The sequence below is a fragment of the Choloepus didactylus genome, chromosome 2 (genome assembly GCF_015220235.1).
Source record: "Choloepus didactylus isolate mChoDid1 chromosome 2, mChoDid1.pri, whole genome shotgun sequence".
Taxonomy (NCBI): domain Eukaryota; kingdom Metazoa; phylum Chordata; class Mammalia; order Pilosa; family Megalonychidae; genus Choloepus; species Choloepus didactylus.
The window spans coordinates 2064207-2136295 of NC_051308.1; the positions used below are offsets into that span (position 1 = coordinate 2064207).

The 72089-nt window shown below is 42.4% G+C and overlaps 1 protein-coding gene and 1 pseudogene across 1 annotated transcript; both read right to left on the reverse strand.

Moving 5' to 3' along the window:
• Nucleotides 1-12525: 12525 nt before the first annotated feature.
• On the reverse strand, nucleotides 12526-39178 carry LOC119514968 (UL16-binding protein 1-like). The gene is made up of 5 exons (XM_037810792.1): nucleotides 39068-39178; nucleotides 17020-17283; nucleotides 16445-16726; nucleotides 15698-15839; nucleotides 12526-13844 (listed from the first exon to the last, which is right to left on the reverse strand). The coding sequence occupies exons 1-5, from the start codon at nucleotides 39126-39128 to the stop codon at nucleotides 13790-13792; spliced, it is 804 nt and encodes a 267-aa protein (XP_037666720.1). The 5' UTR covers nucleotides 39129-39178; the 3' UTR covers nucleotides 12526-13789.
• Nucleotides 13861-14923, reverse strand: LOC119514972 (annotated as a pseudogene).
• Nucleotides 39179-72089: the final 32911 nt, after the last annotated feature.

Genomic DNA, 72089 nt, shown 5'->3' on the forward strand with positions numbered 1-72089 from the left:
TTTGGCAATTAAAGTCTATTTTTTTCTGGCAATAGTATAGCTAACCCACCATTTTTGTTGTTGTTACTGCTTGTATGGACTTTCTCCATCCTTTCACTTTCAACCTATTTGCATTTGGGCTTAAAATGAATCTCTTGTAAACAGCATATAGACAGATTGCAATGAGATTTCATCTCACACATCTGAAAGTAGGGACATGAACAGCCTTTTTTTTTTTTTTCAATTCAGTTTTATTGAAATATATTCACAAACCATACAGTCATCCATGGTATACAATCAACTGTTCACAGTATGATCATATAGTTATGCGTTCATCACCACAATCTATTTCTGAACATTTTCCTTACATCAGAAAGAATCAGAATAAGAATAAAAAATAAAAGTGAAAAGAGAATACCCAAACCATCCCCCCATCCCACCCTATTTGTCATTTAGTTTTTACTCCCATTTTTCTACTGATTTTTTTTCAATTTTTTAACTTTGTTTATCAAAAAATTAAAAACAAACAGGCAAACAACAACCAAAAAAACCCCACAACATTTCAAACAAAGCAATGGATTAAGGAAAACAAATAACCTAAAATAACTACTTTGCTTCCAATATGTTCCTACCATACCCCAAGAAAATTAATAAACCATGTCCAAACAGAGGAGTAAGAAAAACAAATAATCTAAAATAACTACATTGCTTCCAACATGTTCCTACCATACCCCAAGAAAATTAACAACCCCTAAGAAAACAAAGGAATAAGAGAAAAAAAAACCTAAAATAACTCTATTGCTTCCAACATGATCTTACTATATCCAAGAAAGTTTACAAACCATAATCATTCCTGAGCATTCCCATAACATTGAGATTATCCTCCATAGTTTATCTGTTCTTATTAGATTATCATTCCCCCTCCACTAATTGGTATCTCTAGGTCCCCTACATTCTACAGTATAAAACATTGTACATTTTTCACAGAATTCACATTAGTGGTAACATACAATATCTCTCTTTTTGTGACTGGCTTATTTTGCTCAGCATTATGTCTTTTTTTTTTTTTTTTTAATCTTCATTTTATTGAGATATATTCATATACCATGCAGTCATACAAAACAAATCGTACTTTCGATTATTCACAGTACCATTACATAGTTGTACATTCATCACCCAAATCAATCCCTGACACCTTCATTAGCACACACACAAGAATAACAAGAATAATAATTAGAGTGAAAAGGAGCAATTGAAGTAAAAAAGAACACTGGGTACCTTTGTCTGTTTGTTTCCTTCCCCTATTTTTCTACTCATCCATCCATAAACTAGACAAAGTGGAGTGTGGTCTTTATGGCTTTCCCAATCCCATTGACACCCCTCATAAGCTACATTTTTATACAACTGTCTTCGAGATTCATGGGTTCTGGGTTGTAGTTTGATAGTTTCAGGTATCCACCACCAGCTACCCCAATTCTTTAGAACCTAAAAAGGGTTGTCTAAAGTGTGCGTAAGAGTGCCCACCAGAGTGACCTCTCAGCTCCTTTTGGATTCTCTCTGCCACTGAAGCTTATTTCATTTCCTTTCACATCCCCCTTTTGGTCAAGAAGATGTTCTCCGTCCCACGATGCCGGGTCTACATTCCTCCCCGGGAGTCATATTCCATGTTGCCAGGGAGATTCACTCCCCTGGGTGTCTGATCCCACGCAGGGGGGAGGGCAGTGATTTCACCTTTCAAGTTGGCTTAGCCAGAGAGAGAGGGCCACATCTGAGCAACAAAGAGGCATTCAGGAGGAGACTCTTAGGCACAAATATAGGGAGGCCTAGCCTCTCCTTTGCAGCAACCGTCTTCCCAAGGGTATAACTTATGGTAGAGGGCTCAACCAATCAAACCACCAGTCCCCTATGTCTGTGGTCATGTTAGCAACCATGGAGGTGGGGTAGGCGAATACCCCTGCATTCTCCACAGGCTCCTCAAGGGGGCACTACATCATTTTATTTCCTTGTTTTTCTTTCTTTCTTTTTCTTTTTTTTTAACTTTCCCTTCTTTTTTAAATCAACTGTATGAAAAAAAAGTTAAAAAGAAAACAAACATACAATTAAAGTACATTTCAAAGAGACCATAACAAGGGAGTAAGAAAAAGACAACTAACCTAAGATAACTGCTTAACTTCCAACATGTTCCTACTTTACCCCAAGAAAGTTACATAATATAGCAACATTTCTGTGAACTTGTTCCTACTATATCCACCAGAAATTAACAGACCATAGTCATTTCTGGGCATCCCCAGAACGTTAAATAGCTTATCTGTTCTTCTCGGATTATTGTTCCCCCTTCCTTAATTGCTCTCTACTGCTAGTTCCCCTACATTCTACATTATAAACCATTTGTTTTACATTTTTCAAAGTTCACATTAGTGGTAGCATATAATATTTCTCTTTTTGTGCCTGGCTTATTTCGCTCAGCATTATGTCTTCAAGGTTCATCCATGTTGTCATATGTTTCATGAGATCGTTCCTTCTTACTGCCGCGTAGTATTCCATCGTGTGTATATACCACATTTTATTTATCCACTCATCTGTTGAAGGACATTTGGGTTGTTTCCATCTCTTGGCAATTGTGAATAATGCTGCTATGAACATTGGCGTGCAGATATCTGTTCGTGTCACTGCTTTCCGATCTTCCGGGTATATACCGAGAAGTGCAATTGCTGGATCGAATGGTAACTCTATATCTAGTTTTCTAAGGAACTGCCAGACTGACTTCCAGAGTGGCTGAACCATTATACAGTCCCACCAACAATGAATAAGAGTTCCAATTTCTCCACATCCCCTCCAGCATTTGTAGTTTCCTGTTTGTTTAATGGCAGCCATTCTAACCGGTGTTAGATGGTATCTCATTGTGGTTTTAATTTGCATCTCTCTAATAGCTAGTGAAGCTGAACATTTTTTCATGTGTTTCTTGGCCATTTGTATTTCCTCTTCAGAGAACTGTCTTTTCATATCTTTTGCCCATTTTATAATTGGGCTGTCTGTACTATTGTCATTGAGTTGTAGGATTTCTTTGTATATGCAAGATATCAGTCTTTTGTCAAATACATGGTTTCCAAAAACTTTTTCCCATTGAGTTGGCTGCCTCTTTACCTTTTTGAGAAATTCCTTTGAGGTGCAGAAACTTCTAAGCTTGAGGAGTTCCCATTTATCTATTTTTTCTTTTCTTGCTTGTGCTTTGGGTGTAAAGTCTAGGAAGTGGCCGCCTAATACAAGGTCTTGAAGGTGTTTTCCTACATTATCTTCTAGGAGTTTTATGGTACTTTCTTTTATATTGAGATCTTTGGTCCATTTTGAGTTAATTTTTGTGTAGGGGGTGAGGTAGGGGTCCTCTTTCATTCTTTTGGATATGGATATCCAACTCTCCCAGCCCCATTTGTTGAAAAGACCATTATGACTCAGTTCAGTGACTTTGGGGGCCTTATCAAAGATCAGTCGGCCATAGATCTGAGGGTCTATCTCTGAATTCTCAATTCGATTCCATTGATCTATATGTCTATCTTTGTGCCACTACCATGCTGTTTTGGCAACTGTGGCTTTATAATAAGCTTCAAAGTCAGGGAGTATAAGTCCTCCCACTTCGTTTTTCTTTTTTAGAGTGTCTTTAGCAATTCGAGGCATCTTCCCTTTCCAAATAAATTTGATAACTAGCTTTTCCAAGTCTGCAAAGTAGGTTGTTGGAATTTTGATTGGGATTGCATTGAATCTGTAGATGAGTTTGGGTAGAATTGACATCTTAATGACATTTAGCCTTCCTATCCATGAACATGGAATATTTTTCCATCTTTTAAGGTCCCCTTCTATTTCTTTTAGTAGAGTTATGTAGTTTTCTTTGTATAGGTCTTTTACATCTTTGGTTAAGTTTATTCCTAGGTACTTGATTTTTTTAGTTGCTATTGAAAATGGTATCTTTTTCTTGAGTGTCTCTTCAGTTTGTTCATTTCTAGCATATAGAAACATTACTGACTTATGTGCATTAACCTTGTATCCCGCTACTTTGCTAAATTTGTTTATTAGCTCTAGTAGCTGTATCGTCGATTTCTCAGGGTTTTCTAGATATAAGATCATATCGTCTGCAAACAATGACAGTTTTACTTCTTCTTTTCCAATTTGGATGCCTTTTATTTCTTTGTCTTGCCGGATTGCCCTGGCTAGCACTTCCAGCACAATGTTGAATAACAATGGTGACAGCGGGCATCCTTGTCTTGTTCCTGATCTTAGAGGGAAGGCTTTCAGTCTCTCACCATTGAGTACTATGCTGGCTGTGGGTTTTTCATATATGCTCTTTATCATGTTGAGGAAGTTTCCTTCAATTCCTACCTTTTGAAGTGTTTTTATTTAAAAGGGATGTTGGATTTTGTCAAATGCTTTTTCAGCATCTATTGAGATGATCAATTGATTTTTCCCTTTCGAGTTTTTAATGTGTTGTAATACATTGATTGTTTTTCTTATGTTGAACCATCCTTGCATGCCTGGAATGAACCCCACTTGGTCATGGTGTATGATATTTTTAATGTGTCTTTGGATTTGATTTGCAAGTATTTTGTTGAGGATTTTTGCATCTATATTCATTAGGGAGATTGGCTGGTAGTTTTCCTTTTTTGTAGCATCTTTGCCTGGTTTTGGTATTAGGTTGATGTTAGCTTCATCAAATGAGTTAGGTAGTGTTCCATTTTCTTCAATGTTTTGAAAGAGTTTGAGTAAGATTGGTGTCAGTTCTTTCTGGAAAGTTTGGTAGAATTCCACTGTGAAGCCATCTGGCCCTGGGCATTTATTTGTGGGAAGATTTTTGATGACTGATTGGATCTCTTTGCTTGTGATGGGTTGGTTGAGGTCTTCTATTTCTTCTCTGGTCAGTCTAGGTTGTTCATATGTTTCCAGGAAATTGTCCATTTCTTCTACATTGTCCAGTTTGTTGCCATACAGTTGTTCATAATACCCTCTTATAATTTTTTTAATTTCTTCAGGATCTGCAGTTATGTCACCTTTTTCATTCATTATTTTGTTTATATGGGTCTTCTCTCTTTTTGATTTTGTCAGCCTAGCTAGGGGCTTGTCAATCTTGTTGATCTTCTCAAAGAACCAACTTTTGGTGATATTTATCCTCTCTATTGTTTTTTTGTTCTCTATGTCATTTATTTCTGCTTTAATCCTTGTGATTTCTTTTTTCTACTTGGTTTAGGATTGGTTTGCTGTTCATTTTCTAGCTTCTTCAGTTGATCCATTAGTTCTTTGATTTTGGCTCTTTCTTCCTTTTTAATATATGCGTTTAGTGCTATAAATTTCCCCCTTAGCACTACTTTTGCTGCATCCCATAGGTTCTGGTATGTTGTGTTCTCATTTTCATTCGTCTCTATATATTTAGCAATTTCTCTTGCTATTTCTTCTTTAACCCACTGATTGTTTAGGAGTGTGTTGTTTAACCTCCAGGTATTTGTGAATTTTCTAAGTCTCTGATGGTTATTGACTTCTAATTGTATTCCATTGTGGTCAGAGAATGTGCTTTGAATAATTTCAATCTTTTTATATTTATTGAGGCTTGTTTTATGTCCCAGCATATGATCTATTCTGGAGAAAGTTCCGTGAGCACTAGAAAAGTATGTGTATCCTGGTGATTTGGGATGTAATGTCCTGTATATGTCTGTTAAATCTAATTCATTTATCAGATTGTTTAGGCTTTCAATTTCCTTATTGGTCTTCTGTCTGGTTGATCTATCTATAGGAGAGAGTGATGTGTTGAAGTTTCCCACAATTATTGTGGAAACATCAATTGCTTCCTTTAGTTTTGTCCGTGTTTCTCTCATGTATTTTGTGGCACCTTGATTGGGTGCATAGACATTTACGATTGTTATTTCTTCTTGCTGAATTGCCCCTTTTATTAGTATGTAGCGGCCTTCTTTGTCTCTCAAAACATCCCTGCATTTGAAGTCTATTTTATCTGAGATTAATATTGCTACACCTGCTTTCTTTTGGCTGTAGCTTGCATGAAATATTTTTTTCCATCCTTTCACTTTCAGTTTCTTTGTGTCCCTGTGTCTAAGATGAGTCTCTTGTATGCAACATATTGATGGTTCATTTTTTTTGATCCATTCTGCGAATCTATATCTTTTAATTGGGGAGTTTAATCCATTTACATTCAACGTTATAACCGTGAAGGCATTTCTTGAATTGGCCATCTTATCCTTTGGTTTATGTTTGCCATATTTTTCCCCTCTCTCTATTAATATCCTTTATTGTACACATACCGAACCTCTTTGGTACTGAACCTTTCTCCAAGTCTCTCTGACCTGTCTTTGTTTCTCTGTCTGTAGGGCTCCCTTTAGTATCTCCAGTAGGGCAGGTCTCTCGTTAGCAAATTCCCTCAGCATTTGTTTGTGAAAAATTTAAGCTCTCCCTCAAATTTGAAGGAGAGCTTTGCTGGATAAAGTATTCTTGGCTGGAAATTTTTCTCACTCAGAATTTTAAATATATCGTGCCACTGCCTTCTTGCCTCCATGGTGGCTGCTGAGTAGTCACTACTTAGTCTTATGCTGTCTCCTTTGCATGTGGTGAATTGCTTTTCTCTTGCTGCTTTCAGAACTTGCTCCTTCTCTTCTGTGTTTGACAGTGTGATCAGAATATGTCTCGGAGTGGGTTTATTTGGATTTATTCTATTTGGAGTTCGCTGAGCATTTATGATTTGTGTATTTATGTTGTTTAGAAGATTTCGGAAGTTTTCCCCAACAATTTCTTTGAATACTCTTCCTAGACCTTTACCCTTTTCTTCCCCTTCTGGGACACCAATGAGTCTTATATTTGGACGTTTCATATTATCTATCATATCCCTGAGGTCCATTTCGATTTTTTTCAATTTTTTTCCCCATTCTTTCTTTTATGCTTTCATTTTCCATTCTGTCATCTTCCAGGTCACTGATTCGTTGTTCAACTTCCTCTAGTCTTGTACTATGAGTGTCCAGAATCTTTTTAATTTGGTCAACAGTTTCTTTAATTTCCATAAGATAATCCATTTTTTTATTTAGTCTTGCAATGTCTTCTTTATGCTCTTCTAGGGTCTTCTTGATTTCCTTTATATCCCGTACTATGGTCTCATTGTTCATCTTTAGTTCTTTGAGTAGCTGCTCTAGGTGCTGTGTCTCTTCTGGTCTTTTGATTTGGGTGCTTGGGCTTGGGTTATCCATATCATCTGGTTTTTTCATATGCTTTATAATTTTCTGTTGTTTTTGGCCTCGTGGCATTTGCTGAACTTTATAGGGATCTTTTAGGGTTTGTAGACCTATTGAAGTCCTTATCTCTAATTTATCAGATCTACAGCTTCATGGAGTACACTTTCTCTAACTAACCAGCAGGTGGCGTCCACGAGCCACCTGTTCTCCACAAGCCAGTTCTCCCCTGCTTAGCCTTTTTGGTGAGTGGGGGAGTGAGTCTTGTGGGGCCCAATTGGTGTACCAAGCTTGCGTGTGTAGTTGGTGTTGCCTGCCCTGTATGTGGGGTGTGTTTCTGGGCAGTCGGGGAGGGGGGGTGGCCCTAACAATCAAATCTCCCTGGTGATCCTAGAGTTTTAAAGCTGCTGCAATAGTCTAATCCTTCAGTTCAGTCCTGCCACAGTTTGTCTCTGCCATTGATCCAAAAGTCCTTGGTATTGGCGTATGGCTCCTGAGACTTGCAAGTGGGCCCCTCTTCCAGGCTGTGCACCCCGGTTCCTCTGTTGAGGGATGACTGTGCTATGTCACAGGTGAGTGCCGTTCCCCCAGGGCAGTTCTGGGCTGCTGGGCTGTGTAGGGAGGCTCCCAGTCTGCTCAAATGATGGCTGAATGGTGCTTTGTTAATTCACCCTGCTCCACCTTCCCAACTCTGGGACAATCAGCTGAGGTTGCAGGGAAGGCTAATGTCCACGCCCAGTTTTGTGGTGTGTGCCTGTTATTTGAAGCACTTCCATCACACTGGGTTGTCTGGGGCAGTTCTGGGCTATGGGGATGGCGATGGGCAGGAGTGTTTCCTGTCCACCAGGATGGTGGCTGTGAGCAGACACCCCCGTTATCTTGGGAAGTTGTGGTGTTTAGTGAATTTTCTCAGCCACTGAATTATTGCCTTTTGTCTCAGAGCTGTCTTAGTTCTGCTCTTGACTTGACGTGCCCAAATTGAAAGTCTCTGAAGCTTTCTGTATTGGGCTTCTTAGAGTAATTGTTTTAGAAAAAGAAAAAAGGATTAAAAAAAAAAAAAAAAAAGGGCCCTCCTCAGAGATCTAATGGGTTATTGAAATGCTAAGAGACAAAGCAACCAGGACCATTAAGGAAAGGTCCACAGGGCAGAGAGATCAGCTTTTCTTCGGGATTTGCATATGCGCCTCAGGGCCCTTCCCCTTTCTATGTTCACCAGAACTCCAAAAATCCTCCGCTTTTATTTTGGAGTTTTTCGTGTTGTTTTTTTTCTATGCCTGTCTCCTTTCTGCTGGGCTGGCTGCTCTCAGATTCTCTGGTGTCTGGTCTCAGTCTATCTATGGTTGGAGTTTGTATCAGTAGAATGAGTTTCCGATAAGGGCTGCCACTGCAGTTCTCCCTTCTCCTTCCCGGAGCTGACAGCCCCTCCTCCCCCGGGACTGAGCCTGGCAGGGAGGGGCGCGGGTCCCCTGGCCGCAAAAACTTACAGATTTCGCTGATCTCAGCAGTTCCACGTTTTCATGAGTGTTGTATGAAGTATGCCCAAAGTCAGATTGCTCTGTGGTGTCCAGTCCACGCAGTTCCTGGCTTTCTACCTACTTTCCTGGAGGAGTAACTGAAACATACAGCTCACCAGTCTGCCATCTTGCCCAGCCTCTCATGAACTGCCTTTTGTACACTGATGTTCGTAGCAGCATTATTCACAATTGCCAAAAGATGGAAACAACCCAAGTGCCCATCAAGAGATGAATGTAGAAACAAAATATACGATGGAATATTATTCAGCAGTAAGAAGTAATGAAGTCCTGAAGCAGGTGACCACATGGATGAAACTTGAAAACATTATGTTAAGTGAAACAAGTCAGACACAAAAGGACAAATAGTTTATAATATCAATGACATGAACTAATTTTAATATGTAAACTCATAGACACAAAATACAGAATACAGGTTACCAGGATATGGAATGATGCTAAAAATGGGGAGTGGTTGCTTAATATGTGCAGACATTTTAACTAGGTCAAACTTAAACATTTGGAAATGGATAGAGGTGATGGTAGCATGTTATTGTGAGAATAATTAACAGTACTGAATGGTGTGTAAAATGTGGTGGAGACGGGAAATTTAGAGTCATGTATGTCACTAGATGGAAAGTTGGGGGTTAAAACATGGAAATGTATAATAACAGTGATTCTTGTGTTGGATGATGTCTATGATTAACTCTACAAATATAAAAAATTCTCTCATGAATTAGAGCTGATGTACAACACTATTACCAGGGGTTAATATTAGAGTGTCAAAGGAATTTGTTAAAAAGGTGAAAAGGCAGCCAACTCAATGGGAAAAAAATATTTGGAAACCATGTATCCAATAAAAGACTGACATTTTGCATATATAAAGAAATCCTACAACTCAATGACAAAAGTTCAAACAACCCAATTATAAAACGGGCAAATGATATGAAAAGATATTTCTCTGAAGAGGAAATACAAATGGCTAAAAAACACATGAAAAAATGTTCATCTTAACTAGCTATTAAGATGAGATATCATCTTACACCAATTAGAATGGCTGCCATTAAACAAATAGGAAACTACAAATGCTGGAGAGGATGTGGAGAAACTGGAACTCTTATCCATTGCTGGTGGGACTGTATAATAGTACAGACACTCTGGAGGACAGTCTGGCAGCTTAAAAAACTAGATGTTTAGTTACCCTTTGATCCAGCCATTTTACTTCTCGTTATACAGCCAGAAGATCTGAAAGCAATGACATGAATAGATATTTGCACACTGATGTTCACAGCAGCATTATTCACAATTGCCAAGAGATGAGGGTCCTTCAATGGATGAGTGGATAAACAAACTGTGGTATACACACATGATGGAATACTATGTGGTGTTTAGAAGAAATGAGGTCATGAAGCAAAAGACAACATGGATGAACCCTGAAGACATAATGCTGGATGAAATAAGGCAGACAGGAAAAGAGAGAAATTGTATGTTACCACTAATATGAACTCTGTGAAAAATGTAAAATAAATGTTTAATATTTAAGAATGTAGGGGACCTAGCAAAAGACAGCAACTAGTGAAAGGGCAATGATAATCAGGTAAGAAGAGGTAAATTAAGGAGGGTAATCTTAATGTTATGGGAATGCTCAGGAATAACTACAGTTTGTTAATTTTTGGGGATATGGTAGGAACATGTTGGAGGCAATTTAGTTATTTTAGGTTATTTTTTTTCTTATTACTTTGTTTAGATTTGTTTGAAATGTTTTTTTAAAAATTTTCTGATAAAGTTAAAAAATATAATTGAGGGGTGTTTCGGTTTGCTAAAACTCTCAGAGCCCAATATAGCAAAAATAGGTTGGTTTTTACAATGGGATTTATTAACTTGCAAATTACAGGCCATGAAAATATCCCAACTAAGGCATCAAGAGTATGATACCTGACTCTGAAGACAGATTGCTGGCATCTGGAACACCTCTGTCATATGGAAAGGCACATGGCCAGTGTGCTGGTTTGCATCCATTATGTCCTCCAAAAAAGCCATGTTCTTTTAATGCAATCTTTTGGGGGCAGACCTAGTCTGGGTGGGATCTTTTGTTAGGTCGTTTCAATGGAGATGTGATCCACCCAACTGTGGGCGAGATCTTTTGATTAGATTATTTCCATGGAGGTGTGACCCCACCCGTTCAAGGTGGGTCTTGATTCATTTACTGTTCTTAAGAGAGCTCAGGGGCCAACACAGTCCCAGACACTTGGAGATGCAGACAGAAAGACATTTGTAGATACATGCTAAGCTAAGAGACGAAGCCCCGAGTTTGACCTGGAGAAGCTAAGGGAGGACCCCCAGATACTTGGAGAGAAACTCCCTGGAAGAACAAGCAAGGATGCACATGAGCTTGAGAGAGAAACTAAGAGACAGAAGCTCAGAGACATTTTGGACAAATCCATTTTGAAACCAGAACCCAGGAGCAAAGGACCAGCCAATACCTGCCATGTGCCTTCCCAGCTGACAGAGGTGTTCCATGCGCCACTGGCCTTTCTTCAGTGAAGGTATCCTCATATTGATGCCTTATTTTGGACACTTTTATGGTCTTAGAACTGTAAACTTGTAACCTAAGAGATACCTTTTATAAAAGCTGATGCATTTCTGGTGTTTTGCATAACAGCAGCTTTAGCAAATTGGAACACATTTTGGTACCAGAGAAGTGGGGTTGTGCTGAGATTGCAGATATCAAACATGTTGGAATGGCTTTTTAAATGGATAAGGGGGGTAATGAGACTTGGTTGGCTTGTACAGGTTAGTGTAAAGCCCTGATACATCCCAGTGTAATTTGTGCAGAGAAGAAAATATATTTGCAAATGCCCCTTGAGGGACAGGAAAAATATGGGAATATTAAACTTCCCCACCTAGGGAATTACTGATATTCTCACAGGCATTAGGGACTACCAGTTTAGAAGACTGAGCCCTTGATCTTGAGGCTTGCCCTTATGAAACTAGTTATGCAAAGGAGAGGCTAATCCTACTTATAACTGTACCTCAGAGGCACCCCCAAAGAACCTCTTTTGTTGCTCAGATGTGGCCTCTGCAAGCCAACTCTGCAGGTAAAATCACTGCCCTACCCGCCCTACGTGGGACATGACCCCCAGAGATGAAAATCTCCCTGGAAACATGGGACATGACTCCCAGGGATGAGCCTGGACTGAGCATCATGGGATTGTGAAAGCCTTCTTGGCCAAAAGGGGGAAGAGAAATGAAACAAAGTTTCAGTGGCTGAGAGATTCCAAACGGACCCAAGAGGTCATTCTGGAGGTTATTCTCATGCATTAAATAGATATCCTTTTTCAGTTTTGTGTATTGGAAGATCTAGAAGGAAATACTGAAACTGTTGAAGTACAACCCAGTAGCCTTAATTCTCAATGACGATTGTATGACTATATAGCTTACATGGTGTGACTGTGTGATTGTGAAAACTTTGTGGCTCACACTCCCTTTATCCAGTGTATGGACAGATAAGTAGGAAAATGGGGACAAAAATTAAACAAATAATAGGGTAGGATGAGGGATGGGATGTTTGGGGTGTTCTTTTTTACTTTTATTTTTATTTTATTTTTTTGGAGTAATGAAAGTGTTCAAAAATTGATTGTGGTGATGAATGCACAGCTATATGATGCTACTGTGAACAACTGGCTATACACTTTGGATGACTGTATCGTATGTGAACAGCTCTCAATAAAATTGAATTAAAAAAAATCATACTATGGTAAAACATTAAAAGCACCCAATTATCAAGAAAAAAAACTTTCATTTGCTCATCACCACTGTAAATCAACATTGCATTGAAGTACCTGGTACAATGAAGAACAAAAACAAAAAACAGGAAAGGAAAGGAAAAAAAAAGAATAAAAAATTAAAACCATAATAATTCATGGACTTTCTACCAGAAAATATTGACGGAATGTTTTGGTAAAGGATGGTGGCAATGGAGGCACAGCGCTGGGAATTTAATTAATGTCCCTAAGTTTAACTTGACAGTGGTTAAATTGGGAAATTTAAAGTTGCTGTAATATGTTGCCACAATAAAATTTTTAAAAAAATCATAGCACTGTACAACACAAAGAGTAAACTCTATTACGGACCATAGTTAACAGAAAACTGCATGTGGGTGTGTGGTACATGGGAACTCTGTACTTTCTGCATAAATTTTTCTGTAAACTTACAACCACTCTAATAAAGAAAATTCCTATTTTATTAAATATGCAAGAAACTTTATTTACATACTGAATATAAACTAAAGGAAATAATTTAAAATGCAACAGAGGGTGGAGTACGCCCACACTGGGCTCTGAACCTGCTGCCATGCAGAGCAGTTGACTTCACACCCTGTTTATAAGCCCTGAATAACAGCTAATGTTTCAGAATGTGTTCAGTGCTTTCTTTGGTCCTTCAGTTGCAAAAGCCGCCAGGAGGATCTAATAGCCGCCAGCCCAGAGACTCAAGAAATCCCAGGCACTGACGACATGAACTTGGCGAAAGGGAAGTCCCCAGATGAGATACCCGGGTGGCCTGCAACGTCTATGTGGGGAGGGGTGCCCACCCTCCTGGATGAGTGGAATCTGCCGAGGGAGTAGGGGAATGTTTATAGCACTCCGGCTGGACTAACAGCCTTCCTGCAACAGGCTGCAGGACTAGTAGGGTTTCCTGAGGAAAAAGAATGGCAGCAGTAGCCTGGGCCATTCTTGGAGGCTGTGCATGCAGCTACAGAAAAGGCCTTAACGGCTGATGCTGCAGTCTTGTGCTTAGAAGAATTGAAGTTAGAAAGGCATATGCAATTGACCCAAGCATAACTGAAAGATATTCTGGATAAAAGTTTAGAAATACTGGCATGCCAGTACACTAGAGTAAGAGGGCATGAACTGCCCAAAGTGCAAGTTAGGCATATCCCAGCTTCTTCTGAATAGGACCTTAAACTATGGGACACTGTTGATTCCTCATCAAAGGATGACAAGCCCCTGTCTGAGTGGCATAGGGTCCGGGTGCTGCCCTGATGCTTGAGGAGGGTCCTCAGGGTCAGCTGTGGCCATCAGGGCTTGGTCAAATGTGCTGTGTTCCTTGTGGTTCTGAAAAGCCACAGCCGGGGATGGAACAGCTGTCAAGACATTAAGGAATAAGTGTCAGAACTTGAAGGAAAAAGCCAGGTTGCCCACAAAAGCAAAGTGGTTTTCTTTTCTTTTCTTTTAAATAGTAGAGTCTTTCCAATTCAGGGAAAAAAACAAAACATAATAAAATTTCCAACCACACACAAGAGGGGTAGGGGTAGGTATCTGTACATCCAGCCCTTACTCCTCCCCCCACCAAGTTTGGGCAGCAATAAAGGATGTGGGGAAATGGACCCCAAAATAAAAATAATGCATGAAGAGGGGTGCAAAAGCTGTGGGGAATGGCAGGAGGAAGGGACGGATGCGCTTGCTACTGGGAATTCTGCAAGTGGGAGGTAAGTTCATAACACTGCTTGTTGATCAGACCCCCTGGACACCTTGTTTCCCCTCAGCAGGACCAGTGTCTTGGCAGTTGTGGTGACAGTGAGGTTGAAGCTGGGGCTCCCCTGGTGCTCTTGGTACGAATCCATGGTGAATTCTCCATCCTGCGGCACTGAAGCCCGGATCACAGAGCACTTCTGGCCCCCAAGTAGCAGCCCGTTCATGAAAAACCTTGACTAGCCTTTGCCAACCAGGGCACCAACTTCAGCAGGTGTGATAGTGACAAGGTTTTCCCAGGATGGTGGCCCTGACACAGGGTGGAGTCCTTATAGCCCATGATGGCTATGTCCTGAGAGATCCTGTCCACCATGAGGCTGTCTATATAGGCGTTCCACCCAGCCAGGGCGCTGCTGCTGCATCTGCTCTCCATTCTGCTGCTGGAGCCAAGGGCTGGACTCAGGATGGTGAGTGTTGGGAGGCCGGGAACTTGGGGTACATGATGTAGTCTAGACCGCAGCTCTGCTAGCTGTAGCAAACAGCTTTTGACCATCTGGCTGGGGGAGCCCTGGGACAGACCCTGCAGCATATCAGCCCTCTCTGTGCTTTCTAGATCTCAGGTCCTGCTCAACTCTGAAAAGGAGAGGCTAGTTTTAACTCCTTCTCACACACTGTCCTGCAGCCCACACCAGCCTCTTTAACCCTGTGCTGGTTTGGATGTATTATGTCCCCCAAAATACCATGTTCTTTAACGAAATCTTGTGGGGTCAAATGTATTAGTGTTGATTAGGTTTGGAATCTTGGGATTAGGTTGTTTCCAAAGAGATGTGACCCACCCAACTGTGGGCAATATCTGTGATTAGATTATTTCCATGGAGATATGGACCCTGCCCATTCAGGGTGGGGCTTGATTTAATAACTGGAGTCCTATAAAAGAGCTCACAAACATAAGCACCTCAGAGCAGCTGGGAGTGACATTTTGGAAACAGCCGTTGATGGCAGACTTTTGCTGAAACTTTGGAGATGCTAGCCTAGAATTTGCTCTGGAGAAGCAAAGAGGAGAAATGCCCCAAGAGCAACATTTTGGAGAATGCACAGGAGCTGAGAGAGGAGCTGGAACACAACCCAGGATCAGCAGATGCCAGCCACTTGTGGTCCCAGCTAACAGAAGTTTTCTGGACATCACTGGCCTTCCTTTGATAACAGTATACTCATGTTGAAGCCTAAATTTGCATATTTTCATGGTCTTCAGACTGTAGATTTGTAGCCACATAAACCCCCTTTATACAAGCGAATACATTTCTGGTATTTTGCATAATGGCAGCATTAGCAAACCAGAAAAAAACCCAAGAACAGAATTGTGCCCCAGCCTTACAAGGAGTGTGGGTCTCTAGGGTAAGTTATGAAGTGCATCATTTCTATGGAGTGATGGACCGATGCCCAGGGGTCCAGGGATATTCATGGGGGCTGGGGTCCTAACCAGGCTGAAGCCTCCCCAAGAGCCAGGGGCCAGTATGTGCCTCACCTTCCACACGATCCTGACCACAAGTACTTAATGAACACAGTGAGGAAGATGAGAAATACGCAGAAGAGAATCACTGGGATGAGCCATGAAAGTAGCTGGACTCCTGGAGGCTGTGGGATCTCCAAGGTCACGGTTGGTGTCACTAAAACAGAAATAACCCTGTGAAAGTCCCATTGAGCTAAAAAATGTGCACCTTGGCACTACCTTCCCCGAACAGCACCAGCTGCCCCCCACATTTTCTGAATCCTTCTGCAAGGGTGACTCCAGCACCTTGTGGGGGCACAAAGATGAACAGGGGTGAAGTGCTGCCCCCATGGAGCTCATGTTTCCACCAAGGGAGAAAGAGAAATGTCCAGCAACTCTCATGGTTACTGTACTAGAACTTTGTAGAGGATGACAGAAGTGGGGTGTTCAGTTCTGCCTTGAGAGGGTGGGAAGGCTTCATAGGGAGTGACATCCCAGCTGGTGGAGGAGAGAAGGCCTGGAGGTGCGATGACACATGCATATTTGGGGAGCCTGTGGCAGCTCAGAGCGAGTGGACCATGGGTGAGTGGGCAGGGGACGGCCACCCTGAGGAGGCAAGTCACAAGGTCGATGGAGCAGGGAGGATGTGGAAAAGCTCGGGCTCCTGATGGGAAGTCACCTAAGGAAACCCTCCACCAACCCATCCACACACACTCTCATCCTCACTGGAAGGCTGGAGACCTTCAAAGAGAGATTCCACATCCTTCCCGCCTGCTCAGTTACCTGCCAGCTCTGGCATTTTCTCCCAGTACTTCAAGAATTCCCTTAGCCAGTGACTGCAGTCTCCTTTTGAAACCTTCCTGAGATACTGTGCCAGCACTTGGTCACTCTTCCACTTCTCCTTGACGATCCCAGCTCCAGGATGGACCACTGTCCACTTGGTATGGATGGAGTCAAAGATGAGGAACGTCTGTCCGTCAATGCTGAACTGCCAGGACGCCTCCCTGCATTCGTCTGCTTCGTGCTGACAGGACATCTGGGCCTCCAGGGTGGGAGGATGTGCCCCTGTTCTCAAAGAGATCACCCTGTGCTCAGAACTCTTATTCTCCAGGAGCTGTGTCCCCTCCACACTCAGAGGAGCCTCAGGTCCAGTCTCCAGGGCCTGTTGTTTTGTGCCCACTAGGTTTCTCATGCCTCTGAGGTTAGTCCAGTGCTCAGTTCTTTTGCACATGCAGCTGAATGTGTACGTGCAACTAAAGCCCCTCCCCATGTGTGCCCTGCTCTTTCCCCCTCTGATCACTGAACTGTCTGCTTCCCACCCCCACTTCCCCCAATGCCTACCCCCTTCCCACACTTACCCCTGGTCTTGTTTTGCTCCAGTTTGATGCCTTGCAGAGTGCTCCTAAGTTCTTGCTCCACATCATTCAGAGTTTCGGGTAATTCTGCCCAGACTTCGGTGGAATTTACCCTCTCCCCTAGGGGACCCAAGGGTTCAGCCTTGCAGCTCCCACATTCATAATAGAGGAAAGGTTTCTTATCCACCGAGCCTCGCACCTCACACCGAGGCTGTCCAGGCCCAGACTTGGAAATCACAGTGAAGCTGTAGCTCAGCGAGTGAATATCTGCAGGAGAAAAATGCAGATGAAGACCCTCAGACACCTGTCCCCCAGTCTGTGTGACACCAAGACTGTCCCTGTGCAAGGCTGAGCTGATGGGTGGTTACTGCCTCCTCCAACTTCCCACTTCACTGAGTCGGGAATCTTCCAGACTCCTATCTCCCTTCAGCAGGGGTCCCTCCTGTCCAAGGTTTCCTTGGGCCCCCTCTATCCCCACATTCTGCTAGCATGACTCTTCTCCAACATCACCTCCTTTTCTCTTTCCTGACCCTGCTTCTTGCCCAGGAGGCAAGAGACAGCCCAGACAGCGAGAGACAATCAGGGACAGGAAAGGAGGAGGGGGTGGCACTGGGCAGTGAGAAGACCCCTTCCTCCTGCACACTCTGGGTCACCACATGCTGCCTCCCCCACACCCAGCACTTACTGCTGCCCTAAAAACCACTCACCCTGAATTCCTACCATCTAGGAACTCCCTCTGGGTGGTTGCACAGCCCACCTGCTGCTACAGGCCTGGCTCTGAACTACTTAAATCTCCTTCCTCCTACCCAGGACCTCACCCTTTCTTCCTTGTCTTTTCAGACCTGATACTTCCTGTTTTCTTAAAAGTCTTAAGACTTCCAGTCCTCAAGGACACTCCTGAGTCAAATATCCTGAAGACAGCACCTCACTTTTCTCTGTTTCATGTTTTATCATAGACTCCGTGCCCACAGAACTGAGACCCCAGGAAGCCAAAGTCACTCCTCAGCAACATCAGGGCTCTGAGGCCTCAGGGGTTGGGGCTTTCAGGCCCTTCCCTGTTGCCTCACCAGAGTTTAAACCCATGGGTGTCCCCCAGCCCTAAGCATGGGGACCCTTCCCAACAAACACATCACCTGGACTCAGCAGGCTGCTGCCCCCAAGGCCAAGTCAGCCCAGGCTCCTCCTCTCCCTGTACCTGCTCACACTAGGGCCTGCTACCAGCCCCTGTCCCTGTCCTGAAGGAGGGCAGGCCCTGTGGTCAGTGCAGGCCCCTCACGTCCCCCAGCCTGAGGACACGTGGGTCTCCTCCTCAGAGCAGCCCTCCCAGGTGATGGATGCAGGAGCCTTGGTTCTCTTTTAATGGGAGAGGGCAAGTGCGTGGCGGGGGCTCAGGGGCTCTCCCCAGTCCTCATCCCAGGCTAAGACCTCCCCACTGGGACCTCAGCTCCCTCTCTCTCTGCCTGTAGCCCTGGCCCCCTGATACAGACCAGGCAAGGACACACTTAGGGTTCCCCAGGGCAGGTGGCTGGAGCCATCCATCCATGAACTGGACAGGGGAGTCACAGCCACGATCCAGGTCTGGTTAGGTCAGCTATGGCTGTGCTGAAGAGTGAGCCCCAAATAAGAGGGGATGGCACCCTCAGTTCCTGCTGCCTCAGTAATCAAGGCAGCCCAAAAGGACTGAGCAGCAGCACCACCTCCTTTTTCAAAAGTGATAAAGAGATATGGTATATTCTCAAGGACCTCGTGAATTTAGTGGGGAGATCACAAAATATACAAAGTACCATTGCAAAGTGAGATGCTTTTCCTCTGGGTTATTTGTTAGGCTTGGGGAAGGTGAGGAAGGCCCCAAAGAAGTGACCTTCATGCTCAGCTTTGAAGGATGGCTGGACCTTGTGGGGTGTGGGATTCCAAGGAAGGAGCATGCGTGAGGACAGAAGCCTGGAAGCACATGGTGGAAGCAGGGGCAGCTGGGCGTCAGTGTCACAGAATCTTGGAGAGGGAGGTGAGAGGGGCAGGGAGACTGGTGGGAAATTCTGATGGTGGACACTGAACCCCCAAAACAAGCTCCACTAGGAAAACGTGCCTCTCTCTAACGTATGTCCAAGTGCACATTCTTGAACATGCATGCGTGTATATGCACACGTGCATGCTCATGCACACACATGCTCACACACATATCTGCTCACACGTGGGCACGCATGCACATGCACATATGCAGACGCAGAGCCACGGTGCTGCTCTAACCTCAGATGGGCTCCCCAGTCCTTCCAAGTCCTGCTCTCTGACCTGGTCACCTGTCACCTCACCTCTCTGCCCCTGCGTTTTGTCCCAAGGTGTGAAGAATTTCTCATGTCTGTTTTCATTCCTGGAATCTCCCCTAGAGCCCTTCCTGAAACCCTCTGCCATTCCCTGGCTTGTCATCTCCTCCTTCCTGGAGCAGATCCGGGTGAGATTCTTCAGTTCACACTGAAAGAACATCATTTGTTAATGCTGGGCTGCTCTGTTTCATTCTGATGATCACCTGAGCCTGTCCCCTCATCCAAAGACACCACCTTCTCCTCTGGAGCAACCTTGAACATAGCAGGTTTCCATGACCTCCTGTGACCTCCTGTCCCCTCCTGTGGTGTACTCGTCTACTCTCTTAGCTCACTTGCCCATGTGCAGGTAGAGGACTGACAGCACTGGGGAGGTGGGGCAGTTCAGTCATCAAATCATTCATGAGCAGATGCTGGAGAGAACCAGCATGAGAAGAGACAGTAGAAGTTGCAATGACTCAGGTGTCTCTAAGCTTTGAGTCAATATATGGGAGAAACACTTTGAAAGCTCATAGTGAATAATCACCAATTGAAAACAAAACATGAATATCAGACAGCTCCTGGAAAGCACAGAAAGAGACTCATCTCCAGCAGCCAGGGGCAGAAATGCCTGAGGAACAGGCCTGGACTTCACCATTTTTTTAAACACTGAATGACCTTCTAATTAAGTGCTATAGTATGCCTGTGATTAAATTTATGTTTGATTGCATAATTAAATAAATTATATAATTTATTTATATGTGTGGTAAAATATACATTACATAAAATCATTTTAACCATATTAAGTGGACAATTGTTTGGCAATAAGTACATTGACAATACTGTGCAATTTTCTCCACTATTTCTGGACTATTTTCATTATCTTAAACAAACACTCATACTCATTTAGCAATAACTCCTCATTCCTCTCCACCCACCACCCTTAGTAACCACTCTTCTGCTTTTTTGTCTCTATGAAATTTGCTTCACCTAGGTGTTTCATATGATGTAAATTGTATATACATCATCTCTTTCATAAAGAAATCATGTGCTTTTGTGTCTGGCTTATTTCAATCAGCACGACGTCTTCAGGTTACATGCATGCTGAAGCATGGCCCAGCACCTCACTTCTTTTTATAGCTGAATAATATTCCATTGTATGGATATAGCATATTTTGTTTATTCATTCATCTGCTTATGGGTTGATTCCACCTTTTGGCTAATGTGAAAAATGCTGCAATGAACATTGATGTACAAATATCTGTTCAAGACCCTGCTTTCATCCTTTTGGGTACATACCTAGGAGTGAAATTTTTGGGTCATATGATAATACTATGTTTAACTTTCTGAGGAACTACCAAACTGCTCTCCACAGCAGCTGACCACTGTATATTCCACCAAAATTCATGGCCAATGTCTCCAAATCCTCACCAGCACATATTATTTTCAGCTATCCTAGTGGATATGAAGTGGTATATCACTGAAGTTTTCATTTGCAGTTCTCTAATGGCTGATGATGATGTTGAACATATTTTCACGTGTTTTGGGATCATTTTTATATATTCTTTTGGAAAAATGTGTATTCAAGTCTTTGGCACCTTTTTAACTGGGTTGTTTGCCTTTTTTGTTATTGAGTGTAGGAGTTCTTTATATATTCTGGATATTAAACCGTTATTGAATATGTGGTTTCCAAATATTTTCTCCTATTCTGTAGTTGTCTTTTTACTTACATGATAAACTCATTGCACCCAAATTTTTAATTTTGCTAAGGTCCCATTTATCTATTTTTTCTTTTGTTTCTCATGATTACATCTGAAATCTAAAAATCCATTGCCTATTAGATGCCCCTGAATATACTTCCCTTTCTTTTATTGTAAGTTTTATAAAATTACCACTTATATTTAGGTTGTTTATCCATTTTTAATTAATTTTTGCATATGGATTCTTTTGCATGTGGATTTCCAGTTGGCTGAGCACCATTTGTTGAAGAAGACTATTTCCCCATTGAGTGGACTTGACAACCTTGTAGAAAATCAACTGGACTTAGATGTGTGGATTTAACCTTGGACTCTCAGTTCTATTCCATTGGTCTATATGTCTATCCTTATGCCAGTACCACATTGTCTAATTACTGCAGCTTTGTAGCAAGTTTTGAAATCAGTAAGTATGAGTCTTTCCAATTGTTGTTTTTCAAAATTGTTTTGGCTATTCTGGGCCCCTTGAAATTCCATGTGAATTTCATAATCAGCTTTCCCCTTTCTGCCAAAAAAAATGGCTACTGAAATTTTCATAAGGATTGTATTGAATTTGTAGATTGCTTTAGACATTATTGACATTGTGACACTATTACTAAGTCTTACAATCCATGAACATGTGACGTCTTTCCATTTATTCATGTTTTCTTTCCTTTTTTTCGGCGATGTTTTATAGTTTCCAGTGTATGTCTTTCACCTCCTTTGTTAAATTTATTCCTAGGTATATTATTCTTTTAGATGCTATTGTAAATGGAATTGTTTTCTTGATTTCCCTTTTAGGTTTTTCATTCCTGGTGTAGAGAAACCCAACTGACTTCTGCATGTTTAACCTGTATCCTGCAACTTTTCTGAATTCATTTACAGAACTAGTTCTAGTAGCTCTTTTGTGGATTCCTGGGGATTTTCTATATATAGGAATGTGTCATCTGTGGATGGAAATCATTGGACTTCTCCCTTTCCAATGTGATAGCCTTTTATTTCTTACTCTTCTCTGATTGCTCTGGCTAGAATATCTATGACACCATTTGTTCTAGTTTGTTAATGCTACTGGAATGCAAAACACCAGAAATGGATTGGCTTTTATTAAAGGGGGTTTATTTGGTTACACAGTTACAGTCTTAAGGCCATAAAGTGTCCAAGGTAATGCATCAACAATTGGGTGCCTTCATTGGAGGATGGCCAATGGTGTCCGGAAAACCTCTGTTAGCTGGGAAGGTATGTGGCTGGCGTCTGCTTCAAGTTCTGGTTTCAAAATGGCTTTCTCTCAGGATGTTCCTCTCTAGGCCATAGCTCCTCTTCAAAATGTCACTCTCAGTTGCTCTTGGGGAATTTGTCCTCTCTTAGCTTCTCCAGAGCAAGAGTCTGCTTTCAACAGCCGTCTTCAAACTGTCTCTCATCTGCAGCTCCTGTGCTTTCTTCAAAGTGTCCCTCTTGGCTGTAGCAAGCTCACTTCTTCTGTCTGAGCTTATATTGTGCCCCAGTGAACTAATCAAGGCCCATGGGTGCATTTCCAGGGAAACAACCTAATCCAAATATTCCAACTTAATCTCCACTAATATGTTTGCCCCCATGAGATTGCATCAGAGAACATGGCTTTCTCTGGGGGACATACTATATACAAACTGGTACACCATTGAATAACAATGGTGACAAGAGGCAACCTTATCTTGTTCCTAATCTTAGGGTAAAAGCTTTCAGTCTTTCCCAACTGGGTATGATATTTGCTTTGGGTTTTTCATGAATGCCCTTTATCATGTTGAGAACATTGCCTTCTGTTCCTAGTTCTCTGAGTGTTTTTATCATGAAAAATTTGGATTTTGTCAAATATATTTTCTGCATCAATTGAGATGATCCTGTGTTTTTTTCCCTTTCATTCTATTACTGTGGTGTATTACATGGATTAATTTTCTTATATTGAACCATCTGTGCATTCCTGGAATAAATCCCACTCAGTCATGGTCTATAATCCTTTTAATATACGGCTGGGTTTGATTTGCCAGTATTTTGCCGAGGATTTTTGCATCTTTATTCATAAGGAATATCAGTCTGAAATTTTCTTTTCTTCTGCTGTTTTTATCTGGCTTTGTTATCAGGGTAATTGGGGTCTCATAGAAAGAGTGAGAAAATAATCACACATTTATTTTTGAAAGGGTTTGAGAAGGATTACTATTAAATCTTCTAAATGTTTGATATACTTCAGCAGTAAAATCATCTGGTCCTGTTTTTTTTTTGTTGTTGTTGTTCTTGCTTTTTGTTGCAAGGTTTCTGATCACTGATTTAATCTCTTCACTTATTTTAAGTCTGTTGCAATTTTCTATTTCTTCTTGCATCAGATCAGGTAATTTGTATGTTTCTAAGAATTTTTCCCTTTCATCTAGGTTGTCTAATTTAAAAGCATATACTTGTTTATACTATACTTTAATAATCAATAATAATATCCTTACTTTCATTCTTGAGCTTAGTTGTTACTTCTCTCTCTCTTTCTTTTTCAGTCTGGCTAAAATTTGTTGATTTTATTGATTTTTTTAAAAACAACTTTTGGTTGTGTTGATCCTCTCTATTGTTTTCCTATTCTCTATTTCACTTATCTCTGACATAATCTTTACTATTTCCTTCCTTCTCCTAACTTTGGCTTTAGTCTCCTCTTTTGTTTCAGTTTTTTTTTAGGTGTAAAGTTAGGGTATTTATTTGTGATCTTTCTTCTTTTTTAATGGAGGCATTTAGGCTATAAGTTTCTATCTAAGCACTTCCTTCACTGCATTCCGTAAGTTTAGGTATGTTGTGATTGTGTTTTCATTCATCTCAACATAGTTCCTAATTTCCCTTATGATATTTTCTGTAACCCACAGTTTGTTTAACAATATGCATATTTAGGTTCTACAGATTACTACAGATTTGTAAATTTTCCTGTTTTCCTTCTTTTATTGATTTCTAGATTTATTCCATCATGGTCCAAGAAGATAGTTTGTATGATTTCAATATTTTTAATTTATTAAGATTTGATTTGTGCTGAGCATATGGTCTATCCTGGAAAATGCTACATGTGCCTCTGAGAAGAATGTGTATTCTGCTGTTGTTGGGCGGAATGTTCTTTATGTAACCATTAGGTCTAACTGGTAAATAGTGTTTTTCAAATCCTCTATTTCCTTATTGATCTTCTGTTTAGATGTTCCATCTATTATTGATAGTAGTGTATTGAAGTCTCCAACTATTCTTGTATTTCTCCCTTCAATTTTGTCAATGTTTGCTTCATATATTTTAGGGCTCTGCTATGAGGTACACATATGTTTATAATTGTTATGTCTTCTTGCTGGATTGAACCTTTTGTCAATATCTGTTTTAGTTTCCTTGGCTACTCAAGTAAATACTATGCCATGCACTGGGTTGACTCAAACAATGGGGATTTGTTGGCTCATGGTTTTGAGGCTAAGAGAATATCCAAATCAAGCAGTCATCATGGTGATGCTTTCTCCCCAAAGACTGTAGTTCTGGGTTTGGAAGACAGTGACCCAGGGTTCCTCCATCACATGGCAATGCACATGGTGGCCCTGGCCTCTCCTGGTCCTTCCCTTCTCTTCCAGGTTCCACTGACCTTTAGCTTCTGGCTGCTCTCTCTGGCTTTCTCCTTGTCTGAATTTCATTCTGCTTATAAAGGACTCTAGTAACAGGGTTAATACCTGTTCCAGTTTGGTAATGTTGCCAGAGTGCAAAATACCAGAAATCAATTGGCTTTTATAAAGGGAGTTTATCTGGTTACACAGTTACAGTTTTAAGGCAATAATAGTGTCCAAGCTAAGGCATCAACAATAGGGTACCTTTGCTGAAGGATGACCAACAGCATCGGAAAACCTCTGTTAGCTGGGAAGGCATGTGGCTGGCATCCACTTGTTCCCAGGTTGTGTTTCAAAATGGCATTCTCCAAAATGTGTCAGCATCCAACAACTCTCTTTAAAGTGTCTCTCTCAGTTGCTGTCCTAAATGTCACTCCCAGCTGCTCTGAGTTCCTTCTGTAAGTCAGCTCTTTTATATGGCTCCAGTGACTTAATTCAGACCTACTCTGAATGGGTGGGGTAACACCTCCATGGAAATTATCTAACCAAAGGTCTTACCCACAGTTGATTGAGTCACATCTCCATGGAAACTACCCAATCTAAAGGTTTCAAACTAATCAAGACTAAATATGTCTGCCTCCACAAGATTGCATCAAATGCTCTGAGCAGGGAAAGTTTAGAGTGAGGGTTGACATTTCACACGTAGCATGTTGTTTGACAGCTTTTCAGGAGCTGACCTTGACTTCCAGGAAATGAAATGCAAACGGCAGAATTATGCATTTGAAGACCCACAACCTAAACTAGGACTCGCTGCTTCTTTGAGGGATGCCTTCTCAGGGTTCTCACTGGCAAGTCCAGATTGCCTGGCATTCAGGGAACCTATTTTGGGGGGTCACGTCTCAACAGGTCTCTGGGAGAGGAGGGCATGAGGACATAAAAAAAAAAAAGATTGCATCAAAGAACATGGATTTTTCTGGGGGACATAATATAGCCAAACCAGCAAAAGACCCATCCTGATTGAGATGGGCCATACTTTAACTGAAGTAACCTCATCAAAAGGTCCTACTTACAATGGTTTCACACCCACAGAAATGGATTAAGTTTAAGAACATGTTTTCCTGGGATACAAGATCCAAACCACCACAATATAATATCCTTCTTTGTCTCTTATAATCTTTTTTGACTTGAAGACTATTTTGTCTGACAATACAGCCACTCTGACTCTTCCGATTAATGTTTGCATGGAATATCCTTTAACATCCTTTTATTTTCAACATCTTTGTGCTTTGTACCTAAAGTGATTCTCTTGTAGACAGCATATAGATGAATCATGATTTCTCATCCAATCTGCCAATCTCTGCTTTTTAATAGGAGAGTTAATCCATTGGTATTTAAGGTAATAACTAAGAGAATGAATTTGCTTCCGCCATTTAGCTGTTTTCTCTATGTCTCATATGATTTTTATTTTGTTCCCAAACTACTCCTTTACTGCTCTTTTTTTAATTTAGTTGCTTTCTTGCAGTGTGTCATTTTTTTGTGTGTGAAATTTTTTATTTACACACTGTATCTAGAAGCAGATACATAAATTCTTATACAATTAATTTCAAAAAATGTGCAAGAAATTACTATAATTTTTTTACAAACCAAAACACATATTAAAATCAATGGGCTTTGGACAATTCATTCTGTGGTGTTCTCATACAAACGGTATACACCTGATTTGAAACATAGAGAAAATGTGTAAACTACAGCAATCTGGATTGCAAGTATTAATTTCATGGAACTCCAACAAGACTATAAAATTTCTTTAACCCAACATGTATACTTATTACAAAATTCTATAAGAATTTTTCATATCCCTGGATGTAGAGTTTGGAACACTTTTCGGAAACAGCAACTACACATTTTGCCATATTATGATTAATAAAAAGAATGCTTATAAAAAACCTTCTTTACAGGATTAAAAAAGTATTAAAAGAAATCAAATGTGTGATTAATTGCATACCAATGCTTTTAGAATTTTAAATTTATTTATGGAACTGGTTATTGCTCCTTAAAAGAGTACTTAACCAAACTGTCTATTGCTGGTAATGTGATTTCACTTTCAAATTACAAATTCACATTTGATGAAATGCAACTTAAGATTTAAATGAAAATATATTATTTTGAATCATTCATAAAGCAATATCTCTCATTAGATAGTGTGGCATGTATAATTAAAATTGGCATTTTTGAAAGGTTTAAGAAAAATATTTAGACTTGTAGCACTAGCAGACATTGCATATAATCTATTTAAGATCTTTAGTAACTTTTATCCTGTTTCAAAAATACTGGCTCAGAAATTATAATGTACACTTTATATTTTATTTCCTAAATGCCAATGATTAAGCCTTTTGGCACTTAATTTTTTTAAGAGCAAGGTGGTTGCCCTGTGTAGCTGGTTTCCTTAAAAACTATTTTTAGTTCTATGATCATTTCATGTGAAAAGTATTTTTTACTTTCTAAACTTAAATTTTCAAATTATTGCACCAAGTAGAAAGAGAACAGTTTTCCTTAGATAGAAAGCAAAAGTGTGAGCTTTTTCAAGTACTTTCTATCACATTCTTATTTGTAAAAATGCATTATAGCATCCTAGTAAGTCTGAAAATAGTTTCTGACCTCCATCATTTTTTGTAATGAAACATTTGATTCAAAACAAAAACAAACAAAAACAAAAACTCTGATCCATTTATTATGGCAAATGGGTACAGCTTTTCCATTTTCTTCTTTTTCATGCCTTAAGCACAGATTTTTAGAAGCACATATTGAAAAGTCACTTAGAGGTTTTGTCTATGCAGTGTGTCATTTTGATTCTCTTTTTCTTTCCTTTTCTCTATGTTTTTTAACTTAATTTCTTAGTGGCTACTTTGCAAATACAATGACCATCTTAAAGTAGTAAGAACCTAGTTTGACTGGTACCAACCTTGTTTCTGTAGGATATAAACTCTCTATTCCTATATATCAATGTCCCTCCCCCATTAAACTGTTATTGTATCAGATCACATCTTCATATATTTTTGGCCCACTAACACATATCTATAGTGTTATTTTAGACATTGCTTATTAAGTCATATGGAGGAGAAGCAGTTTCAAGCCACAAGTACAATAACACAGGATTTTATATTTATCTATGCAGTCACCCTTATCAATGTTCTTTATTTTCTTCTTATGGCTTCAAGTTACCATCAGTGTCCTTGTATTTCAGCCTAAATAATGACTTTTATCTGTAAATGTCATAATTTCTCCTTCATTCTTGAAAGATAATTTCAACAGATATAGAATTCTTGGTTGACATTTTTTTTCTCTAAAGACTTTATGCCATCTCACTGTCTTCTGGCCTCCATGGCTTCTGATGAGAAATCAGCTGTTAACCTTATTGGGAGTCCCTTGTACATGACAAGTCTCTTCTCTCTTGTTGCTTTCAAAATCCTCTCTTTGTCATTGGATTTTGAAATTTTCAATCTATTATATCTCGGTGTAGATCTCTTAAAATCTATGCTGTTTGGGGATCATTGTGATTCCTCTCTGTGGCTATTCATGTCTTTCTTTATATTTGGTAAGTTTCACCCATTATTTCTTCAAATACTATTTCTGCCCCTTTCTCTCTTTTCCTTCTGGGACTCCAGTGATGTTCACTTTTCTTCATTATTTTTTGTTTCTGCTTTTCACACTGGATAACTTCAAATGCCGTGTCTTCAAATTCTTTGATCCTTTTTTCTGCTTGTTCAAAACTCCTGTTGAATCAGTCTAATGAGTTTTCATTTCAATGACTATACTTTGTAGTTCCAAAACTTCTGTGTGGTTCTTTTTTATAATTTCTGTTTCTTTGTGTTGTTAGGACAAGGTTTATCCAATATCATTTAGCTCTTTGTATATGGATTCCTTTAACTCACTGAACATATTTAAGATGGTTGATTTGAAGTCCTTGACCAATACTTTCAGTGTATGTGCTTCCTGAACATGGACAGTTTCTGGGAAAGTCTTTTTTTTGCCTGTGAATGGGCTATACTTTCCTGTTTCTTCATGTGCTTTATAATTGTTTGTTCAGTACTGGGCATTCTGAGTATTATGTTAACACTAGAAATCTAGTTCTTTCACTCCTCTGGGTTTGCAAGGATTTTTGTTTGTTTCTGTGTTTTTTGTTGTTGTTGCTGTTGTTGAGGACTGGAACCATCAATTTGTGACTTCTCCAAGCTATTTTTGCTCCCGAACAGGGAAAGGAAAGTGCCAAAAGGAGAAAAAAAGTTACTGCTGTTTTAAGACTCCTCTGCCAATATTCTCTGAGTGGAGTTGTAACAATGACTGCCCTCAAAGCCAGCCCCTCAGAGATTTGAGGGAGCTGATGAAAAGCACAGATCAACAGTCAGTCCAAACACACCCAGATTTTGGAGGAATAGACCCTTAGAGCCCACTCTGGCACAAGCAAGCTGCAGTAGGATCCTGGGCTGCAGACCACACTGCTGCCTGCCACACAGTTGGGGGTGGGGTGGGGGGTGACAACCACTAGATAGAGGGTGAAGTTCACCAATATTTACCACAGCTTACCATCCTCTCCCTCCTGCTCTTCCCTGGATGCTGCACAGTGTTCTACTAGACTCCAGAATTCCAGAATAGTTGATTCACACAGTTCCTGCCAGTTCAATAGGTGTTTTGGTGGAGGGACTGATTCCTGAAGCTTCCTTCTCTGCCAGCTTCCCACAATCCCTCTTAAATTCCATTTAACTATATAAAAGTATGGCATAACATTTACTTTAATGAAAACTGCAAGAAGGTTTATAAAATGTCATTTTTACTTTTTTTTTTTAACAAATAAAAAAGTTGCAGTTTGGGGATGAGAACAGAAAAATGCATTGTTGTACTGCAAAATAGGAGTCATTTTTTTAGCATTACATGGCTTAAACCCTGGGCCTCTAAGGTGCCAAGGATTTCTCTTTCCCCAGTGAGTGAGTTTATTCCATCACTACCCTGCCACACCATTGGATAAAAATCAAATGTGTTTTGCCTGACATGAACAATACAAATACAGCAGTACCACAGACCTCGCCATAATTGGTTCCAGGAAGTGTGACGAGTCCCAAAAATGATGTGTACCAAACAAATTTTTCCCATAAGGAATAATGTAAATAAATTCAATGCATTCCCAAACAAAAGACAATGCACATTCTTAAGGCAATATGTATATCATTATTTTACATGAGAAATAAACTTAAAAGTTAATACTTAGATTAAACAAAATAAAACCTTCACTTTACCTGTATCAAGAAGAGTCCATGGACTAATGGGACAGTGGGAGGAGAGTGGTGAGAAGGAGAGGGTACATAGAGTGGTGCTTGGAAGGAGAGTCCACCTCCAATAGAACATTGGGCACTTGCACTGGAGTGTTCTTTCTCTTTTCTACCTGTTTTCAACTTGCACCACAGGCTCTGACACAGTCTTTGTCACCTTCACTAAAAACATATCTGTTCTGGTTTGCTGGAACTGATATTATGCAAAATATAAGAAATGGATTGGCCTTTTAAAAGGGGATTTATTAAGTTACAAATTTATAGTTCTAAGGTCATAAAAGTATCTAAACTAAGACATTAACAAGATGATACCTTCACTGAAGGATGGCTGATGGAGTCTGGAAAACTTCTGCCAGCTGGGCAGGCATGTGGCTGGTGTCTGCTGATCCCAGGTTGTGTTCCAGTTCCTCTCTCACCTCCTATGTTTTCTTGGTTCTTCTCCCAGGACATTTCTCTCTAAGTACCTGGGGGTTCTGTCTTAGCATATCCTGGGGCAAACTCTGGGCTTCATCTCTGAGCTAAACCTCCTTCTGTCTGCATCTCCAAGCTTCTGTGTCAGTGTCAGCAAGCATCTGGGCCTGTGGAGCTCTTTTTAAAGGACTCCAGTAAACTAATCAAGATGCACTCTGAATGGGCAGAGCCAAATTTCCAGGGAAACATTCAATCGAGAGGTCACACCCTAATCAAAAAAATTAATCAATCTGCCACCACAAGAATGCATGAAAGAATATGGCTTTTTCTGGGGGACATAATTTATCTGAACTGGCACATTCCACCCCTGGGACCCCAAAAAGACATATTCTTTCCAAATACAAAATACATTCATCCCATCACAATATCACAAAAAAATTAAATCATTTCAGTAACAATAAGTAAGTACAAGATCTTATGAAAATCAGTTACAGGCGTGGTGTGTCCTAAGGCAAATATCCCTCTAGCTGTGGACCTGTGAAACTCAGAACGAGTTACCTGCTGCCAATATACAAAGGAGGGACAGTCATAGGATAAACGTTCCTATTGCCATAAGGAGAAACAGAAAGGAAAACAGGGTTCACAGGACCAAAACAGTGCCTAAAACCCGCAGGGCAAACTTCATTAGATTTTAAAGTCTGAGAGTCATTTATAAAATGATGTTGTATCTTTGGGGCTTGAGAGAGCAGCAGTCCCACACTTCCCAAAGGCTTACGTGGCAGCCCTTTTTTCTTCAAACCCTGGGGTGAGTGCTCCAACATATCCACACACTGGGGAGACCACCTTCTTCTCAGCCCCTCCCTCCTTAAGCATTGGGGTGCCACCCGGGCTCTGCCTCTCCGGGGCAAAGGCTCTGTCCCTCTCCAAGCAGTGGGGTGGTGGCCAGGCTCTCCCCATCCCTAGGGAATGTGCTCCACCCTCTCTGGGGCCTGGGTGGCAGCACTCTTCCTGAGCATTGCAATGGAAGGCCTGCCCTCTGCCTCCAATGCAAACTCGGTTTCCACCTGCATGGGCCACTGCACTCTCCCTGCCCGAGACCTCAATTTCCATGGTTCTGTCTTTGAAGAAATGTTTCCTTCAATTTGTTCCTTCTCCATCCTCTCCAGTCCAGACTGGCAGTAGTTCCATCTATATAGATCTCAAAAAACTTGTTGGCTTGACATGTAGCTTACAGGGGTCAAAACCATCAGACAATAGGACTTTCCATAAATCCTTTCTGGATAACTCCATCTCCAATGCTGGCTTACACTAAAATGGCTGGCTGGTTCCAGGTTTTATTAAATCTTCACATGTAGCTGTAGCCTTTGAGGTTTCACTTTCTGGAAGCCTAGAGTTTAAGACCATCAATTTCTGGTTTCTTTAAACCGAAGACTTCATTTCTCAGCTTCTCCCTTTCCTCTATTATTTTACACTATGCTTCAAGGAGAAACCAGGCTACATCTTCCACATATAGTTTGGAGACCTCTTCAGCTAAGTACCCCAGGTTGTCACTTTCAAATTCTGCCCTCCATCTGACACCAAGACACAATTTTGCCAAATTCTCTGCCACTTGAAAACAAGGATCGCTTTTCTGCCAGATTGCAATGACACATTCAACATCTCTGTCTAAGGCATCGTCGGAAGTATCTTTAGAGTCCATATTTCAACCAACAATCTCTTCAAAGCAACTAGGCCTTTTCTATCAAGCTCCTCACAATTCTTCTAAAGTCTTCCCCTTACCTATTTAAAAAGCCATTCCAACATGTTTGGTATTTGCAAACTCAGCAGCATACCACTTCTCTGGTACCAAAATCTGTTCCAGTTGGCTACAGCTGCTATGAGGCAAAATGCCAGAAATGGATTGGTCTTTAAAAGAGGGATTTGTTAAGTTACAAATTTACAGTTCTAATGCCACAAAAGTGTCCAAACTAAGGCTTCAACAATATGATACCTTCAATGAACGATGGCTGATGAACTCTGGAAAGGCTCAGTTAGCTGGGAAGGCACTTGGCTGGCATCTGCTGATCCCAGGATGTGTTCCAGCTCCACTCTCAGCTCCTGTGCATTCTTGATTCTTTCTCCCAGGATGGTTGTCTCTAAGTGACTGGGGGTCCTGTCTTAGTATATCCTGGGACTTCATCTCTTAGCTAAATGTCCTTCTGTCTGCGTTTCCAAGCATCTCTAAGCATGATCATTAGCAAGTGTCTGTGCCTGTGTGGCTCTTTTTAAAAGATTCCAGTTAACCAATAAGGACCCACCCTGAATGGGCAGGGCCAAATCTCCAGGGAAACATTAAATAATGAGGTCACACCCTAATTAAAAAGATTAATCAATCTGCCACTACAAGATTGCATTAAAGAATATGGCTTTTTCTGGGGAACATAATACATCAAAGTGGCAGACCTTCATGAAAAACTTATCCAGTGAGGATTGCTTCTGTATTCTTTTCAGAATTCCTCAAAAATGTGAAATTGATTCATCATTCAATAAATTCACATTTCTGCTTGGGAGAGCTTTGTCCAGATGGTATTTCTCCACAAAGTTTTGAACTTCTGCCGATTTTGCACACATTTCTTTTACCAAGGTACTGGGCACACCCTCCCTTATCTCCTCCTCACCTGAAGAAATCTCTCCAGCCACCTCTTGTTGCTGCTCCTTCTGTGGTTCCTGCAGCTCCTCAGTGCTGAGCTCTTCACGATGTTCCTCCACTAACATCAGCAGCATCGACCTCCAAACCCATGGATTGGCCCAGAGATACAATATCCTGCGCAACTGTCCCCTCTGCACCTGCAGGTTAGGGTCAGCCTCAAACCCTTTGAAGTCTCTCTGAGTCACGGCTTCTGGCCACAAATTCTTCCATGCCGATTTCATTGCCCTGCAAGAGACTTTGTTCCAGGCCTTATCAATAAGGTTAAGGCAGTGCAGGATATTGAAATGCTCCTTCCAGAATTCTGTGAGGGTCAACTGGGTGTCAGAGGTGATCTCAAAGCACCTCTGGCAAAGCGCCTTGGTGTACACATTTTGAAGTTTGCAATGACCTGCTGGTCCATGGGCTGGATGAGAGGACTAGTGTTGGGGGGCAGGAACCTTACAGTGAAGCTGAACCCCTCCACCAAGTCATTCTCCAAGCCTGGAGGGTGGGGAGGTGCATTGTCCCAAAGTAGGAGAGCTTTCAGATGCAAATCTTTCTCCAGAAAATATTTTTTCTCTGGGGGACCAAACACTTCATTTATCCACTCAGTGAAAAACTGCCTCGTGATCCAAGCTTTGCTGTTTGCTCTTCACATTATATGGAGTTTGCTTTTTATGACATTATGCTTCATGAAAACTCAGGGTTTTCACTAAACTAGTAGAGGCTTGAGTTTTAAGTCCCTACTAGCATTCACACAACAGAAGAGTGAGCCTGTTCTTCATTGGTTTGTGGTCTGGTAATGCCTTCTCCTTTTTTTGTGATGTAGGTTCTACTTGGCATTTTTTTCCAAAAAAATCTGGACTCATTACAGGTAAAACTGTGGTGAGGAACAAAACCTGCAGCCTCTATGTAGCCTTGAAATTCACTGATGAATTCATAGCAGCCTTTTTATTAGCACTCACTGCCTTGCCATGTCTCATGACACTATGGATGCCAGTCCTCTTTTTAAAATTATCAAACCAGCGGTGGCTGGCCTTAAAAACTTCAACACTCTTGTCACTAAGTCTCAGTTTGTATTTCAAAAAATCACAAGCAACTCTTAAACTTTTTCAGATATCATGGCTTCCAATACTCTGTTACCCACTAACTGCTTCTCGGTTCACCCAAATTAACAGCTTTTCAACTCCTCGAGTGTTTGGGCACACTGCTTTGTAACTGCTTAACTCCTTTCACAACATCAGCCTTTTTTATATTTGATGGTGGAGACCGTTGTTCTACGCATACCATATTCCCTAGCAAGATCAGTAATGTGAATACTGCTCTCATATTTACCTATTATTTCTTTCTTTTTGCTGAATGGATGAGAGGACTAGTGTTGGGAAGTAGGAACCTTAAAGTGAAGCTGAACCCCTCCAGTAAGTCATTCTCCAAGCCTGGAGGGTGGGGAGGTGCATTGTCCCAAAGTAGGAGAGCTTTCAGATGCAAATCTTTCTCCAGCAAATATTTTTTCTTATTTTCTGCTCATTGCTATCACTGCTCATTTTCTTAGGATCCATGATGAGAAAAAAAGCACAGAAATTCACAAAATGACCACAGAAGCTAAAAAAAGACCATAAGGGGATGTGCACAGGGCAAGAGCTAACACGGGACTAATGTGTGGCCCTTTGTTTTGGCTGAAAGGTTAGAGAGTCATGGGCAACTGACACCAACAAGTTCTATCTTGTGCATCAAGTACCAAACAAACAAGAACCAGATGTCAAAATGCATCGAATACCAAATTCGATGAATTTCAAAGCAGTTGAATACCAAGGGACTACTGAATCCTGGACTGAATACAGTTCAGCAGTTTCTCAGAAAGTTGAAAACAGAAACAGCATATGACTCAGCCCAAGATGTGGTATGCATCCAAAATACATGAAAGCAGGCACTTAAACAGAAATTTGTACACCAATGTTTTTAGCAGCATAATTCACAACAGCCAAAAGGGGGGGGGGGGCAGTCCAAGAGTCCATCAACAGATGAATGGACTAAAAAAAATGTGGTTTATACATTCATTGGAATATTATCCAGGCACAACAAATAATTAAGTTCTGATTCATGGAACAATACTGAAGATCCCTGAAGACATCACAAAAAGACACATACTTTATGATCTTGATTATAGGAAATATCTAGAAAAAGCAAATTTCATAAAGACAGAGAGTAGACTACAGGTTATCAAGGGCTTGGGGGGTTGTTATTGCTCAATCAGTAAAAAGCTTCTGTTTGGGGTGATGAAAAGGTTGGGGTCGTGAATGCAATTAATACCACTGAAGTCTACACTGCAAAGTGGTTAAAACGGGAAATTCTGAGTTGTATATATGCTACTAATTAAAAGCATTTTTTTAAAAAATAAAATTAGCTGCTGGCTACTCTATTTCCAAGACACTTTTGGAATCAAAACCACTTCTCAGTTGGCACTCTCATATTTGTTATTCATTTAGAAGAGCAGATAACCAGCTTAAATGGCCTTCACTATATATCAAGGGTAGTTGGGTAGAGGAAATAGTGAATTCATTAATGGGTTTTTACGGCACTGACAACCAAGGTAATTGGATATTATTGAATTGTCCTGCTAGTTATTTTATGAGCTTGAATAAAATATTAAATATAAAAATTTAGTTTCATTTACTAGTAGCCCCTCATCTATATTTTCATAAGATAAGTTAGACCATTTATGAATTTGAAAATAGTTCAAAAACAATAATCCTGCCTCATTTCCATAAAAGTAGACATTTTCCTTTTTTTTTTTTTTTTAACCTTGGCTTTCCTTCTGGAATCCTAGCAAGAGAAATTTCGCAAATGAGAGTTCAACCTATCCCTGTAGGGGTAACACTGAGCAAGTATGTTGCTTCTTAAGCCCAAATTTGTATTCTCGAGTATTCTGAAGAACACTAGGACTTAATTTTGAGTAGTGCAGCTCCTGAGAAGGTGGCATTCTCAACCCCATAAGTCTACTGCACAAATTCAGGGCCTTAGTAGGGAAGGGGTGGAATCTGAGAACTGGGGCGTGACTTCTGGGTTGAAGCTCCCAAGGATCTTGCATCCCAGCTCCCCAAGCCCGCTGAGCTTGTGGAAGGGCTTCACCTTCCAGTAAAAGGCAGCGCTCACTCCCTGCTGGGGGATGAGGAAGAGGCCTTGCCTTGCAAGACAACACCCATCCCCCTCACGATGGAGCCCCTCCTGCTCCCCAGGCCAACAGCTAGCATCCACTCTTCACACAAACTGCTCCAGAGACGCTCAGCCTAGGGAGGCAGGAAAAGGCTGACATGCCAGAGGGTTGCAGAATCTACACAGCATGTCCAGTGCATGTGACTGCATACTGAGGGGGCTGGACCAAGGTGGGTCAGAGGAGGACAGAAAGTCAGATAATGGAGAGCTCACCATTAAGGGAACACTCTCCCATGTCACACGGTTTGACATGCTGGCAAAGCCCCTGGAAGATGATGCTAATATACTCCTAGGACAGCTGGGAGAAGGCAGTGGTACAGCACATGGAATGGAAAGCCCAGAGGTCCCAAGGCTGGTTGGAGAAGAAGGGATCAGAAGGCCCAGTTCAGCAGGCATGCTATTGTAGGTATAGTGTAAAAGCCAAACAAACGCCCAGGCAACAACATTTCATGGAAAAGCCTGGGGACTCCATTTATCAAGGTGTAAGAATCCACCAGGGAGGAGGGACCCAGCATTGTCGAGAAACTCAGTGGTGACATTTTCTGAAGGCTGGGATTGAGGGCAGGAGATAGTGTTTCAGAACTGGGCTCCCGTATGGCAGAGGGGATGTCAAAATCCTGAAATACTAGACGCCAGGGGAGATGCATGACTGTCAGAATTAAGGAGGGTGCAATAACAGTAATAAGTGGGGAGGACAGACCCCAGTGGGGCTGATCCACAGAGAGCTATGCAGACGGTGCACAGAACTTGATGACGCGAGGGCAAAATGGACACACACCAGCCAGGACATTGCTTGATTCCAACAGTTCAAACAAAACATGAGGCTGAATGAAAGCAGCCACCCCACTCCCACATTGGGGTCCTTTGCCCAGTCTCCAGGTCTGAGCCGATTTTCTTCCCTTGAGCAGAGACCCCCCAAACCCCAGCAAGGTGCAGCAATTCTTTCCATCCTTCCCAGAGACACTGGCCATTTTCTCAGGTGACTGTACACTGGGAACTGAAGCTCCCCAGAAGTTGCACTGGCTACAGGGCCGGGCTGACATGGGTACCCAGGGATCTGAAGTAACCTCATAGCCCTGTCACTGAAAGGGGCCAGCTCAGACCAGGGAGACCTGCCCAGGTCCTGTTCACAGTGGTTCTGCTGGGCTCACAGTGCCACACAGTAGTTATTCCCCAACCCACTGAATACCTGGACTGGGGTACCTGTTCGTACCTGAGGGTGAGGGCTGTCATAGTGGGAATACCGAGGGTAAGCTCTGACCTGACTCTCCCCCTCCCCAATCACACCCTTAAACATGATCTTATCCTGGGGGGTGACAGAGCAGCACAAGTTTTAACACCCCAAAGGATGCAGGGCTGGGGTCCCTCTCATATCCCCATTTAATGTCCAGCACAGACCCTAGAGCGAGGGTCCACAAGATTTTCTGTAAAGAGTTAGACAGTAAACATTTTAGGGTATCACAAAAGCAGCCAGGCAACAGCAACAGACAAAATTTAAATGACCAGGTGTGGCTGGACTGGCCACGAGGACCCCATCGCTGAGCAGAACCTGGGATGCCAGAGAAAGGAAAGCCTCTGTGTGGAGTTTCAGGCACTTTCCACCTAGACGATCACCACCCAGACTCCTAGTGGTCAGAAGCAAGACCAGGCCACTGGACGGAGAGATTCACAGCCCTGTAAGAGCAGCTCCCGGCTGCCACTAGGCTGTGGGACAGGGCTCCTGTGGGGACACCCAGGGGCCACACAGCTAGTGGGTCCCTTGTTGGGAGCCTCCGATCACCTTCCCGACAGGGCCCCTTTCTGGCTCTGGAACCCCCTGCTGAGGCACCAGCTGGAAGGAGTTTCCCGGGGGACGGGCTCCCAAGCTCTGGGACACCAGCAGATGCCTTAACTCAGGGCAAACCAGGAGAGAGGCCAAATGTGTCCCCCACTCGTTTGTGGACTGTCACAAGCCCAAGGCCTCACACCCCAAAGTGCTCACCAGCTGGCCCTTTACAGAAAAGTTTGCCAACTCCTGCCTACACCCAGGCGCTTCTAGGAGCTGCCTCCCCAGGAGAAAAAAATTGGGGTCTGGGAGCAAAGGGTAGAGGGAGGTGGTGAGCCCCTCCCAGGAGTGGCAGTCAGAGGATGTGGAGTGTGAGGAGCAGCGGGTGGGGTGTGGCTGGGGAAGGAACGCAGGGGGATGCGCGAGGGTGAGTAGCCCGAGAAGTGAAGGTCAAGGCCAGGAGCAGGCTGGGGCGGGGGGCGCGGAAAGGTCTGTGGCACACAGGGAGTCTTGGGGCTCTGGTGGGAATTGACAGGTGTCTGAGTCACTTCCCAGGCGGGGGACGACGCCCTCTGTCCGATTAGGCACGTGTCGTACGTGGTTGCTCCGCCCGCCTCCCTCCCCGCTCCGCTCCCCTAACTGTTCCCGTCCGCCGCCTCCTCTTCTGTGTCCACCCGCTACTCGGGCCCCGCGGCGCCGGTGCAGGCGGGCGCGTGAGGAGGACGGAACCCGAGGAGGGGACGGCGCGGGGCGGCGAGAGCACCCTGCTTTCCCCGCCCGTCCCCGCCCCCTGGTTCCTCTCCCGGCGCGAGGTCTTCCCGCCCCTGCCGCGGGTCCCAGCCCGTCGCCTTAGGTCTCCAGCTCCCCGTGAGCTCCACCGCCAGCAGCCGCCGCCGGGCCCCGGCTCAGGTCTCCGCGCCCCCTTAGGTCCACGCTCCCCCCCAACCCCCCATCCCCACACACACACACACACACACACACACTCACACACTCACACACACACACGCACACACACAGCTCTCCCTCACCTGTTAAGTCTCCCGATCTCCCCCAGGTCCCCGCACTCACCGCCCGACGCAGCCCGAAACCCGCCGAGCAGAAGCATCAACAGGTAACAGAGGAGCTCCATGCGGGCCGCCAGCTCCCGGGCCTACTGCAGCCGGCCCCGACCCGCCCGGCGCTGCGCCGCCTCCTCGGCGGCAGATCCCGCCCCTCCCCGCTGATTGGGCCCCGCCCCCTCAACAACTACTCAGATCTTTCTTCCCGGGAGGCTAACTTTTCTCCTCCTTGCTCTGCCCCTGTGGTTGTGCCCCATAGCTTTGCCCGTCCCCGTACCCTTTTGACAATCAATAGTCCTTTCCTAAAAGACTTGAGTCTTCCGGTTCCCCGGGACACCCCCGTCCTAAACGAAACAGCCTGAAGACGGCGCCTCGCTGTCCTCTCCCATCCTTAGGCTGTACCATGTCGACTCTGTCCCGAGGGGCCCTGGACAGGAAACCACGCGCCTTCTAGGAAAGTTCTGCAGCCCAGGCAGACTTCTGTAGTTCCAGGTTTTATATTGGGAAAGGATCCAAAACCTATAGTGCACCCCAGGGGCCTCCAATACCTGTCACCTGCTATTTAGTTTCCTCTTGTGCAATTTATATTGTTAGCTCACAGAGACACCGGGAGAGAGATCCAAAGAGGCAGGGAGCAGAGACCCAGAGGGAGGGGAACACAGAGACCCACAAGGTGGGGAGGCAGATACCCAGAGAGGCAGCTGGTCAGCGATTCAGAGAGAGATAAAGACAGAGACCCAGAGAGACATGGGGTCAGAGACTTCAAGAAAGAGGGACAGAAACCCCAAGGGGGAGTACAGAGATCCAGAGAGTGAGGGAGTCAGACACTCAGATTGGTAGAAGGACAGAGACCCAGAAAGACAGGAGATCAGGGGCCCAGAGTGGGGCAGAGATCCAAAGAGGGGCAGAGAGAAAGAGAGAGAGATGGGCAGATTGTATGAAGGGGCAGAAACTGCTCTTTCAGTCAGTTGAGTAACCGGACAGATGGTCCTCCTCTCTGATTCAATCAACAGCAAGTCGACATGGTTCATCCTGGAGTCAGGGGCACCAAGGAGAACTGGGAGAACTACTAGAAGCACCTAGAGTATACTCAAGAAATGCAAGTTCTCCTCATTGGCTTGGTTGAGGTGGAGTTAGGGAAGCTCCCACTCATCCCTGACACTCTTCGTGAACCCTCAGCAGGTGCCCTCCTCAATTAATATTCAATCTGGGTCAGTTCCACTATAATATGACATGTGCATTCCCCAAAAATCCCAGTGCTGTGCAAAATCATGCAATATGAAAACCACAAGCATTTGTGGTAAATGTGGTTAGGGACAAAAGACTCAAAAACTTTGTTAGCACAGTTTTATACATGTTAAATAGTTAAGAAATGTGTATACAGTACAACTTAAAAAAAAAGACCTGAAATTCCTTGTGGCAGCATGCACCTGTGATCCACCTCCCTTGCCACACACACACATATGTCTCTGGTAATTTGACTTTCAACAAGGATGCTGTATTAGTCAGGGTTCTCTAGGGAAACAGAACCAACAAGAGATCTCTTTAAAGACGAGATTTTATAAAAGTGTCTCATGAAACTGTGGAGATGCATGAATCCACATTCCATAGGAGAGGGCACAAACTGTAAACTCTGACAGATATCTACAATGAACTCCCCAGGAGAGGTTGGCTAGCTGAAGCAGAAGTGAAAGTTCTCTCTTCTCCCTTAAAAGTCTTCAAGTGATTGTATTAATTCCAACTGATTGGTTTCTCTCATTGTGGAAGACACTCCTTTAGTTGATTGTAGATGTAATCAGCCCCAGATGCAATTAACTAACTAATGATTTAATAAAACAGCCTTCCTGTTTGCTAACCAGCCACAAAGTGTCCTTGCAGTAATGGTTAGACCAGTGCTTGACTGACTAGACAACTGGGCACCATCACCTGGCCAAGTTGATGCATGAACCTAACCATCACCAATACCAACTACATTAACTGGGGAAAGAATAGTTTCTTCAACAAATGGTGCTGGGAAAACTGGAAATCCACACACCCACCTCACACCATATTCAAAAATTAATTCAAACTGCACCAAGAACCTAAACATAAGAGCTAAAACTGTAAACTCTTAGAAGAAAACAAAGATCGAAACCTTCATGACCTTGACTTTGGCAATGATTTTGTACATATGACATCAAAAGCAAGAACAACAAAAGAAACAAACAGATAAATTGGACTTCATCAAAATTAAACACCCTTGTGGACATTATCAAGGAAGTGAAAAAGCATTTGGCAAGTAGTTTCAAATCATAATCTGATAAAGGTTTAACATCCACAATATGTAAAGAACTACAACTCAATAACAAAATGACAAACAACCCAATTTATAAATCAGCAAAGGACTTGACATTTCTCCAAAGAAAATATATAAGTTGCCAGTAAGCACATCAAAACCACAATGATACTACCTCAGGCCCATGAAGATGGCTATTAAAAAAAAAACTGTAAATAATCCTTGTACATTGTTCGTGGGTGAGTAAAATGGTTTAGCCATTGTGAGAAATAATCTGGTGGTTCCTCAAAAAGTTAAGCATACAATTACCATGTGAACTGGCAATCCCACTTCTAGGTATATACCCAAAATCACTGAAAGCAGGAACTTGGGCAGATACTTATATATCAGTGTTCACAGCAGCATTATTCACAATTGCCAAAAGATGGTGACAACCCAAGGGTCCATCAAGAGATGAATGGATAAACAAAGTGGTGTATATCCATACAGAATATGAAATTCTGATACACTGTGCAACAGGGATCAATCTTGAAATCATTATGTGGTGTAAAATAAGCCAGACACAGTGAGATAAACCATGATTCCTCTTATATAAATAATTAGAATAAGCAAATTCCTAGACAGAAGGCAGAATAGTGGCTGCCAGGGGCTGTGGGGAGGGGAGAATGGGGAATTAATGGTTCATGGGTACAGAATTTCTATTTGGGCTGATGAAAAAGTTTTGGTAATGGATGGTGGTGACGGTACACAACATTGTAAATGTAATTAATGCAACTGGATTGTACTCTTAACAATAGTTAACATGGGCTAAGCCCAGCAGCCCAAAGGTCAGGACACCACCACCCAGGCCCAGCTGAGCACATCGGGCCCCATGGTGATCTCACCAATTTAGTCCCTCTACAGCCAGATCATGAAGTGGTTCCATCACTCTGCCCTCGAGAACCCAGACATCAAGTACCTGCTGCGGCTCATGCACAAGGAGGTCCTCAGTCATGACACCTGGCGGGTCCGCTTCACCCTGCTCTCGCCCCAGCACATCCTGGGGCCTCCCCATCGGTCAGCACATCTGGCTCTCGGCTCAAATCCATGGCAACCTGGTCATCTAGCTCTGCACCTGTCTCCAGTGATGATGACAAGGCTTCATGGTCATCAAACTTTACCTCAGACACCCATCACATATCTCATGCCAGAGGGGAGACATCCCAGTACCTGGAAAGCATGAATATTGGAGACAACACTGAGTTCCAGGGCCTCAATGGGCTGCCGGCTGCCCCAGCCCCACCCCACCCCACCCCATCCCAGGACCAGGTCGGGCTGCCCAGCCAGGAGGAAGCTTGGCTCTCCCTGAGGCTTCCCAGGCTGGCACGTGGACCCTGCTGAAACCCAAAGCCAATGTGTCCCCCCAACACCCCTACAGCCAGAATGCCTCGCTTGGGAGCTCAGGGCTGTCAGCTCAAGCAGAGGCCAGTGGGCTGCCACCCTCATAACAGACTGAACACGATGATGATTTGTTCCTCTGTCGAGACTCAACCCTCCTCTTGCCCTCTCTCATTGGAGACAGATTTTGAACTGTGCCTCTCGTCCCAGAGACATACATATACTCAGTCTTCTGGACGTTGCCTTTAGACAACAGCTGTATTAGCCTCTTGCATATCACCTTTTTCAAAGTCATTGATGACCAGGAAAAATTGAAGTTAAAAATTGCTTACATTAAAATAAAATGGATAAAATGGGAAGAACTGTGTTATATATTATAGCAATTTTTTTTCTTAAAAAAAATAAAGAGGCCTTATGGCAGCACTGACTGCATAAATCGTATGCATGTGATGCAAGGAACTTCTTTCCTTACAAACACTTTTAACACTGCATGCAATAAAAACTTAGAATGAATTTTTGGTATGCATTACTAGTTTTTTATACTTTAAAACAGAAACACTGAACACATTTCTAAAGGAAATGAGACATGGAAATATTTTCGTTTCTTCAGCCTACTCCCCATTCCCAACCAGAATTTGGTTGTAAATTATTATCATCCTGAAAAATATGTCACATTAAAAAAGAAGTATAGATTTCTGTTTGCAGCTATGTTTCCAGACCAAACATCCTATTGTAAGCCACCATAAAAATTGACAAAATAATTAAATCTTTCTAGGAACTGGACACCAGACTGTCCAAGAATTCCACCCCTGAAAGAAGAGAAGCTCCAAGGTGAGCTCTAGGATTGTCTAGTCTCTCTGGCTAGGAACAATTCCCCTTGGTGCCATGAGCTGGAGTCCAAAAAGAGCAGAGTAATCCCATTAAGCAGAGGAGGCATATAACAGAGTTTGTGGCAGCTAAAGTGACTGCAATTACACGGCAAGTTCTTAGAGAAGAGCTTGCTGAGGCATGGGGGGGCGGGGGATGGATAAAAATCTGGAGGGCTTCCACGGAATCCTTGGCTGAATGCTACATGCACAGGTAAGATGCTCAGAAGCTTACCAGAGAGCAGCTGCTATGGGGTTGAGAATGAAACTGTAGCTGCCGAATGGTGCAGAGGGACATTGGGTCCAGCCAGATTGTAGAAATCCTGTTAAACCTTATTAATACCCTGGGCATCTGTTTTAGTTTCCTAGGCTGCTCAAGCAAATACCATGCAATGGGTCCATTTAACAATGGGAATTTATTAGCTCACAGTTTGAGACAAAGAGAAAGCCCAAATCAAGGCACCGTCACCACTATACTTTCTTCCTGAAGTCTGTGGCGCTCTGGGGTTGGCTGCTAGTGATCCTTGCTCCTAGGCTCCTCTGTCACATGGCAATGCATATGGCAGCCTCTCCTGGCCTCTCCATTCTCTTCTGAGTTCCGTGGACCTTCAGCTTCTTGATTCCCATGACTTTCTTTCTATCTGTGTGATTTTCACACTGCTTATAAATGACTGCAGTAACAGGATAAAGACTCACCCTGACTGAGATGGGCCACAGCTTAACTGAAGTAACTTCATCAAAACGTCCTGCTTACCATGAGTCCACACCCACAGGAGTGGATTAAGTTTAAGCACATGATTTTATGGGGTACACACAGATCCAAACCACCACACTACATTTCAAGAACACAGGTATTTTTGGCTATACAGAAGACTTAAAGTTGGACCCCGCAGAGGGCTAATTTAACTCCAGTTCACCTTTACACCTGGGGTGCAGTCCTCAGGATGCCCTAACGCAGGGAGTTCCTAAGGGCTCCACCCTTGGCAGGCTCGGGACTTGGGTATTTATCTGCTTGTGGTAAACAGAATTATGGCCCCCAAAGAGGTCATCCCTGAACCTAGGGATATGTGTCCTTCCATGGCAAAGAGGGGTTTGGAGAAGTGATTAAGGGGTAGCCTTGAGATGGGGAGACTGTCCTGGATTATCCACGAGGGCCCAATCTAAACACAGGAGTCCTTAAAAGTGGAGAACCTTTCTCAGCTGTAGTCAGGGCAGGTAGTGATGGAAGCAGGGTCAGAGGGATGCTAATTGCTGACTTGAGGATGGAGGAAGCGGCCATGAGCCAAGAAATGCAGGCAGCCTCTGAGAACTGGAGAAGGCCAGGAAACAGATTCTCCCCTGAGCCTCCAGAAGGAACACAGCCCTGCTGACAGCCCAGGGGGACCTGTTTCTCACTTCTGACCTCCAGAACTGTAAGATAATACATCCTTGTTGTTGGAAGCCATTAAATGTGTGGTAACTTATTGCCACACAGCAACAAGAAGAAATTAATAATGACATTGCCAAAAGTGTACAGACAACAGAAATGGGCAAAAATTATTCCAAATTTCAAAAATGAGAACATAGGGTAGACTTTGCAGTTTATGCCAGTGTCCCTAATACCAATCCTGGAGAAGATTCTAGAACCAGTTTCTAGGTCCCCTTTGGAGAACTCTGACAGGAAAAAACAATGTTCACCAGGACCTAAGCAGTTTACTAAGTCCTCAAAGCAGTAGTATTCAAGTTTTGAAAAATCAATGTTCTACCTGGTGAGTATGAGAATACAATACACCACAACTTCAGCAAGCTGTCTGACAACCGCTCAGATGTTTGCAGAGAACATGGAGGACGTGGGATGGGTGATCCGACTGCATTGTCAATAAATTAACAGCCACAGCCGAAGGGTGCAAATTAATGAGTCAGAATGAACCTTGGGCTAGGTCTTTAATGAGGTACCTCAAGACTCTCTTCTTGGCCTTCTCGTGATCTGTATTTTTAACTGATGTCTTGGCTGAATACATAGAATGCACGATTCTCAGTTTACAGAGCATACAAAACCACATGTGAGAGAAAGAATGTTAGTGGCAGAATGAAGACCCAAAAGTGTCATGAAGGGATGGATCAATTGGCTTAGAAAAGATAATAAAGGCCAGCGGTTAGAGCCTTTACCACAAGCCCACCATTGTTCCAATGCCTTAGATACTCTGTTTCACATCATCCCCACCACCACTGTGGGAGGTAAGGAGCTGCTATTATTTCCATGTCACAGAGGAGCCGTCTGGGGCTCCCAGGGACAGTGCCCCACCCACAGTCACACACCAGGAGGTGCTGAAACCTCTCAGGATTCTCTGCAGCCCACGACCACCCCCTTCTCTGAGAACTGCCTTCTACCATCCTCAAGGGGTATGGACAGCAGTGCCCACAGCCATGTGTGTACCTCATGACCTCTGCACCCTGGTGGCCTCAGTTAACAGGACCTGCTGGACATGGAACCAGGCTGGATTCACGAGCATCCCTCTCCTGAGTTGAGCTTCATTGTCTCAGTTGTGTGCACTGCTGGACTCAGGCTCTGCACAAGGAGGGCATAGAGCACCGGACTCCAAGAGAAGCACAAATCCTATGTATGGAGAGTCTAAGACCACCTGGACCCCAAAAGAGAAGCAGGAACTGGGAGCCCAGCTGCCCTGGCTGTGGAGGGCAGCCCCCTGGTTCCAGGTCCCCTGAGGCCTGACCCTGTCCTGCCCCATCTGGGAGACATCTCACATGCTAAAACACAGTGGTCCTTTCCCTCGAACCAGTGTGAGGTGGGTTTCCGTTGTTTGCAATCCATGGAGACTTAGCCAGGACAGGTCTTGATAGTTCAACTACAAGGATGGAAGCCCATAATGGAGGCCTGTGTGCAAAGACTGGGGAACTCAGGGGAGTTGATAGGGACTAGGGTATTGTCAGGCAGCTCCCCTCTTCACTCTCCCTCTCTCATGTCTCCATGGACACTGTGTCTACCTGTCTCCTCCTGAGAGCCCCATTGGTCCCTCTCTGTGAACAGCTTCTCTGCTCAACCAGCCCCCAACTTGTAGCTTCAGACCCAGCCCTGCCTGGCTCCCCAGCCATGTTTCCACACGGGTTCCCAACTTTGTCTCCTGAACTGTGCTTTATACTCTGGGGAGAGAGTATCTGATTGGCATGGCTTGGTCAGCTGATCACCCCTGGGCCCATCAGCAATGGACAGGGTTGGGGTCACCTGGAGCTGGTGCTGCCCCTTCCAGGGATGTGGTGGCAAAGCAGCCTCCATGAAAGGGCTGTGGACAAGGAGAAATCTCTAGCATAATGACAACTTGGCTGGGGCATTGGAGAGTATATCCAATTTCTATTCTTGGGGAAGTTCCTTCATTTCTGTGTGTTTTCATTTCTGTAAAATTCATAGGTGCAGCTAGAAATAATAACTAGTATTATTGCCAGATGCCCTTCTAAGCACTGCAGATGCACTCCTCTGACTTTTTTGATGCCTGTAAAGTATTTAAAATGATCATGAAGGTGTCATTTCACTCAAGCATTCAATGAATTGACCTACAGCTTGAAAATCTGAATTTGCCCATCCCTTACCTTTCATGATTTAATAAAATATAGACATGTCTCCCTCTTTCCTGACAACTGTCCTACATTTTTATCCTCAGAAATTCTTATGTCCATTGATAAAGTTTTGATGCTTAGGCTTTCCAATCACAGATGTTCATCCCAGACAAAACCAAGAGGAGAAGGAAGGAGAATTTTGGAGATCAATGATTTATTATCCATCCCCAAAAATCATAATCAGTATGCAATGAAACCTGGTTTGTTTGCTTGTTTTTACAACTTAATTGAAGAATAATGGAGTATAATAAAAATTGCCCCTACTTATGTGTACAAGCTGATGAGCTGCGACATACGTGTTCACTGGTGAAACCATCACCACAATTGAGATGAACACATCCATCATTCCAAAGTTTTCCTTGAACCCTTTGATAATCTTTCCTTCCTTTATTCATCCCAGTGCCCTGGTATTACACGGTTTCTCCACTCTGGCTGTTGGGATCATGAACTATTCCCAGCCCTGTGCAAACTCAGAAATTGTTCTGATCTGATCCTTTCCAGTGGTCCTTTCCCTGTCCTTGGGTAGCTTCCTCACCCACGTGCACTTGACCAGTACTGAGAGGTAGACTCGAGGGGCCCCTTGGCAGACCTGGAGAGCTCTCTCTTCTTCCCCTCCAGCAGTCTGCCCTGTCTGATACTCCAGCCTCCCTGAATTCTCACCTCCATTGTTACAACTCAGGGAGACTGCCAGGCTCTCTTTGGGCTCCCCCTCCCTGGGCTGCAGCCTGAAACCCTCTCTAGGCAGTAAGCTGGGGTAATCTTAAGGCTCACGTCTTTTGTTTCCCTTCAGTCTGGTCCTGTGTTGCCTGTTGTCCAATGTCTGAAAACCAGTGTTTCATATTTTTTTCTGGATTTTTCCAGAAGGGAAATGCAGTAGCTTTTATTCCGTTGTGGCTAAAGCAGAAGCAGAACCTGTTTTGTAATTTAAAAAGTGTTTCACAATAAGCTCATTGTAGAAAATTCAACTGATAGATACAATCAGGTAAGGTTTTTACCTTTTTAAAGTGAACTTTTCTCTTCGCTACCCCCATCTCACACCCCAGAAATAGCTTCCATTAATGGTAAATGCGACATTTAGTCATTTCCACTTATCTCAAAAAGACCCTATTGTAAAGCTACTAAGGGGGCATATCATTGGCTGTGCAGGAAGGGTCTAGAAATGTTAACGAGTCCCTGAGAAATGTCCTCGCTTCCTCCTCTCCTACCTTATCTCCCCATGAAACATGTAAGCCAGGCCCCATTCCATTCTGACTTCTCTTTTGCTGTCTCAAAAGCAGGAGTGAAGAGCTGTGTCCAACTCAAAATCTTTGTGAAGACCACATGAAATCATGGATATGAAAGCATTTGGCAAACTTTGAAATAATGTACAATTGTTAGTTAAAATTATATCAGATTATATACATGTTGCTTTTTAATATTAATAATTGTTATAATAACCAGTATGTAGATGGTTTCTTCATACCTCTAAGGAGCATTTTTATCACAACTGAAAGTTTCTGTCTATGAGAAACTTGCTGAAGCTCTCTGAGGTCTATGGGAAACAGAACCCTTACGTCACTTGAAGCTCATCTCACAGCAGCTGCAGTTGGGTTGGACTAAATACCTTATAGATGGAAGAACCTGCAGCCCAAAGTGTTTCACTCCATACATCGTCTTTAGGGTTAAAATGTCAAATACTCACCCACAACAATTTTATAATTTCTCCCTTTCATGGAATGGCAAGAAATATTGGTCCAAATTTTCTTTCTTCTTTCCTCTCTTTTCTTTCTTTCATTTCTATTTTTACCTTCTAATCCTATCTCCAACTCCCTATTCTGGACCTATAAACAGTGGGTTCCTAAACATCCACTCTGGAAATAAAAACGCACCAGCGCAGAGAAGGCTATCTTGATAAACAATTATTTATTTTTCTACTCTTTGCTGGTAATAGAAACTCCTGTTTGTGCCTGGCCTCCAAAAATGAAGACTACATTTCCCAGCATCCCTGGCAGCTAGGTCTACCACGTGACTAAGTTCTGGCCAAAGAGCTAAAAGTGAAAGTGTGATACAGTTCTTTGCTCCTTCTCCATGTCCTCCTTCCTGCTGGCTGGAGTCAATTGGCCACCTTGGACCATGGAGTAGAAGCCCCAAACTAAGAACAAGGTAAGAGCAACACGACAACACGACAAAAGAAACCTGAGACCCTATCAGCATAGAGTGTAATACCAGCTCTGAGCGACCTTCTTGCCAACATCTCTTAGATGAGAAAGCAATAACATTTGATTGTGTGTTTAAACTGCTATTACATTAGGTTTTAAGCTTAATCTGATTCTAACTGATACAGATATCTGCTTCCCTGCTGTGCATTTTGCAGACTTGACCACATTTTTGTGACACTTTGGGGCTGTTCTTACTATATGGTCCTCAGAAAATCAGGGTGGAACATACCTGGATCTTCACCATGAGAAGAAGTGTGGGCCATGTTCTGAACAGAAGTAACATGAGAATGGGGCAGGGGGTGTCGTCCCTTGTTCCCTGTGCCCCTTTCCCTCTTGTGTTCATTGCACATTCCCTTCAGTGGACCAGGGCTCTCCTGCAATTTAACACTTGCATGGCAGGAGGGAAGTCTCTGATATTAACCATTTACTGCTTAGTGTGACCATAAATAAATGTGTTACCATTGCCAGGGATATTTGCATTTTTAAATTTATCCTCTTACTATGACATGACATAGCCCCATGCATTTAATCAGCACATGGACACCTACTTCATGCCGGGGGCAGAGCTAGGAAATTGGGACTCAGGAATGCACTGACAGACCCTGCCCTTCAGGAACTTTGAAGAGGACAAAGCTGTTTAACTCCCAGCTCTGCCATCCTCCAGGCCTGCTGGGTAAGTAATTTAAGCTCTGTAAGCCACAGCTTTCTCATCCATAAAGTGTGAATAATCATAATTTCTACACCAGAGTGTTATAGAAAGAATGAAATCAGATGTTATGCATAAAGAGCTTATCAAAATTCCTGCCATATAGGAAGCAAACAATAAAATTATCATATGACACATGGTATCAAATAATGCAATAAGTTCACTAAACAAGACATGAACAAACTATTATGACAACATGAAATGACCAACTAATTCTGATAGAGTATGAGTCTAAGATATATGTGATAATAAAAAAGGAAAAATAACTCAAGGAACAACTCTAATTTAAATCCGTCACTGACATAGGATAATCCACTTAGATAGCGAAAAGGAATAAAAAATCCTTTTTCATTACATCTACCTCTGGCTATGATGGAGTAACAGCTATTAGATTAACCCTCCTGACTTAAACAAAAAGCAAACAGAAGGCAAAATTTATGAAACCACTATTTTCAGACATTTCACTAGATCTCACAGACAGTACAGACCTGTGATCCATAAGAGAAGGAAAACAAATAAGAAGAGCCCTATAATTGCCCCGCCTTTCTACCAGAATGTGGAAGAGAGAAGGGGATCTCAAAAAGAGCACAATGGTCCTACTGAAAAGAGACCAGAGTTCAGGGAAGCCAAGGTGGTTGGAAGTGCTGGGCACTATTCTGGAGAAGAGAGAAGCTTTACAGAGAAAAAAGTTCCAGAAATCTCTGTAGGGGGCCATTTGAATTCTCACAAAGTGCTAAGATGCATGTAGGGAGCTGTGACTGAACAGTCCTACTCCCAGAGCTCAGTGGGGCACTGGAATGATAACTAGCCAAAGTGGAGAGCCCTTGTTGACCACTTAGAGCACACAGTACAGACCCCAGAAAGACCATATCTTAGTGGTGAGGCAAAACTAATCCTAGAGTAAGGTGCCCCCAAGAAGCTTAAAACAACCCATGAAAGGATCAAACCAAGAAACTTATCTGCCTATTAGCAGGTCAATACCCACAAGGAAAACCAAAAATTACAGACATCTAATAATGTAGAATCTACAGGGTTCACCATCCAAACAACAATTTCCGGACAAGCTAAGAAGCAAGAAAATATGACCCATAAACAGGAGAAAAACCAATCAGTAGAAACTGACTCAGAAATAAAAAAGACACACGCACAAGCTGCTCAGAGGCAGCTAAAACTCTAAGGTGTAACCTCCACTGGGCTGGTCATTTTCCTTTACCTTATCTCACTTAAAACTCACAATTCCTCAAGATCGAACATGATCTAACAATCTGAAAGCCTGTCCGATACACTAGAGATAACTCAGCAGGTCCCCATAATTGACTGTGTTTAGATTTCTAGTTATGTTCATGGAAATCCGAGTGCATGTGACTACTCATCTCTGTAGTTTTAAACAGACAAAACATCCTTCACTGCTGCCTTTCGAGCTGCCCAAGGACAACATGTGGGAACCAAATGTGGAAACCATCAGGGAAGGATGTTAGAGGTGAGGACCAGAGGATGGTCTCTTTTGGTTTCCCGGTTTTGCAACTCTCCGGAGCAGTCTCTGCGGTCACAGGATTTAAGGAGAGCCCCCTTTCCCCACACTCCCCCATGGTAGTTGGGCCCTGTGATCTGGTGCCCTGAGCAGTTCCAGATGGTTTTTAAAATCCCACTGGGCCCAAACAAACTTCTATTTGAAAAACTCGAGAATAAGAAAAAGAGAAAATCTATAGTAGAGATGAATTTGGTATTTTTCAGGTTGGTTTCAAGAATCCTTTTAAAATACATATAAATTCATTAAATAGAACTTTGAACTTAAACTGCTGATAAATTAAGAGTTCACCCTAAAGAGGAGGAGCTAAGATGGCAGCAGAGAGGAGTGGAAGACTGTTAGTCCCCCCCCGGAACAATTGATAAATGACCAAAAAACTAGTAAATAACCTGGAATAACTGCAGGGAGACAAATGTGACTGTCCACTCATCATCCACCAACCTGAATTGGGAGGAATGCCTGAGATCATAGCATAAAATCTGGAAGTAAAAACTGCGGACCCGCGCTGAGAGCCGAGAGCCGAGAGCCCCACCCTCATGGGCAGCGCTCTCTCAGCCCAGCGCCAACTGGGTTTAACTGCTCAATACAGACAGTGAATCCTCAACAAACAGACAGAGGCTTTTGGTGACAACTGACCTTGGGAGAGTCGGGGGACATATCTGTCTCAGGACGGGGAGCCCAGAGGATCAGGTGCCATCTCTGGCTGATGGGTGAATTTGGGAACTTTTTGTCCCTTTCTCTCTCTGTGGAGAAAGTCTCAGCCATTTTCAGCCTGCAGCGGTGTGCAGTAAAGACAGCCTCAGCCATTTAAAAATCAAAACACTTTGATCAGCAGAGTCAGGGAAACAAATAACTTATTGATATGCAGATAACCTCTCTGGAGGGGGCATAGCTTCCCAAGAGGAATGGGAGGGGCCCAAATCTACTGCCTGCCTTTCTGGAATCTACTGCCTGCCTTTCTGGAACCAGACTCCAAAGCCTGGGGGAGAAGAGCCACAGGCCACACCCTCTCACACCAGCCAGTGACAGGCTGACAGGTGCACCTGCTGGGCAGAAAAGCACAGGTGTGTCAATCCTCTAAGAAAAACCATCAGGGAAACCAGATACTGAATATTTCCTCCTTCTGTGACCTGAGCCTGTTCTCATCTGGGAAAACCTGATTGGGGTGGCCTAGGAGGTCAGATGCCTAGACAACAGAAAACTACAGCCTACGCTAAGAAAAATAAAGCTATGTCCCAGTCAAAGGAACAAATGTACACTTCAACTGAGATACAGGAATTTAAACAACGAATGCTAAATCAATTCAAAAAGTTTAGAGAAGATTTCGCAAAAGAGATAAGAGGCTGTAAAGAAAACACTGGGCATACGTAAGGCAGAAATTGAAAGTTCAAAAAAACAACTAGTAGAATCTATGGAAATGAAAGGCACAACACAAGAGACAAAAGACACAATGGAAACATACAGCAGCAGATCTCAAAAGGCAGAAGAAAACACTCAAGAACTGGAGAACAAAACACCTGAAAGCCTACACGCAAAGGAGTAGATGGAGAAAAGAATGAAAAAATATGAGCAACGTCTCTGGGAACTTAAGGATGAAAAAAAGTACAAGAATGTACGTATCATTTGTGTCCCAGAAGGAGAAGAGAAGGGAAAAGGGGCAGAGGCAATAATAGAGGAAATAATCAATGAAAATTTCCCATCTCTTATGAAAGACATAAAATTACAGATCCAAGAAGCACAGCATATTCCAAACAGAATAGATCTGAATAGGCCTATGCCAAGACACTTAATAATCAGATTATCAAATGTCAAAGACAAAAGAGAATCCTGAAAGCAGCAAGAGAAAAGCAATCCATCACATACAAAGGAAGCTTAATAAGACTATGTGCGGATCTCTCACCAGAAACCATGGAGGCAAGAAGGAAGTGGTGGGATATATTTAAGAAACTGAAAGAGAAAAACCACCAACCAAGAATCCTATATCCAGCAAAGATGTCCTTCAAATATGAGGGAGAGCTCAAAATATTTTCTGACAAACAGACAATGAGAGACTTTGTGAACAAGACACCCACCCTACAGGAAATACTAAAAAGAGAACTACAGACAGAAAGGAAAAGACAGGAGTGAGAGGTTTGGAACACAATTTTGGGGAGATGGTAGCACAGCAATGCAAGTACAGGGAACAAAGATAACTATGAATATGGTTGCGAGAGGAAGGTTGGGAGCATGTGAGACACGAGAAGAAAGGAAGAAAGATAAAGACTGGGACTGTGTAACTTGGTGAAATCTAGAGTGTTCAACAATTGTGATAAAATGTACAAATACGTTCTTTTATGAGGGAGAACAAGCAAATGTCAACCTTGCAAGGTGTTAAAAATGGAGAGGCATTGGGGGAGGGATGAATCAACATAAACTAGAGACTGTAACTAACAGAATCATTGTATTATGCTTCCTTTAATGTAACAAAGGCGATATACCAAAGTAAATGCAGATAAGAGGAGGGGATAGGGTAGGCATGTTAGACACTTGACATTGGTGGTGTTGTCTGACTCTTTACTCTACTTTGATTTAAGGTTATTTCTCCTTTTGCTACTTCCTAGCTGTCATTTGATTTTTCCTCTTTCCTTTGTGTCTCTACCTTCTTTGACTCTCCCTCCTGCCTTGTGGAAGAAATATAGATGCCCTTATATAGATAGTGTTGAAGGTGGTGAACACATAAATATGTGACCATACAGAGAACCATTGATTGTTTACTTAAGATGGAATGTATGGTGTGTGAACAAAACCATCTTAAAAAAAAATGGGTTGAAGACAAAACCTCGAGGGCAATATACTGAGTGAAATAAACCAGACACATAAGGACAAATGTTGCAGGGTCTCACTGATAGAACTAATTATAATATGTAAACTCATAGACATGAAATATAAGGTACCAAGATACAGGATGAGGCTTAAGAATGGGGAGCGGTTGCTTAGTATGAGCAGAATGTTCAACTAGGATGAACTTAAATGTTTGGAAATGAACAGAGGTGTTGGTAGCAAGATGTGAGAATAACTAACAGTGCCTAGTGGTGCATGAATGAGGTGGAAAGGGGAAGCTTAGAGTCACATATGTCACCAGAAGGGAAGTTGGAGGTCAAAAGATGGGAATGTATAAAACTGAATCCCATGGTGGGCAATGTCCATGATTAACTGTACAATTATTAGAAATCTCTTCCATGAACCAGAACAAATGTATGACAATACAACTAGAAGTTAATAATACAGGGGCATACAAGGAAGAAATATATACCTATTGCAAACTATGTATTACAGTTGGTAGTATTTCAACATTCTTGCATAAGCAGTAACAAATGTACTATACCAACACTGCAAGCCGATAATTGAGGGGGGGTGGTTAGGGATATGGGAGGATTCGAGTTTCCTTTTTTTTTTTTTTCTTTTTTCATCTTTCACTTTATTTCTTGTCTGGAGTAATGAAAAGTTTCTAAAAATTGAACAAAAATTAAGTGCGGTGATGGATGCACAGCTGTATGAGGGTACCAGGGGCCACTGATCATACACTTCGGATCTTTGGATAATTGTATGGTATCTGAACAATCCCAATAAAAAGTAAAAAGGGAAAAAAAACCATATGGGACTGACACTATGTTGGGGGCTCACAAATTAGACACTCAGACTTGCAATCACCACAGATTACTGGTTCCACTCACTCACTCAGCACCCACCTCATTTGTGGCTTTGCATTGACAATATTTGAAATTATTTGCATTTTTCCACCACAAAGACAATTTGTAGGTAATAAACAATGCTATAATAGTTTATGATAACCAACCATCAGAATTATGCTTCTGTATCAGTATAAAGGTCCAGAGTATTTCAGAAAGAAGAAACAGCTCTCATATGATATCTTAAGATCAAGACTGGTACTGTATAGAGTGCTAATTTCAGTGAATTTTAAATCACAAGTGAATGTCCAGAAACATTCCCAGTGCAGCAAGATAAGTTCTTGATCTGATCATCTTTCACCTTTGTAATTTGTAACATCCTTATTGAATTGGAAAAATAAAAAGCTACTACAGTTCTTTGAAATATCAAATCATTCAAAATGAAGTACTATGTAATTCAACTCAATTCCACAAATAAAAATCATGATAATATAATATGCTTTACACATCTACCCAGTGCATAGTTGGATTTCTGATTTATAATTGATTTGGTTTCTTTAAAATAGAATGTACTAGCCTTCAAAATTCTTTGGCAATTTAATGTGAATAAATCTTTTCAAATAAAGTAGCTAGATTAATTAGAATAAAAAAAAAAGTTCACCCTAAAAAATAAAACTCCAGATTCACATGTTGGAGAGCTGCTCCTCGGGCTTGCACCCACCACCTGGCACTACGTGCCGCTGATAGGCAGCATCCCCCGCTGCCTCCTGCATGTGTTACAGCCAAATTCCATGTTCATAGTGTATGATGATTTTATTGTTTATGACGTGAAGTCAACAGTGAAAGTCAGTAGGAAATAACTTCCAGTTCATATGCATTCTCTTAGCAGTTCTCTGGTAGACCACGTCTGCTCTAGCAAGCAGGAGACCTCTCTGAGAAAAATTAGGAAAAAGCCAGGAATCCTTTCTCTTAGGATTACTTTATTTTCTCTCTTAGAAAATGATGAGCCTCCACTTAGCAGGCCAGGCAGGATGTAGTTTTGCACCTGCCTGCAGACGGGGTGGTCCCGGACGGGTCATGATCATTCAACCATAAGGATGGAGCCCATAAAGGAGGCCTGGGGCACTCAGCGGGGTTGAGTGGAAGCCTGGGGCACTCAGAGGGGTTGATTGGGACTAGAGGGTTGTCGGGCAGCTCCCCTCTTCACTCTTCCTCTCTCAGGGCTCTGTGGACACTGTGTCCACCTGCCTCCTCCTGACAGCCCCATCGGTCCCTCTCTGTGAACAGCTTCTCTGCTCACCTAGCCCCCAACGTGTAGCTTCAGAACCAGCCCTGCCTGGCTTCCTGGCCATCTTCCATACAGGTTCCAGCTCTGTCTCCTCAAATGTGCTTTATACTTGGGAGAGAGAGTTTATGATTGGCATGGCTTGGTCAGGTGTTCATCCCTGGGCCCATCAGTAATGGACAGGGTTGGGGTCACCTGGAGCTGGGGCTGCCCCTTTCAGGGAGGTGGGCAAAACAGACTCCCTGAAAGGGCTGTGGACAAGGAGAAATATCTAGCATAATGACCACGTGGCTGGGGTGTTGGAGAGTATATCCAATTTCTAATCTTGGGGAAGCTCCTTCATTTCTGTGGTACTACGTTTTCTTATCTGTAAAATTAAAAGGTGCAGCCATAACTAATAACTGGCATTTAATGCCAGATGCCCTTCTAAGCATTTCAGATGCAACCCTTTGACTTAGTTGATGCCTGTAAAGTATTTAAAATGATCACTAAGGGGCCATTTCACTCCAGTGTTCAATGAATTGACCTATAGCACATGAATCTGTATTTGCCCAACCCTTACCCTTCATGATTTAATAAATGGAAGCATGTCTCTCTCTTCCCTGACAACTATCCTGACATTGTTGTCCTCACACAGAAATTCTTCAGTCCATTGATAAGCTTTTGATGCTTAGGCTTTCAAAACACAGATGTTTTATCCCTGACAAAACTGAGAGAAGGAAGTAGAATTTGGAGATCAATGATTTATTACCCATTATCACAAATCATAATTACTATGCAACGAAAACTGGTTTGTTTGTTTTTACCACTTTATTAAAGAATAATGGGATACAATAAATTGCACTGACTTACATGTACAAGTTGATGAGCTTCAACAAACATATTCACCTGTGAAACCAGCATCAAAATCATGATGATGAGTAATACAGTCCCAGCCTTTATCTTTCCTCTTTCCTTCTGGTATCCCACATGCTCCTAACCTTCCTCTTTCAACCATACTCACAGTCATCTTTGTTCAGTGCACTTACATTGCTGTGCTAACATCACCCAAAATTGTGTCCCTAACCTCTCACTCCTGTCTTTTCCTATCCGTCTGTAGTGCTCCCTCCAGTATTTCCTGTAGAACAGGTATCTTGTTCACAAACTCTGTCATTGTCTGTCAGAAAACATTTTAAACTCTTCTTCATATTTGAAGGACAATTTTGCTGGATATAGGATTCTTGGTTGGCAGTGTTTCTCTTTCAGTACCTTAAATATGTCACACCACTTCCTTCTTGCCCCCATGGTTTCTACTGAGAAATCTGCACATAGTCTTATCAAGCTTCCATTGTTTCTGATGGATTGCTTTTCTCTTGCTATTTTCAGGATTCTCTCTTTGTCTTTGATGTTTGAAAATCTGATTATTAAGTATCTTGGCGTAGGCCTATTCAGATCTATTCTGTTTGGGTACACTGCATTTCTTGGATCTGTAATTTTATGTCTGTCATAAGAGATGGGAAATTCTCATTTGTTATTTCCTCTATCATTGTTTCTGCCCCCTTTCCCTTCTCTTCTCCCTTTGGGGCACCCATGCCATGTACATTTAAGCATTTCATGTTGTCATTCAATTCCCTGAGATGTTGCTCATATTTTTCCATTCTTTTCTCTATCTGTTCTTCCATGTATAGGATCTCAGGTGCCTTGTTCTCCAATTCCTGAGTGCTTTCTTCTGCCTCATGTAGTCTGCTGTTGTATGTCTCCATTGTGTCTTTCATCTCTTGTGTTGTGCCTTTCATTTCCATAGATTCTGCCAGTTGTTTTTCTGAACTTTCTATTTCTACCTTATGTACGCCCAGTGTTTTCATTATACACTTCATCTCTTTTACCGTATCTTCCTTAAACTTTTTGAATTGATTTAGCATTAATTGTTTAAATTCCTGTATCTCAGCTGAAGTGTAAGTTTGTTTCTTTGACTGGGCCATAACTTCATTTTTCTTAGTGTAGGTTGTAGTTTTCTGTTGTCTAGGCATCTGGTTTCCTTGGTTACCCCAGTCAGGTTTTCCCAGACCAGAACAGGCTCAGGTCCTAGAAAGAGGATATAGTCAGCACCATGTTTCCCTGAGGGTGTGTCTTAGAAAACTGACACACCCTGTGAGGCCTCAAGGTCCTGTGCTTTTCCTAACCTGCCCAGCAGGTGGCTCCTGTCAGCCTGTCGCACCCAACTGGTGTAAGGAGGTGTGGCCCCTTTAATTCTCAGCTTAAGTTGTTTCTGGTTTGATTGTTTTCCCCTAGGCCCTGGGGTCTGGTTCTGAATGGAAGGTGGATAGTAGAGCCGGGCACCACCTCTTTTCTCTTATGGAAGATACACCCTCTAGGGAATTTTCATTTGCATTTAAATAGGTTCTTTGTCTTTCTGACTCAGCTGTCTCCACCCTTGTCTGGGTCTGAGTGCTGCGAGCTGAAAATGGCTGAGGCTTTCTCCACTGAGCCACTCATGTTGAGAGAGAGAAAAAGGGACAGAAAGCCCCCTTTCAGGGTCAGTCCATGGCCCCCAGTTTCACCTGTTGGCCAGGGATAGCACCTGGTCCTCTAGGCTCCTTGTTCCAAGACAGAGAAGTCCCCTGGCTCTTCAAGGTCAGTCATCACTAAAAGCCTGTGTCTGCTTGTTGGGGATATGTAGCTTGTATTGTGCAATCCATGTTTGCCTATTAAAACCCCAGTTGGAGCTGAACTGAGGAATATTCGCTTGTTCAGAAAGTGCTGCTCTCTATCACAGTGAGGCTTTGCAGTTTGTATTGCCATGGGGGGCAGGGGCTCCTGGATCACGTCTGCAGTTTCTACTCACAGATTCCACGTTCTGATCTCAGGCATTCCTCCCAATCCAGGATGGTGCATGATGTGTGGACAGTCATGTTTGTCTCCCTGCAGTTATTCCAGGTCATTTACTAGTTATTCCTTGTTGTTTATTAGTTGCTCCAGGGGGACTAACTTCCATTCCTCTCTATGCCACCATTTTCTTCTGTCTCTGTAACAATCTATTTTTCAAAATAATAGGTAAGCCTGTTGATCTGGAGTGCAAAAGCCCTGCACTCTGCGCTCGGGAGCGTGGCCATGGCCTGCCTGCTGCAAGTCGGCTTCTAGGGTCGTGGGCTATGGAGAGCCGGGGCCTGGTGCACTGCAGAGCCACTGCAGCACATCCCAATGTTACCTTTTAAGGTAAATGTTGATCGCATCAAATTTCAAAAATACCCCCAATTAGATTTCATTCATTTAATTTCAGTTAAAGTCATACAATTCCTGTTTTTAAAATGCAGCTTTGAGATATATTCACACACCATAGAATCCATCCGAAGTATACAATCAGGGGCTGCTGGCATCATCACATAGTTGTGAATCATCACCACAGTCAATTTTACAACACTTTCATTACTCCAAAAATAATAATAAGATAAAAATATAACTGAAAACCCAAAAATATCTCATATCCCCCCAATTGTTGACCCCTAATATTGGTGTCATATATTTGTTGCTGTTGATGAAAGAATATTAATATATTACTATTAACTATAGTCCATAGTTTGCAATAGGTACATTTTTCCCAAATACCCCTCCATTTTTAAATGCAAGTTTATTGAGATATAATCACATAACATACAATCATACAAAGTGTACAATCACAGTATCATCACAGTATCGTCATATAGTTGTGCTTTCATCACCACAGTCAAACGTGAACATTTTCATTAGTCCAAAAAATAAAATGAAAATTAAAATGAAAAAGAATATCCAAAACACCCCATTCCCCTCCTCCCCCATTGTTCATTTACTTCTTAAAATATATTTTAATTGAGATATATTCACACACCCTACAGTCATCCACCGTGTACAATCATACACAGCACCATCATACAGTTGTGCATTCATCACCAGAATCAATTTTTGAATATTTTCCTTACTCCAAAACAAAAATAAAAGCAAAAAAGAACACCTAAATCTTTCCATCCCCTCCATCCCAATCTATTCTTCATCTAATTTTTGTCCCCATTTTCCCACTCATCTGTCCAGACACTGGGCAAGCCATAAGTTTTCACAGTCACACTATGCAATCTACATAGTAATACAATCATCTTCAGGAATCAAGGTCACTGGGTTGCAGTTTGACAAATTCAGGTATTTCCCTCTAGCCATTCCAACACACTAAAGACTAAAAGGTGATATCTCTATAGTGCATAGGAATACCCTCCAGAGTGACCTCTTGACTCCACTGAAAATCTCTCAGCCACTGGAACCCTACTTTGCTTTATCTCTCTTCCCCCTTTTTGTCAAGATCCTCTCAATCCCACAGTGCTTGGTCCAGGCTCATTTCCAGGAATCATTTCTGGCATTCCCAGGGGGATTCACACCCCTGGGAGTCACATCCCACGTAGGGGAGAGAGCAGTGAGTTCACCTGCCGAGTGGGCTTTGAGAGAGAGTCCACATCTGAGCAACAGAGGCTCCCTGGGGGTACTCCTAGGCACAGTTATAAGTGGGCTTAACCTCTCCCTTGCAGCAACTAGCCTCACAAAGGAAAGCCCCCAGATTGAGGGCTCGGCCCACTAAATTGGCAGTCCTCAATATTTGCAGGAAAATCAGCAATAGTCCAGGTGAGAAAGTCCAACACTTCCGCATTTCTCCCCAGCTCCTCAGGGGAGCCTGCAAATACATTTATACTCTCTGCCCATATCACTCTGGAATGTGTCAGGATTTCACCCCAGCCTGTACAAACTCACCAAATCCCACTTCCCATTCACCACTCCCTGCACCTATGGTGTTCAAACAAACTGATCATACAAGTTAGATTATCTAGTGAGCTACAGAAAGTATAGATCCTGCACGAGATAAACATCTCCTCCCTTGGTCTCACACATAAGTTGTAATTTTAAAACCCAGTCAGTATCATCCTTTACCCTTGGGCCTTATTTGCCTTAGTCCTAACCAGATCCTCTTCATTCATATCACTAATTAACATCTGAATTCTTTTTCAGCTCTTTCAACAGTTACCGTATGGGGTAATACTGACATTCATAGCTGCCAGGCTCTAGCTCTGAGTCTCAGGTGTCACACAGATACCCAAAGTTCCAGAGACTGACCAGGTTATACACAAGGAGCTCAGCATCTCAGGATTTAGAGATAACCATTACAACTCAGGAATAGATGTGTCTGCTGTAAGAGCTTACAATCCATTACAACAAGCATTTACCTGATCAGCTGTGCTCTAAGATTCAGTTCTCAGAGTTTACACATTGTCGTTAGTCCACATTAGTGAGACATTATAATGTTTGTCCTCTTGTTTCTGGCTTCCTTCACTCAAAATTCTGTACTCAAGATCCATTCACTTAGTTGCATGTCTCACAGCTTCATTTATTCTTGCAGCCGCTCAGTTTTCTATTGTATGCATACACCACAGTTCACCATTCTCCACGGTGTCTTCCAACAGGCTTTGTGGGTCTGAATGCCTGGCAAGTGCACAGAGAGGAGTGCAGCAGCCCAGAAGGGCCCCAACCCAGCAACATGGATTCAAACCCACCCTTGACCCCAGGCCCCACGCCTGCTCCTGGCTGCCCTGTCCACACAGGGGGTTTTTGTCTTTGAAAGAACATGGCTACTGGGCCCTCACAAAGGCCCCGGGACAGAGGCAGTGACTCTTATGTCTATTTGACAGATGGGAAAACTGAGGCTCAGAGAGGTGAAAGGACTTGTCCAAGATCATGGATTGAGATTGTGCTGAGCTGTCACTAGAACTCAGGTGCTAGACATCTCCTTTCCTTTTCTTCCCTCTTTTCTAGCCTCCCCCTTGTGCTGTGTTAACAAGAAGAAACTTTTAGGGGCCCTCGAGGAAGGAAAGCCAACAAGCCACATGCAACAACGTGGGGGTGAATGGAAATTAAAATACAGTTCTCAGTGAAAGCCAGTTCCAAGCAAGCTTGGTTCAAAACCTTCAGCAGGCTGCAATACTGTTCTCCCCTTCTAGTTTTAAACTGTCTTTCTGGCTGGCCTGTCTGTGGTTAGAGGGTGTGGCCTGCTGCCGCTTGGCAGTCAGAGGCCAAAACAGGGGCACTTCTTGATTTTTTTTCCCTTTAATGGTGAGTCAGCTACCTCGGACGCCTCTCGCTCAGGCAAGGAAAGCGGACACCCACAGGGCTCCAGCTGCTTCAAGTGCTGTCTCAGCTCAGCAGGAACACCCCCGCCGCCCCGCCCGCCCCCGCCCCGGCTGCAGCCGCCCGCGCACGGTTTGGCAAGCTTCCAGGACGCCGAGACCCGGGAGGAAGGCAGTTCTTCAGGGCTGCAGGCGGTCAAAGGCCCCTGTCGGCTTCCTTCTCCCCTTCCTCTCCCTCTCCTTTGCCAGCTCCTGGAACGGACCCGCGGGGTCCGCGCTCGCGGGCGCCCTGGCGCGTGGGCTGGAGCACGGTGCGCGCTGGGCTCAGGCGCCGGGACGGGAGCCGCGGGGCCCCGGGAGACACGTGTCCCGCTGTCCCCCGCCCCCGCCGCCCTCCTGTGTGGAGCTGACGACTTTTAACTCTGAATACTCAGCTTTGGCAAAGGATGGTGACAAGCCTACTGGGTAGCGGGACTGGATAATTGTACAAGTTTTCTGATTAAGAGGTTAAAATATCAAAGTCTAACATTAGACTTTAATCCTTTAAAATCTAATCTTAGACCTTAAAAGGATGGGGCAGTGGGGGGACGGGGACGGGGACGAGCGGCGGACCCTTTAATCCTGTCTGGGTAAAATAACTGAAAGCACTCGGTCCACCCCAAGCCAGGGCGGGGCTCGGGGAACAAGCGGGGGCTTCAGCTGTCCAAGGACAGTTTCCCGAACTTTCCCGGATTGAGGCATCCTTAGTGCCTCAGTAACATTTTCAGGGCACCCCTAAAACACAAGAAAGACCTGAAAAATCTGTTTATTAAGTAGTTAGGGACAAGACATAAGTATTTTTTTTTCCCTAGCAAGGTAGTAGCCATTTGAAAAAATAATACACACAAATTGAAAGAAAAAAGAAAATGTTCCCTTTGTTCTTAAACAAAACCCCAGCTTACTCATGGGATGTGTGTGGCTTCGGTCCCTGCACAGCGTCTCAAACCTGGAATCAGTGTACACAGCCACCCTCATTTCCTGTCACCCACTCATTATGAGGCAATATGAAAAACTCTGACTTCATCGAAATCAATGTGGCCCAATCTCTAGTTGAGACTGTAAATTGTTTTGGGCTAGTAGTTCACATGGTGGCCAGCAGGTGTTGGAGAGGATGTGGAAAAATTGGAAATCTAGTCCATTGTTCATGGGAATGTAAAATGGTACAGCCACTGTGGAAAAATAGGGCCATTCCTCAAAAAGTTAAATATAAAATTACCATGGGACCTGGCAATTTTACTGCTAGGTAAATATCCAAAGAGAGTGAAAAAAGGGTCTCAAATAGATACTTGAACACCAATATTTATAGCAGGATTATTTACAATAACCAAAAGCTAGAAACACCCCAGGTGTCCATCAACAAATGATAAACAAAATGTGGTACATACACGCAATGGAATACTATTTGGCCATAAGAAAGAATGAAGTTCTGATATAGGCTGCAACATGGAAGAATCTGGAAAAATCATGCTCAGTGAAATCAGTGAGACATATAAGCATAAAAATTGTAAGATATCACTTATAAGAGTTGACTAAAAATAGCAAATTTGCAGAGATAGAAAGCCTATTAGAAGTTGGGGAGGTGGGTTGGGAAAGTTGGGGGAAGGGGGAGCATTTGTAAAAATAAAACAATAAAAAAGTATACAGCCATGGGAAAAAATGTCCAGGGTAAGAAAATACCAGATAGTCAGGGGTATTCCAATTTTAAACAGGTGGATAATTTTAAACTGAGATGAGGTAGAGGAAGAAAGTGTGAGTCATGGGAAGTCAGTTCAAGGCCAGGAGACAAAAGTGCCAGGCCCTGAGCCAGGACAGCGTCTGCTGTGCTCTGGAGACCAGTGAGGGTGGGGGTGGAGAGATGAAGGGGTGGAGGTGAAAGAGCATTGGGTGGGGGTGTGGTGGGGGAAGGGATGACAGCTGGCCAGGTGGGGCAGGGCTTGGTAGACCTTTGGGGGTGACTTTGGCATTTACTCTGAGAGCATCGGGGACCCATTGGAGGGTTTGGGCTGAGGAGGAGATCAGGAATTTAATTTTAAGGGATGACTCTGGCTGCCTTGTGGTTGGTAGACATCCAGGAGGTGGAGGTAGAACAGGGAGACCAACAGAAGGCTGCAGGATCAGGGCTAGAGGGAACCACAGCTTAGAGCCAGAGTGGGGAGAGATGGGTGGTGTGATCCAGCACTGGACCTGCTTCCTTCCATTCCAAAGAAGGGGTAGATTAGAAGTCACAGTGCCCAGCAGTATTTGATATTCCATCCACTATACGAAGCAACCCCCACACTTTCAGTAAAGTTGGCTGCATACACAAACATTTGGTATTGGCTTGTTTTGATTTTTTTAAGAAAGTCAATGTGGCATGGTACTCAAAGGCAAGTGCTAGTGATTCATTTGTAGATGGGGATGGAGCTGAGTGAAGAGGACAGCCAGGCCCAGCGAAACATGGAGACTAAGAGGTGCAGAATGGTTGACATTCATTTGTTCTCTCCATGTAAAAACATTTTTATATTTGTAGATTTAGTAATAGTCATTGGTCACTGCAGTTTTTGGGAAGTTACGTAGCCCCAGTCTTTGTCATCTATCTTTACCTCTGGTGTCATATATTCCCCTATCCCACCTCTTCCAGCTTTACTCACAGATATCTGTGTTCAGTGTAGTTACAATATTGTGTTACCATCACACAGTCTTATGCTATCTATTTCTGGATCTATACAGTCAATCCTGCTGAACATTCTGTAGTCCTTCAGCATCAAATGCCCGTTCTCTACCCTCTTTATATCTCCCGGTAGCCTGTGTCATCAGCTTTTAACCCTCACAGTTTGCTCACTAGTGTTAGTTCATATTAGAGAGACTATGCAGTATTTGTCCTTTTGTTTCTGCCTAACTTCACTCAACATAATGTCCTCAAGGTTCATCCATGTTATTATATGTTCCATGTCTTTGTTCCGTCTTACAGCTGCATAATATTCCATCATGGGTATGTACCACAGTTTGTTTATCCACTCATCCATTGGTGGACATTTGGGCTATTTCCATCTCTTGGCAATCATGAATAATGCTGCAATAAACATCAGTTTACATATGTCCGTTTGCATCTTAACTTTCAGTTCCTCTGAGTATATACCTAGCAATGGAATAGTTGGGTCATATGGCAAATCTATACTTAGCTTCCTGAGGAACCTCTACACAGTTTTCCAGAGTGGTTGCACCATTCTACATTCCCACCAACAATGAATAAGTGTGCCTCTTTCTCCACATCCTCTCCAGCACTTGTCATTTTCTGTTTTTTTGGATAATGGCCATTCTGGTAGGTGTGAGATGATATCTCATTGTGGTTTTGATTTGCATTTCCTTAATAGCCAGTGAAGTTGAGCATTTTTTTGTTTTTGAGCCATTTGTACTTCCTCTTCAGAAAAGTGTCTATGTCTTTTGTCCATTTTTAAATTAGATTGTTTGTCTTTCTGTTGTGGAGTTGTAGGATCCCTTTATATGTTTGGGATATTGAACCCTTATCTGATATATGGTTTCCAAATATCATCTCCCATTGCATAGGCTGCCTTTTTACTTTTCTGACAAAGACCTTTGGTGTACAAAAGTGTTTAATTTTGAGGAGATCCCATTTGTCTATTTGTTCTTTGGTTGCTTGTGCCTTGGGTGTAAGGTCTAGGAAACCACCTCCTATCACAAGATCTTTAAGATATTGCCCTACATTTTCTTCTAAGAGTCTTGTGATCTTAGGGCTAACATTTAGGTCTTTGATCCATTTCAAGTTAATTTTTGTATAAGGTATGAGACACGGGTCTTCTTTCATTCTTTGGAAATGAATATCCAGTTCTCCAAACACCATTTATTGAAGAGGCTGCTCTGTCCCATTTGCTTTGGCTTGACTGCCTTATCAAAGATCAGTTGTCCAAAGATGTGAGGGTCTATTTCTGAACACTCAATTTGATTCCATTAGTTGATATATCTATCCTTATGCCAGTACCATGCTGTTTTGACCACTGTAGCTTTGTAATATGCTTCAAAGTCAGGTAGCATGAGACCTCCCACTTTGTTCCTCTTTCTCAAGGTATTTTGGCTATTCAGGGCAACTTACCCTTTCAAATAAATTTGGTTATTGGTTTTTCTATTTCTGCAAGGTAAGTTGTTGGGATTTTAATTGGCATTGCATTGAATCTATAAATCAGTTTAGGTAAAATTGCTGGACTAACTATATTTAGTCTTCTACTCTATGACCGTTGTATGTTTTTCCAGTTTTTTTTAGGTCCTGTTGGATTTCTTTTAGCAGTTTCTTGTAGTTTTCTTTGTAAAAGTCTTTTGTGGCCTTGGTTAAGTTTATTCCTAAACACTTGATTCTTTTGGTCGTTACTGTAAATGGAATTTTTTTCTTGATTTCCTCCTCTTGTTGCACATTACTTGTGTATAAGAACACTACAGATTTTTGCATGTTGGTCTTGTAGCCTGCCACCTGTTGTATTCATTGACTAATTCTAGTAGCTTTGCTGTAGATTTTTCTGGATTTTCTACATATAGAATTATGTTGTTTTAAAACAGTGAAAGTTTTATTTCTTCCTCTCCAATTTGGATGCCTTTTATTTCTTTTTCTTTCCTAATTGCTCTAACTAGCACTTCCAGCACAATATTTAATAACAGTGGTGACAGTGGGCATTGCTATCTTGTTCCTGATCTTAGAGGGAAAGCTTTCAGTCTTTCTCCATTGAGTATGATGTTAGCTGTGGGTTTTTCTTATATTGCCTTTATCATATTGAGAAAGTTCCCTTCTATTCCTATCCTTTGAAGTGTTTTCATCAAGAAAGGATGTTGAATTTTGTCAAATGCCTTTTCTGCATCGATCAGGATGATCATGTGCTTCTTCCACTTTGATATATTAATGTGGTGTATTACATTAATTGATTTTCTTATGTTGAACCAGCCTTGCATACCTGGAATAAATCCTACCTGGTCATGGTGTATAAGTCTTTTAATGTGCTGCTGGATTTGGTTTGTGAGTATTTTGTTGAGGAGTTTGCACCTATATTCATTAAAGAGATTGGCCTATAATTTTCTTTTTTTGTAGTATCTTTGTCTGATTTTGATATTAGGGTGATGTTGGCTTCATAGAATTAGTTAAGTGGCTCTCTATCCTCTTCAATTTTTTTGAAGAGTTTGAGCAGGATTGCTACTAATTCTTTCTTGAATGGTTGGGAGAGTTCACATGGGAAGCCATCTGGTTCTGGGCTTTTCTTTTTTTGGGAGCTTTTTTGGCTTATTGAGGTCATCTATTTCTTTTGGGTCAATGTGTGTTGTTTGTGCTTTTCTAGGAAGTTGTCCATTTTGTCTAAGTTGTCTAGTTTATTAGCATATAGTTGTTCATAATATCTTCTCATTATCTCCTTTATTTCTGCAGGGTCAGTAGTTACGTCTGCTTTCCCATTTCTGATTGTATTTATTTGCATTCTCTCTCCTTCCCTGCCTCTCTCTCTCTCTCTCTCTCACGTTAGCCTAGCTAGGGGTCCATCAGTTTTATTGATTTTCTCAAAGAACCAACTTCTGGTTTTATTGATTCTATTGTTTTCTTGTTCTCAATTTCATGTATTTCTGCTCTAATCTTTGTTACTTCTTCCCTTCTGTTTGCTTTGGGGTTAGTTTGCTGTTCTTTCTCTAGTTCCTCCAGGTGAACAGTTAGTTTCTCAATTTTTTCTCTCCCTTATCTTTTAATATAGACATTTAGGGCAATAAATTTCCCTCTCAGCACTGCCTTTGCTGCATCTCATAAGTTTTGATATGTTGTGTTTTCACTGTCATTTGCCTCGAGGTATTTACTAATTTGTCTTGTAATTTCTTCCTTTAACTACTGGTTTTCTAAGGGGGTGGTGTTTAGCCTCCATATGTTTGTGAATTTTATGACCTTCTGCCTGTTATTTATTTCCAACTTTATTCCATTATGGTCTGAGAAAGTGTTTTGTATAATATCAGTATTTTTAAATTTGTTGAGACTTGCTTTGGAAACCAACATGTGGTCTATCCTAGAGAATATTCCATGAGCACTTGAGAAAAAAGTGTATCCTGCTGTTGTTGTGTGTAGTGTTCTATAAATGTCTGTCAAGTCTAGTTCACTTATTGTACAATTCAGCATCTCCGTTTCTTTATTGATCCTTTTTCTAGATGTTCTATCCATTGATGGGAGTGGTGTATTGAAGTCTCCAACTATTATTGTAGAGGTATCTGCTTCTCCTTTCAGTGTTCACAGTGTTTGCCTCGTGAATTTTGGGGCACTCTGGCTTGGTGCATAAATATTTCTGATTGTTATGTGTTCTTCATGATTTGACCCTTTTATTAATATATAGTGTCCTTCTTTGTCTCTTTTAATTGTTTTACTTTTGAAGTCTACTTTGATACTAATATAACTAGTCCCACTTTTTTCTTGTTGTTTGCATGAAATATCTTTTTCTAACCTTTCTCTTTCAGTCTATTTTCATCCTGTGTCTAAAGTGAGTTTCTTGTAGACAGCATATAGATGGGTCCTATTTTTTAATCCACTCTGCGAGTCTATATATTTTTATTGGGGAGTTTAATCCTTTAACATTTAGTGTTATTACTGTAAGGGCAGTACTTTCATCTACCATTTTGTTTTTTGGATTTTATATGTTATGTCTTATTTTTTCCTCTCTCTCCTTTTACCCTTCCTGATAATCTTCATTTCTAAACTCTTTTCCAAATCTCTCTCTCCTGTCTTTTCCTATCAGCTGTAGCACTCCCTTTAGTATTTCTTGTATCGTTGGCCTCTTATTCACAAACTCTCTCAGTGTCTGTTTGTCTGAAAATGTCTTAATCTCTCCCTCATTTTTGAAGGACAGTTTTGCCAGACATAGAATTCTTGGTTGGCAGTTTTTCTCTTCAGTATCTTAGATATATCATGCCACTTGCCTCCATGGTTTCTGCAGAGAAATCTGGACATAGTCTTATGGAGCTTCCCTTGTATGTGATGGATTGCTTTTGTCTTGCTGCTTTCAGAATTCTCTTTGTTTTTGACATTGGACAATATGATTAGTAAGTGTCTTGGAGTAGGTCTATTGGGACCTATTCTGTTTCGGGTATGCTGTACTTCTTGAATCTGTAATTTTCTGTCTTTAATAACAGTTGGGAAATTTTCAGTGAAAATTTCTTCTGTTATTCTTTCTGCCTCTTTTCCCCTCTCTTCTCCTTTTGGGATACCCCATAACATGTATATTTCTGTGCTTCATGTTGTCATTCATCTAAGTCCCTGCTCGTATTTTTCCATTTTTTTCACCATTTTTTCTTTTGTATGTATGAATTCAAATGTCTTGTTTTCCAGTTCACTGATCCTTTCTTCTTCCTGTTCAAATCTACTGTTGTGTCCCTCCATTGAGTTTTTCATCTCTCCATTGTGCCCTTCATTCCTGTAAGTTCTGCATTTGTTTTTTAGTTTACAAATTCTTCTTTATGGTCATCCAGTGTCTTCTTTATATCCTTCATCTTTTTTTTTGCCGTATCTTCCCTCAGCTCATTGAATTGATTTAGCATTAGTTGCCTCACTCCTGTATCTTGGTTGAACTATTAGTTTGTTCCTTTGGCTGATCCATATTTTCATGTTCCTATTATGGCTCATTATCTTAAGTTGTTTAGGCATCCAATTTTCTTGATTAGTTTATTCTGGAGCTTGTTTTCACTCTTTTACCTAGGGGTTTCTTGTTGGTTGGCTTGTCCTCTAACCTTTGGTTGTTCAGTTCAACTTATTATAGACCTCTAGCTTAGGTTCTATTTAGTTGATCAGAATTTTTTGCCTCTTGTTTTCTGTTTCTTGCCCTGCCTCTATGTAGCCTTTTATGAGAGGGTCACCTCAGATATGGTTGACCCTAGTCAGGTTTTCCCAGTGTAGAGAGGCCCAGGCCTCATGAGGAGGATATGGAGTTTCCCTGAGAATGAGACCCTCCTGTGTGTCTTCTAGACTTGGTGCTTTTCCCATCCTGTCCAGCAGGTGGCACCTGCCAGCCCACAGTTCCCCCACCAGTGTAAGGATGTGAAGTGCCTTGAATTTTTTGCAGACTCTGAGCCTGTCAGGGGTGTGGCTGACTGAAGCTGGAATATGAATTCCAGTCCCTGGAGTCTGAGTTCCCAGAAGGAGGGCTGCCAATTGAGCTGAACCCACCCCCACTCTCCCAATTCTAGGAAATCCCATTGTTTCCCTGGGGCACTATTCCCTTCTCCCCTCTCCTCTTTGAGGCAACTCCAGCTTAATTCCTTGATCAGCCTGAGTTGCCAATTAAAGACTGGGGTGGAGACTTTCTTCAGAAGTGAATCTGAAATTCAAAGAAGTTCTGGATACTCTGTCTCCCCTCAAGACTAGCCTAGATCTTCAACTTGGGCTGTCTGATAGAAAATAACCACATATGTTACTTTTAAATTTAAAAAAAAAATGAAAACAAGAAGTCACTTTTAAAAGCCTTTCCCCAGCCTGGAAGTTTTGTCAGTGTCAGAATAGAGTATTTAAAGTTGTGCTTCAGGCTACGGTATGGATAATTACTCTCCAACAGCTTTAATCCCTTCCTCGGGTGGGGGAGGGGTTCTATTGAGGTGCAAAATGATAAAGAGTCAGAAGTCAGTGAGAAAGGAGAAGGGACTAAATGTAGGGGAAAAAAGTGCTTTTGAAGTCAGGGAATGGGCACCCGCTTTTATGTGCCCCACATTCCCAGTGCTCAGTCCTTCTCTAGCACCCCAAGCTCCCAAAATTAGTTAATTAATTTGTTAATTAATTCTGCAGTTGAAGGCTGGGTTCAGCCCCCTCTTCTTGCTCTCAGCAGACTTTTTTTTTTTTTTTTTCCCTTTCAGGGAGCCAGCTACACAAGATAGTTCCTGGGGTCTGGGTGGGGAGGGGCACCTGACCCCTGTTCAGGGAAACTTACAAAGTTTGCTGCAATCTCATCTTTTCCAGCAGTTTCAAAATTGTGTATGATGTGTGACTGGTCACTGGAGACCCCAAAACACTGTTTCATACTAGTTCCTGGGTAATTACCAGCTATCCTAGAAGAGAGACTAAATTCCCATGCCTCATGACTCTGGCATCTTGCCCTGCCCTCTCCAGTCTACTCTTTATTATTATTTCCTTCCTTCTGCTTACTTTGGCTTTAGCTTGCTATTCTTTTTGACTTTCTTAAAGTGGAATTCAGGTTATTGATTTGAAATCTATATCAGTCAGGGTTCTCTAGGGAAACAGAACTGATAGGATATATGCATATATATATATACACACATGGATTATGCATATACACACACACACATTTATGTATATTTATATTTAAATATACACATATATTTGTACTTAATATTATGAGATTTTAAAATAGGAATTG

Excerpts from the sequence above, each read along its gene's own strand:
- LOC119514968 (XM_037810792.1), bottom strand. The coding sequence starts at position 39,128 with ATGGAGCTCCTCTGTTACCTGTTGATGCTTCTGCTCGGCGGGTTTCGG. Across the intron at positions 17,284-39,067 it reads GTTTCGGGCTGCGTCGGGCG|ATATTCACTCGCTGAGCTAC; the intron begins GTGAGTGCGGGG and ends TTTCTCCTGCAG. Across the intron at positions 13,845-15,697 it reads TGGTCAGGATCGTGTGGAAG|CTGTTCCATCCCCGGCTGTG; the intron begins GTGAGGCACATA and ends ATGTCTTGACAG.